Source organism: Scyliorhinus canicula, chromosome 3 (assembly GCF_902713615.1).
Source record: "Scyliorhinus canicula chromosome 3, sScyCan1.1, whole genome shotgun sequence".
Taxonomy (NCBI): domain Eukaryota; kingdom Metazoa; phylum Chordata; class Chondrichthyes; order Carcharhiniformes; family Scyliorhinidae; genus Scyliorhinus; species Scyliorhinus canicula.
Window position 1 is genome coordinate 268868080 of NC_052148.1, and position 72089 is coordinate 268940168.

The following is a 72089-nucleotide window of genomic DNA, read 5'->3' on the forward strand; positions in this document are numbered from 1 at the left end:
AGGGTCACACCGTTGGGCTAATTTCAAGGCACCTTAGCAGTCAACTAAAAACAAGCCCCTGACGTGAGTAAATGAAGGATTATAGCAGCTTATTTTGAGAACACTCTCTGGCAAACTGGGCTACATGGAGTTGAGCAGGCACCAGGGGAATCAGCCATACCAGGACTCCACATTCCTCATGACCACATTGTACGGAGGTGATCGGATCCCAATCCTTCAGTTTGGTGTAGGGCAACAGATCGCAATTTGTTCAACTCCTTAATTACGTTACGATCCCAGTTGATGTTATTATTGGACGGGAAGAATCCAGAATGGAATCCTGGCTCAAAAGACAGCAGATTTAGTAAGAAAAAACCTGGAAGAGTAGAGTCAGAGGGCCGTTAATAGTTTTTAACAACAAGGAAAAACATTCATGAAATATTTTTAAAATGGATTATTATACAATACTTCTTTACTCTCCCTGAGCTTCACAAATACACACAGATAGAACAAAGAACAAAGAAAAGTACAGCACAGGAACAGGCCTTTGGCCCTCCAAGCCCGTGCCAACCATGATGCCCGACTAAACTAAAATCTTCTACACTTCCTGGGTCCGTATCCCTCTATTCCCATCCTATTCATGTATTTGTCAAGATGCCCCTTAAATGTCACTATCGTCCCTGTTTCCACCACCTGCTCTGGCTCCGAGTTCCAGGCACCCACTACCCTCTGTGTAAAAAATTTGCCTCGTACATCTCCTCGAAACCTTGCCCCTCGCACCTTAAACCTATGCCCCCTAGTAATTGACCCCTCTACCCTGGGGAAAAGCCTCTGACCATCCACTCTGTCTATGCCCCTCATAATTTTGTAGACAGATTTAAAGATTAATGTGGATTACAAAGTACCTCTTAAACTACAATGGTCTCATTAACACAAAGTCCCTTTTAAGCAGACAAGATGGCTGTGGTCAGACATACTCAATCTGTTCTGAACCCAAGTTATCACCTGTGGATTTCTCCTCAGACTCTCCCCAGATGATGATCACATGAGTTTCCAAACTCCACTCCCAAAAACACGCTTTAAAATCTGCTCTCAGAATAATGCTTTCCCCTAGCAGTTTGCATTCCAAAATCCAGGCCATATTTTACAAATGACTCGTTTATGGAATCATAGAATTTTACAGTGTAGAAGGAGGCCATTCGGCCCATCGAGTCTGCACCAGCTCTTTTTTGAAACAGCACCCTACCCAAGCCCACACCTCCACCCTATCCCCATAACCCAGTAACCCCACCCAACATGAAGGGCAATTTTGGACACGATGGGTAATTTATCATGGCCAATCCACCTAACCTGCACATCTTTGGACTGCGGGAGGAAACCGGAGCACCCGGAGGAAACCCACGCATACACGGGGAGAATGTGCAGACTCCACACAGACAGTGACCCAAGCCGGGAATCGAACCTTGGGCTCTGGAGCTGTGAAGCAATTGTGCTAACCACCATGCTACCGTGCTGCCCAAACTAAAGTTTAAACTAAGCTTCGGCTCCACTTTTAACAACGAATCCAGTCCAGGATTTTACACCCACTCCTTTAGGATTTCTTTGTCTTGACGCTGTGCAAACTGCTCACAATTGCTTTAACTCTTCATTCCCAGATTGTATTTAAACAACATCAAATGTTTCATCTACCTCTGAAGTCGGCTGTCCCGCTTAAATCTAATTACTGCAATTGTCCCTTTAGCTCAGAACACTTTATTTTTCCTTGAAATCTTATGAACGATATCCTTATCCCTTCTCTTAACTTCAGACATCTTAAACATAAGTATAGTCACTATTGTAACATGATAAATGTGACAGTTTGCACAGCAAGTTCCCACAAACAGAAAGGAGGTAGGTAGAATGCATGTTTTTGCGATGTTGATGGAGGGATGAATATTGGCCAAGGCACCAGAGATAAACCCTACTCTTCTACAAAATACACCCTGGGATTTTTCACATGGATCTGAGAGAGCAGACAGGGATTTGGTTTTAATTAGTGTCACAAGTAGGCTGACATTAACACTGCAATGATGTGACTGTGAAAACCCCCTGGTCGCCACATTCTGGCACCTGTTCAGGTACACGGAGGGAGAATACAGAATGTGCAATTCACCTAACAGCATGTCTTTTGGGAATTTGAGGAGGAAACCGGAGCACCTGGAGGAAACCACGTAGGGGCAGCACGGTAGCACAAGCCGCAGCATGGTAGCACAGTGGTTAGAACAGTTGCTTCACAGCTCCAGGGTCCCAGGTTCGATTTCCAGCTTGGGTCACTGTCTGTACGGAATCTGCACGTTCTCCCCGTGTCTGCGTGGGTTTCCTCCGGGTGCTCCGATTTCCTCCCACTGTCCAAAGATGTGCAGGTTAGGTGGATTGGCCATGCTAAATTGCCCCTTAGTGTCCAGAAAGGTTAGGTGGGGTTACTGGGTTATGGAGATAGGGTGGAGGTGTGGGCTAAAGTGGGGTGCTCTTTCCAAGGGCTGCTGTCGATCCAATGGGCCAAATGGCCTTCTTCTGCACTGTAAATTCTATGATGATTCTATGATGTAGACATGGGGAGAACACGTAGACAGTGACCCAAGTGGGAATCGAACCTGGGACCCTGGTACTGTGAAACAACAGTGCTAACCATTGTGCTACTGTGCAGCCTGTGGTTTCAAGGTCTCGCTTGAAAAGTGGTACCTCTGGCTGTGCAGCACTCCCTCAATACTCCATTGGAGTGTCAGCCTTTTTGTGCTCAAGCCTCTGAGTGGAGTGACCCCCTACTCTTCAAACTCAAAAGTGCCCCCAATTGAGCCATGGCCGGTCACAGAGTAAGTAGGAACCCACTTACCTCATATGATGCAACATGTCCCGCATGGGAGTGTTGAGATATGGGGCTGCATTCTCCGGTTCCCCCACCGCCTATTTCTCAGGGGTGCGCCGTTCAATTTAATTTTCATAACGAATAAATAAAATTTTCAAAAAATACATATGGAAAAAAGGGTACAATTAAAATTTTTGTGGAAAAAATGTGTATTTCTTAGTAATTACAGTGTACGTAAACTGTACATATTACTGGCAGTAGATACCAAATGTAAATGCAGAATGTTATAATTGAATTTTTTATTTATTTTTTTAAAATTTAAGTAATTGATTGATATTTTTAAATAGTTTACTGCACAATTTACACATTAACAGATAGTTCAAAAGCACAATAGAGCATTGCATGCAGTCCACTATATTAAGAGCAATCGTTTGTGTTCGCTAGATGATTGTGCGAATCTGCCAATAATTGCTTCTGCATCCAATTCATCTAACAATTCCTTTTCAATGGATAGCAATATGTATGATTCCAAATTCTCCTCAGACAGCGCATTTCTTAACCTTGTCTTTATGATCTTTAGCTTTGAAAATGTCCTCTCACATTGGACTTGAGTAACTGATAGTGTGCAGATGGCTTTATAAAGTTCATAAAGGTTATCATATGCCTTGTCATGAAGTCTGTTGGATGCCAGAATTTTTAGTACACACGATGGGCAAGTGCTGCAAATTTTACAATTGTTGCAACTGGAATCCATATTCTCACCATCATTAAGCAATAGCTTTAATACATCAAAGTTTGAAGCAAAAGAAAACATTTCCAATATTACTTGATCTTTGCTGATTTGTGGAAATAGCTTAATAATACCTTCCAATGCTTCATCTTCAAGGCCCTTCTCTGCAATAGTTTTAAACTTTGCTGGGTCCAAGCAGGACAAATCTTTATACAACTGTCTGTGTTGTACAAAGCGTGATTCTAGTGACTGGACAATGCGATCTATTATTAGGTTAAACACATTTACTCAAAAATCTGCTAGAAAATCTGAGGAATTTCTTTCATCATCAATAAGCTCATCTGCCATTCTTTTCTTCCTCTGCCTCTTAACTGGCAATGCTGTTTCCAACGCATCAATTTCCAATGTTTGATTTTCATCCATATTCATCTGTGAAATCCTGTCATTACATTTATTTACAAATACCAAAGCCTTGCTGTGAACGTTATCAAATGTTCTTGTCTGTTCCTTCAACTTTGTTGTAGCTGAATCTACCAAACTCCATGCAGTAAACATATCTAAACCACTTGTCTGTAGATAACTTGATAACGGGGTTGTAGTTTCAAATATATACAAGTAAGTAAATGCTGTCAATATGGTTTCAAACTTTAGAAGACTTTGAAGTAAAACATTGCTTCATGTTTTGTTTTTGCATCAAACGTTTCTGAATCTTGTATCATTGATAAGCATGTCAATAGATTTACGAAAGTACTGGCAGCGGCATCATCAAAACATCCAAATATAGTTGTTGCTGCATTGGATTTTCCTGATCATCTGGTCTCACCAATTAGCTTTAATCGTTTAATTTTTTCTTGTCCTATCCATACAGCCATTCTCTTGTATGATGCTTTCACAAAAGTTGCTATATTCTGGAGCAAATTGAAAAAATAAACTGCAGGCACACAACATTTTGTTGTTTCAGTTATCACCAAATTCAAGACATGGGCATAGCACCATATATGAACATGTTGATAAGCCACATCAGCAATTTTACTTTGTAAACCATTATACTGGCCATGGTAGCTTGCAGCGCCATCTGTGCTATCAGATTAACATTTTTGGGGGTCAATTTTAAGATGCTGTAATGTTTCAATCAATAGATCAAAAAGTCCCTGTCCTGTATCATCATTACTTGGCACAACTGAAAGTAGTCGCTCACAGATAATACCTTTAAGCACATACCGAATAATAATGCTAAACTGATCGATGGATGAATTATCTTGTGTTGAATCAACCTGAATAGAATAATATTTTGCTTGAGAAAATTCATGACTAATTCTTTCTTGTATCATATTCTTCATAATTTTGATTAACATGTTTATAGTTGTTTTACTCAGGTATGTAAAAAGTCCACCACGGTCTTTACTTTGAGCCTTTCCTTGTTGCTCTAATCGATTGATTCTTTGTTTAGACTTGTTTTGCACTGCAGAAATGTGAGCTGCCATAATGGGGTCATATTTTGCCATCAACTGCACTGCAGCTAAAATATTGCCATGATTCAGAACCTCATTATCTAGAGTGTAGGCCGATTAATTTCTGTGACCTCGAAAGGAAGTGCTTGCTTGCCTAACATCTTTATGATGTCTATAATCCTCATGACAATACTTCTCTGCTTCAATACTTCTTCTTTCCTTTTAATTAGTGATGCTGCAAAAAAATTATCTAAGGTGCCATCATTAACCACACTGATATATTGCTGAGCATTTCTGACATGTGTTGTCGATTCATGTAAAGTCAAGCTCTGGCTAATACGCCTGTAGTCACTAAAGCCACGTACAAAGGGTGATGGATTACAAGTGTTGGGAAACTCAAAGGCTAAGCAGTATGAACAATATAAGCATCCATTTTCTTTGTTATATGTTAGCCATTTTCTTGTGACTGAGTCATTCATAATTTTCCTCTCATACAAACGAGCATCAAATGGCAGATCATCAAGTGTCTGAAGTGGATGTTCAGCAAAAAACTGTTTTAGCTTTGCTCGTGATGGATATTGGAAGATTCCAGTAATTGATCTTTCATTTTCTTGTGTAGGTTCATTTACAGGATGTGCTTCAGAAACCAAGTCATTTATGCTTGAAGGAATATCTGATTCCCTGTCACTAGTTGAAGCTATGTGTTCAGATGTTGCAACTACAGGCAGTACAGATACCGGAACAAGGAAGCCAGAAGAAATATTGGGCCTGGGTTGATTAGTAATGGATGCACTTGTATTTGTCTCTACATTCAAAGTAGCTCTTCTCTGTTCTTGTAACTCGCATGTCATTGCATCACCACCATGAGCATTGTTTCTTGTTTCTTGATTATTTGTTGCAGAACTGGATATTGATGCGGATTGTGCTTGTGGTATTATAAACTCTGTAATAGGCCTGCATCGCTTGGCTGATTCCTTCCTTTCTGCTTCTTTTTGTTCTTTGCGTTTTAGTGACCCAGATTTATGCTTTTTCTTTTCCATGCTGGTAGGGGTAATATTCCTGAAATAAAAACTTAATTAAAAATAGCCCACATTGGGAAAAATGAATATTGATGATTGCAAGAATAACTTGAAGCAACGCCAGATAAACCCCTACTTGATAAAAAATATAAAATAACTTACTTACACTTCAATAGGCTATGTTCATTAGTCAATACTACTGTGGCCTATGCAGCTTCCGAAGAGGAGACAATCTACTGTCCAGTGTTCACACCAGCAAGCAACTGAGACAACTGTTGAAACTTAGAAGTTTGGTCCGACTATAGTAAGACATTAAGAATGGTCCCACGACCAAAGTTAACATGTCCAGTTTGATACCAGTGTAGTGTTACAAGTTGCAACCCTTTGAGTTTACCGATCATGGCTTATCACTTCAATATCTTTGACCTCATGATTCCACGGTCAAAGGTACCGCTTCTCCTTTTCGGTGACCTCACGACCCTATGTACTGCTTGATATCCTTTCAAGTTGCCGACCATCTCAAATCACAAACTGTAACTTTATCTTTAAATTCACACACTCTTGCTGAAAACGTGGATTTCCAACTATGTCCGACCCGGGTGAACCAGCCCCCCCCCCCCCCCCCCCACTCCTTTTCACATCCGTTTACCACTGCTTCGTTCCTTCATACACTGAGTGATTATTTATTTGTTTCTTTATTGCATTTTTATTTGGTATTGCTCTTTTTAAAAACAATTATATTTTATTAAGTTAGACTACAAATCTCAGGAAAGAAGTTGGAGATTTATTTATCTAATTAATTATAATTTTTAAGGGCCCTTCAGAGATTCACGGGCCCCTTCTTGGCTCTCCGGGCCCCGGACCGATGTACCGGCTGAACCAAGACTACTGCTTAATATCCTTTCAAGTTGCCGACCATCTCAAAGCACGAATTGTAACTTTATCTTTAAATTCACACACTCTTGCTGAAAACATGGAATTTCCTTAATTATGCCCGACCCGGGCCCCCCTGTTCCACATCCTTCCACGACCTCCCCTGCTTCGTTCCTTTTCATGCACTGCTTATTTGTGTCCTGTTCTCTTTTTTTTCTTATTCCTTTTTATTACTAAAACAGTTGTCTGTGTTTGTTTCTTTATTGCATTTTTATTTGATATAGGGGGCCCACTTCATCAGGGGCCCACTTGCCATCGGGCAAGCTGACACCCTGGCCAGTCCGCCACTGGCTGGAGAACGCGGGGCTCGTCTATCGAACCGCTCAAGCTTCGCACCGGCTTTGTGACCGCATTTGAAGGCCCTGATAGCTGTTCAACCTTAGCAATGCACTCCAAATCAATTATTCTTCTCCATATGTTTGATCAGAATGTGTCAGCCTTGTGCCCATGTTGACTAATATTAAATTGCAAATTGACATTTGGCTTTATTATGAGCTTAGTTCTTTGGCGTCCTTCCAGCAAGAAATTTTGGCGGAAGCTAAATGCAGCTCATTGGGTAGATTAATTTAAGAGCATGAAACCTATCTGATATTTAGCCAGTGAATAAAACTGTCCAATTTCATTATCTTCTCCAGGCACTTAGCAAAACCTGTGGACTAATGGGCTAGATATTGCCTGCAGCCGAGTATTCTGCACAGTGCTCCATTCTCTTGCACCTTTCAATATAATCACGAAGAAACCTCTTACCCAGTAACTTACTGGAAGTGTGAGCTGAGGAAGGCACCGTGAGGGTAGTGGGGCCTCAGTGAATGGCACAGCCAACAGTCTATTCCGTTAGTCAATGGAACAAACATATTGATGAAGAAACAGGAACAGGGGAGAAGGAAATTGCGAATTAATCAGGGTCAAATCTGGCAGAGAAAGGAATGAAGAGAGGGAACGAAAGATGGATTCACGGTTTCAGAGGAGTAGAATCGCAGGAGCTTCGTGCTCCCCGCTTGGAGCGCCGGCCAGGAGATATTGAGGTCGTACAAATGGACCAGTATGCTGCCCCCACGCAGCCCTAGCGATTCCCAGCCCTGCTGCCGTCTGATTCATCGGGGCCGAGATTCGCGTTAAAAGCCTGGAGCAGCTTTTAAGCGCTGCACTCACCACAGACTATCATTCGGGCCAAGAAGATGGCTGCCCCAGACCTGCTCTGAGATTCTGGGAGACAGAGATGCCTTTGTGGAGGGGAGGGACACCCTCTTTCCCAGGGTGGGGCGGAGACTCAAGTTCACCCTCCTCAACGGCGCCTGGGATGAGATGGCAGAGGTTGCCAGTGCTGGCAGCATCACCAATAGGTCCGGCACGCAATGCCGAAAGAAGATGAGGGCAGCTTGGGTGAGTCAACACCTCTGTGCCCTTGATGTCAGTCCTGACCCTCACTCCTCACATCAGTCCCCAATCCCCTTGAAGCCAGCAACACCCACCTGCCTGCATCCCCTTTGCAAACCACGCTCCACCAAACTCCAACACATGTATTGTCCTCCTTGGCAAGAGGCCTTGCACACACATAACACCATCTACAGACCCCCCCCCCCCCCCCCCCATACTGCACCCCTCCCAGCATCTCACTATGCCCTCACTGTATCTCCAAGGCTGGGATGTCCCATGATCGCTGGTAGCAACGTTAGACGGGAGGTGGCATCCCAAACATTCGGTCCACACCCCCACGGAGGAAAGGGCCCTGCAACTCGAAAGGGGAGGCCGAGGAGAGTGCAGAGGTTGAGATGGAGGTTGGCTGCGGCAGACACGTGAGAGCCCAATGCAACGCTGGTGTCCCTATTGCACAGGAGTCATTTGTCTCCCAAAGTCCAGTCCCTACTAGGATCTCGCCCCATGTCTTCTGTCTTGCAGGAACACCAGAAGATGAAGCCCGGCCGTCCAGGGTCACTGCCTCAGCGACCCGTCCTCAGCACACCCCGGAGCACCAGTCCAGGGAAGACACCGACATCTCGACACTGTTGTCACCTGAACCCTCCACCATTGCAGGTACTGTCACCTCGGGTGGGTAATGTTAGCAATGAGGCTCCTGGGTCACCCTCTGGTGAGCACCGCACACACGTTGCAGCACATCAGGTGGAGGCAGGGACACCCGAGGAAGTGGACAGTTGGAGGGCTGCCCGATCTTTGGGAACAGCTGTCACCCAGACAAATGTTGAGCTTCTGGAAAAGAAGGTCCCCCCCCCCCCCCCCCCCCCCCCCCCACTGGTGGAGATGCAGACACAGAGGCAGGATTTACAGGAGGGTGTGGCAGAAACTTTCCAGTGCCTGCAGGTACAGCTGGAGGAGCCCAACCACCTTCATGCGCAGGAGGTGGTGCCGGCAACGCGTGGCACCCGGGCCAACATTGAAAATGTGGCCTCTGTGGTGGAAGGCCTGGGGCAAAGGTCGGAGCCAAGTGTCAAGATGCCCAAGTCTTGGGGCACACTGTGCTGTCCATGGCTAAGGTGCAGGACCAGAGGGCCCAGTCACAGGCAGGCATACCCCAGGCACAGATGGACATTGCTGCAGTGCTCCAGAGCTTAGTCCATTCACAAAGGGTCATCGTGGCTGAGGGCATCAAAAGCACTGACCAGGCGCCAACTGGTCAAAGAGGGACATGTCGCAGGCACAGAGGGACATGACCGAGGCAGTGAGGGACAAGACAGAGGCAGTGAGGGACAAGACAGAGGCAGTGAGAGACATGGTCGAGGCAGTGAGGGACATGGCCGAGGCAGTGAGGGACAAGACAGAGGCAATGAGGGACAAGACAGAGGCAGTGAGGGACATGGCCGAGGCAGTGAGGGACATGGCCGAGGCAGTGAGGGACATGGCCGAGGCAATGAGGGACAAGACAGAGGCAGTGAGGGACATGGCCGAGGCAGTGAGGGACATGGCCGAGGCAGTGAGGGACATGGCCGAGGCAGTGAGGGACATGGCCGAGGCAGTGAGGGACATTATCGAGGTAGTGAGGGACAAGACAGAGGCAGTGAGGCACATGGCCGAGGCAGTGAGGGACAAGACAGAGGCAGTGAGGCACATGGCCGAGGCAGTGAGGGACCTGACCGAGGCAGTGAGGGACAAGACAGAGGCAGAGAGGGACATGGCTGAGGCAATGAGGGACAAGACAGAGGCAGTGAGGGACATGGCCGAGGCAGTGAGGGACATGGCCGAGGCAGTGAGGGACATGGCCGAGGCAGTGAGGGACATGGCCGAGGCAGTGAGGGACATTATCGAGGTAGTGAGGGACAAGACAGAGGCAGTGAGGGACATGGCTGAGGCAATGAGGGACATGGCTCACTCACTGAGGATGTGACGCAGTCTCAGCGCACCATCGCTGATGGCATCGCTGACACCATCGCTGATGGCATCGACACCATGGCTCAGACAATGGCGGTCCTCCAGAGCTCACTACAGCCTCACCTCCACGGAGTAGCCCAGGGGCCAGAGAATCCCCCAGGTGAGGAGGAAATGAAGGGGCCCATGCCGGTACCTCCCACAGGGGAGGATCTTGGGCACCTCAGCATTTCTAAATTTCCCCCCCTAGCTAACACTGGTGTACCGGATGGGCAGCGGGCAGAACGGGCTGACACATTGTCACCTGTGACACCCAAAAGTCAGCCAGGCACATCCTGGCACAGGTCCTCCAGAGGGCGAACGCCAAGGTCATCACAGGGCTAAGGGCGAGACAAGCAGTAGCCACCTCCACTTTGAATGTGCCGTCTGGGGTAACGCCTAGAAGAGGCGGCAGGGCACGGAAGATTAGGGAGATAGATGACACTTAAGTTGGCATGGATGTAGTAGATAGAAGGTAGTAAGGGGGAAGGGCACACCTTTTGTAAGTACACACAATTCAACACCAGTCCGATCTACCTCCAACCATCGCCTCACGGGTGTGAGCGATGGGCTCAGGCTGGGTTTTGCGCATTGGCCGGGTGGTAGGGGGGCGTGGGATGCAGGGCACATGACACATGAATGTTCCACATGGTGACACCCTCATCGAGAGGTAGCAACGCATGGGGTCAGCAGTGCGAGCCCGTCTTGTTTTGACAGCATCCCCAGTGAGTGAGCCCTCACTGTTCACCATCACCCGCTCAGGTTCCCTGCCCGAATCCTCCTGGATGCCAAACATGTCCTCCTGGATGAGGCCTGCCATTCCTCCTCCTCCTCCAGCATGTTACCCCGCTGCTGCGCGATGTTATGAAGGATGCAGCAAGGCCACCACGAGGCTCGAGGCCCTCTGGGGAGTATATTGGAGCTCTCCACCAGAGCAGTCCAGGCATCTTGAGAAAGCTGTTGCAATGCTCTTGGTTGCTTTGTGAGTGTCTTTAGAACAGTTCTCTGCTTCGGTCTGGGGCCTCCGCACAGACATCATTAGCCATGAGCTCAGGGGATCGGCCTTGTCACCTCGGAGCCAACTCCTTGCCGGGCACCGACGAGTGTGCCAGGATGTATGTATCATGCATGTTGCCTGGATATCAGGTGCAGACATACATGATGTGGTAGCACACCAACTGCACATTCATGGATTGGAAGCCCTGTTTATTGTCGAAGGGCACCCCTTGTCAAAGCAGTGCTTAGAGGGTGACGTGCGTGCCATTAATCACACGCTGGGCAGCGATGGTGGTAAATCCTGCTGCCTGGGCACCTTGTTGGGCCTGGTCCAGATTGATGTCGTCCGATGCGAGATCGCACACAGGTCCCCACTAGAGTCCTGGAATGAGCCAGAGGCATATAAATTCAGGGTGACAGTCACCTTGACGGTCATCGGTAGAGGGTGCCCCTCCTCCATACCCCCGCGGTGCCAGGTGTGCCAACATCTGGCACAAGTGGCACATGGTCTCCCTGCTGAGCCACAGTCAGGGACGGCACACGTGGTCTGGCAGTTCCTGGAAAGACAGCGTCTGCGGTGTACACGTGGCCAGAAGCGGCCCCTCCTTGGCCTGTTGGACATCCAGCACCTGAGCCTCACTGGCTGGCCCCTGCTCTTCTGGGGAAGGCTCCTCTTGTTCAGGGTCCTCCCTGGGCCGAACCTGACCCTCCAGTCTCTGTGTATCTGCAACGGCAGCAGCAGCAGCCAGGTCGGGCATAGCTGGCTGGACTCCGGAAATTCATTTCTCCGCAGGGGGAGGGGGAAGAGATAAGGAACGTCAGCAAGATGAAGATTCCTTTATCCATCCAATGTCACCAGGTGACATGGTCAGCCTGACTTGAACTGTTGTGCCACCCTCAACATGTCTCCCCCCTCCCCACTCACCCCCACTACTCCTCCGGTCCCTTTGATAAGTCGCCTTCCAAGCTGCACGGAAAAGGCGTGGCTTTGCACGGTGCTGCTGGCGCGGGGCGTGTAGCTTGCTGCCGCCGCGGAGGAGGACCTGGCCATCGGAGATGCGCCAATCCCGTTTTAACCTGTCGCATGATCCTCCACCCGATCGGGAATCTCATTACCAGCGTCGGGCAACAGGGAATCCATCCCGAGATTACACAGAGTAAAAGTGAAACCCCGAAAGAAAACAACTTAAAAATCTGAAATCGAAAATGTCAAAGTCTCCAACGACAATTGGTAAAATTCTGGAGTGAGATTGAAAAGTTCACATTGTTCTTTTTCTGGGATAGACGGATTGACATCGCATTAACAATTATTTCATTGCTCAAAGGGGACTTGCCCTGTTAAATTCAATTTGTAACTTTCTCCAGTTAGTTCAATAGGCAATTTGTATGAAAATTTGGAAGATCTTACCAACAATAATAATAGCTTATTGTCACAAGTAGGCTTCAATGAAGTTACTGTGAAAAGCCCCTAGTCGCCATATTCCGGCACCTGTTCAGGGAGGCTGGAACGGGAATTGAACCCACGCTGCTAGTCTTGATCTGCATTACAAGCCAGCTGTCTTTGCCCACTGTGCTAAACCAGCCCCTTGAACTAGCATCTAACAATAGGAGGGAGGTGAAAAGTGTGACATGTTACTTCTGCCAAGCAAAGAGCAGAGCAACATAAATGAGGCAGCAAGTTTTGGTGATTTGCAATTTACCTCGCGCCTCTTAATCCCTCAGCCAGTTCACTCATATAACGGTAATAAAACAATTATTAGGATTAATGCTGAAAAAGGTGTTGGCATGTGTGCATTTTTAGTCCCTCTGTCACATTTCCTGTGCCATACTTCACTGTGTGTAAAATCACACTTGCACATGCTCAGCTTAGATTTTGTATTCATAAATCAACAAGAATTTCCTCAGCACAGGTATGGAATGTGTGATCACCACATAGCAACCAACAGTGGAAAAGCTCAGGATCCAAAACAATTGGCAGTCGGCACTGACGCAACAGAGACAGAGAAAATCAAGGGGGGAAGAGTTAGGCCAGGCCTACCTTTGAGTGCGGGGATCACAGTGTACAATTAAACCGCTTTCAATTGAGGCAGGCAGCAAGCCAATGATTCAACTACATAAATTCAGGTGCCGCCCTGCTGTGGTCATATTTGGAGGTTCCTCGAAAGGGAGCACGCGCTGTCTGCCAGCACCATCAGGAGCTTCCATACCCAGTGGGCGCCACGGGGGCTGGGGTGAATTATTGACCCCTTTAATCACATTTTGATTTGATATTTTGAGTATCCTTTGTCATTCCGTTCTGCTTGATGCAGTGACCCGTTAAGGGGCTGCTCCTTCTTATTTGTCCCTCAGTTTGTTTAATTTAGTTCAATAGGTTCAACCCGAAATAGTGCGTGGCTTCAGCGTGTGGAACGTGCCGCTGTCTGGCCGCGCGCTCAACAATGCACTCAGATTTGGAATCGGCGTTCACGTTTTTATGGGAATGGTGGGCATGGGGAAGGGGTTTACAATTAGGCCGAACTGACTTTGAGGTCCGAGGCCTTCCCATTCCCACCCAATACCATCTTATCTTCACGGGTCTTTAAATCGGCCTTGGGTCCGGCTGGGGGCACCTAGATCAAAACATTCAACCTGAAATGTTAATTCCGTTTCCCTCGCCTCAGCTGCCAGGGTTTTCCGTTTTTATTCCAATTTCCAGCATCCGCTTTTGTATATTTTGGGGAAAGAATGTGCCTATCGCAGAAACCCTCTGATTCCCCCCAACTCCTCCCTGTAGAATCGAGGAAACTTAATGTCGATAAAGCCTCCCCAGACTTTTTGGACCTTGGGGTCACCTGTTCCTTTGTGTGCCCTCCCCTCCGCGCTCACCCCCCAAACCCACCCAGTTCTCTCCCCCCCCCCCCCCCCCCCCCCCCCCCACCCCCCCAGCCCCTCCGCCATTGCCTGTCCACTGTACAGGATGTGCTAAAGATCACGGTTTTCCACACGGCACTTTATTGATATGCTGCCTCAGAGCGCCAGGGTCCCGGGTTCAATTCCGGACTTGGGTCACTGTCTGTGTGGAGTCTGCACGTTCTCCCCGTGTCTGCGTGGGTTTCCTCCGGGTGCTCCGGTTTCCTCCCACAGTCCAAAGATGTGCAGGTCAGGCCATGATCAATCGCCCCCTCAGTGACCAAAGATCTGTGGGACAGGGCGGGGGTTGGGACTACTCTGAGAATGCTTTCAGAGGACTGGTGCAGACTCAATGGGCCGAACGGCCTCCTTCTGCACCGTAGAAATTCTAATTCTATAATATCTGCCGTGTTGGCAGGGAATATACCAACCAATTAATTTTGATAGAAAGAGTGACAGGGCAATGGCAAGCTGTTTTACACCTTCTCATTTCTTATTGACTTCATTCTAATAACTTGTTTACTTAGAAAAACATCACAACAGAGGAAATATTGGAATCGATTGAGGCACTGGGACTAGAGTTCATGCAGCTGATCAAGGCTCACAGATTCAAGGGTTTTTTTCTGCCATCTATGACGAGTTCAGCCAATCTCGCCCAGTTCCCAATGAGGAATGGGACAAAATCTCACCACAAGTTGCCTCTACATTTCATGTTAATTCTATGGCTGGAGAGGCAATGATATCTGTTACACTGGTGAAACAGTTGACGATATTCTGACATGAGAACGGTTTACTTATTGCTGCGTCCGCCCTGGGATTGTTTGGAGCAGACAGTGGCTGTCAATATTGCAAAGATGTTGGCATCTGTCACGTGGAATAAAAGGACAAAATAAATCGTGTGCAATAATATTAAATAGATAGAATCTGCGCAAACATAGATGCAAATGAATACGTCCTAATTGCTTGCTTTATGTATTAAATATTTGCATCTTTCGACAATAGTTATTTATTACCCCAAACCAACTTTAAGAATGTAAAATGTAATGAGCCGTGTGTCGCACTAAGTGCTGGTAGTTAAAGGAGGCTCAATAATTGCTTCAAAATTCATTGTGGCCTCTCTTCAGGCATACGTTTTGCAAAGTGTTTTTACTGTAGGTATCTCTCACAATTCATAGACACGCGCCAGAATTTTACCCGCCCACCAGTGGGAGTGGGGATGTGAAATTGCACAGACGGGATTCCCTCTGGAATACCGCTCGCACGATTGTCATTTTATGCTTCAGGGAGAAGAGCCTCTGATGGGAAGTCCACCCTTCCACCAAGTAAGGCATTTAGCTGGCCACCTAATGAAAGGGTCTTTTCCCACCCAACCGCAAATTCTAGGCTGGTCAGCGAGCGGATGATAGAGCAAGGCGGCAAACACGAAGAATAACAGAGGTTGATCACTGACTGGGGCCCGCCTCTTAAGGTAGGCCTTCCTCCTAGCCCCTCCCTACCTCAGGAGCCTGATTGTGCCCCCCCCCCATCTTAGAATCATAGCATTTACAGTGCTGAAGGAGACCATTCGGCCCATCGAGTCTCAACTGGCACTTGGGAAGAGCACCCTACTCACGCCCACACCTCCACCCTACCCCCGCAACCCAATAATCCCACTTTTTGGGCACTAAGGATAAATTCACCTGGCCAATCCACCTAATCCGCACATCTTTGGACTGTGGGTGGAAACCGGAGCACCCGGAGGAAACCCATGCAGATACAGGGAGAACGTGCAGACTCCGCACAGACAGTGACCCAAGCCAGGAAGCGAACCTGGGACCCTGCCGCTGTGAAGCAACAGTGCTAACCACTGTGCTGCCATCTCTGGCCACCGCAGCGCTATTCTTGGAGAGACACGCGGAAGCCCCGCCTTATGCCAACAACACCCATTAGAGCGTGAAATGGCACCGGTCCTGCTGGAGTTAGTGGTGAAGAGGGGGTGTTGGTGGCTGTCCCCCTGCCTATTCTTCTGAGCCACTCCCCCCCCCCCGCCATCTTGAAAATTCAGGCCATGCGTCTGACAGGATGAGTTAAGGACAGTATTTCCGATGATCATTATACTTCAGGATGTGGGGGTGTCATTGGCAAGGGCAGCAATTACTGTCATTCCGAGTTGTCCCTTGAGAAGATGGTGGTAAGTTTTGATCCTGTACTACTGCGGTCCACGTGGTGAAGGTAGATACACAGGGCGCGATTCTCCGCAACGGCCGACGCTGGAGTTTTTCACTCCGGCGTTGGAGGCCGCTCCTCGGCGTTGCGAGAAACTCGGCCGCCGGGCCTTGACGCTTGCGTCAAAGCAGCGCGTCAAGAATGACGTGGCAGGTGGCGCTAAGTGCACCAGCCGCGCATGCGCAGGTTGCCCGGCGCATGCGCGGTTGCCGTCTTCCACTCACTACCCCCGCAAGACGTGGCGGCTTGATCTCGCGTGCCAGACATCTGACGAGCACGCCCGTGGTGCTCGATCTTCTGTCCGCCCCCCACAGGCCCCACACTTACCTGTCGCATGCTGTTCATGCCGGCAGCGACCAGGTGTGGTTGACGCCAGCGTGAACAGGTCGGGGTCGTCAGGCCGCTCGGCCCATCCGGGCCGGAGTATCGTCGGACGCCGTGAAAAACGGCGATTGCGACACGCCATTTTGGGGGGGGGCGGGAGAATCGCGGGGGGTGCCAGAGCGATCCTCCCGCGATTCTCCCACCCAGTTTGGGGAGCGGAGAATCGCGCCCACAGTCCTCGAGCACTGCTCTAAAAATTGACATGGTGAAAGATTGCCATTTTTCACTCACCAGCAGAGAACCACGACAGACACTGAGTCCTTCAAAGTGCGTCTAGCTGATGGAGCACACACATCTTGTCGGGCACGTAGTGACCTGGCGCGCGAATATCTGGCAGCATTGTGAGGCCTCAAGGACAACCTGACCACACATATCTGTCCGCCTGAAGGAAGGACTGGAATCATCATCCTTCGAAAATGCCACCATATTGACAAAATGCTCACTCTTCCTAATGACGGATCTAAATTCGTATCCATTGGACCTGCTGCTAAGCATGACCAGACAGCCCAGCTCAAAAGCAAGACACAGAAACATTTGTTCGACTTGTGTCAGAGTAACAAGCTGCCTTGTGGCATATATGATAGGATTTGTCCTCACGGCTCGCTGTGTTCACTTGTGAATGGGCGCCACGACACACAAAAGTCATGTCTCTTTATGCTCTATTTTATCTGTCACTGGTTCTGCACGACAGGAATTGGCCAAATGGTTGAGCGAGTTGCAACAACCAGATCTGAGCGAGGTTCCCACCCACACAGTGAGGGATTTGTCAACATTTGCAAAGAGCATGGGCGGGATTCTCCCCTACCCGGCGGGGCGGGGGGGTCCCGGCGTAGCGGAGTGGTGCCAATCACTCCGGCGTCGGGCCTCCCCAAAGGTGTGGAATTCTCCGCACCTTTAGGGGCCAAGCCCTCACATTGAGGGGCTAGGACCGCGCCGGAGTGGTTGGCGCCACGCCGACTGGCGCCAAAACTGGCGCCAGCGGCCTTTGATGCCCGCCGCCCGGGCTGGCCGAAAGGCCTTCGCCAGTTCGCGCATGCCGCGGTGCATCAGCTGCCGCTGACGTCACCACCGGCGCATGCGCGCTGGGGGAATCTCTTCCGCCTCCGCCATGGTGGAGGCCGTGGCGGCGGCGGAAGAAAACGAGTGCCCCCACGGCACTGGCCCGCCGGCCGATCGGTGGGCCCCGATCGCGGGCCTGGCCACCGTGGGGGCACCCCCCCCCCGGGGTCTGATCGCCCCACGCCCCCCCAGGACCCCGGGGGCCCGCTCGCGCCGCCGCCACCAGAGGTGGTTCAAACCACGGCGGCGGGATTGGCCTCTCAGCGGCGGGACTTCGGCCCATCGCGGGCCGGAGAATCGCCGCAGGGGGCTCGCCGATCGGCGGCCGTGATTCCCGCCCCCGCCAATTCATGGGTGGCGGAGAATTCCGGCCACGGCGGGGGCGGGATTTTCGCTGGTCCCAGGTGATTCACCGACCCTGCGGGGGGTTGGAGAATTTCGCCCCATACCTGCATATCAATACCAATGCAGTGTCCATGTGCTAGTTCAACATTGTGAGCCCATTCACCAATGTACCACTCAAGGGAGCGATAGACATTTGCACCACATCACTGTATCATAGCGATCTAAACATGTCATCATTGTCTGAATCTGTATTCATTGAACTTATGATCTCAGCAACTCATGTAGCTGAGCACAGCTTTAATGACACCATGCATGCCCAAATAGGTGGGATCCCCTCGAGGCCTAGCTCCATTGGCATTTTTGTCAAGGATGTCCAAAATAACAATTCTACAATAAAGGCGACTTTGATGGAATGACACCTCACCTCCATGTATATTTGCAATATGTAGATGGTGCATATTGTGCTATACATATGGAGATGACATACATCCTACACACAAATCCACCTTTGAAATGGGGCAGTCCAACAAGCTGCCCTTCCTTGATGTATGTTGAGAAATCTGCCAGTGGCAACTCTTATAACATTTACTACACGCCTACGTTCACTGGCCAATATACACAATGGGTACCTAAAGTTCGTGCACTGCAAGATTCATAGAATCATAGGATTTACAGTGCAGAAGGAGGCCATTTGGCCCATCGTGTCTGCACTGGCCCTTGGAAAGAGCACCCTACCTAAACCCCTAGCTCCACCCTATCCTCGTAATCCCACCTAACTGCTCTTTTGGACACTAAGGGGCAATTTAGCATGGCCAATCCACCTAACCTGCACATCTTTGGACTGTAGGAGGAAACCGGAGCATCCAGAGGAAACCCACACAGACACGGGGAGAACGTGCAGGCTCCGCACAGACAGTGACCCGAGCTGGGAATCGAACCTGGGACCCTGGAGCTGTGAAGCAACTGTGATAACCACTGTGCTACCGCGCTGCCCATCATTGATTGGTCTTATTGGCAATAGGGCACATGCCATTGGCTCACTGTGCAAACTTTATGCTGAAATAGAATGCATAAAATCTTCTGTGGGATAACGGGTCCCTTGATCAGGTCATCGCTCGCTGTATATTGCGCAATCGCATGACCAGGCCAAAGGCTGACCAACGATTGGTCCGGAAAAGTTCCCAATCTATTCCAGATTTCCCTGGAAGGGTAAGGTGTCTCAACAATCTGAGCAACAGGTGAAGCTGGGCTGTTCCATGCTGGAGCTATGCAGTAGCAACATGATCAGTGTTCACCACGTAGAATGCTGCAATCAAACCAAAAAATAAAATGTTCTGCCTGTCCACACCAATGAGTAATGTGGTGTATTAACTTCAAAGGCAGTGTGCTGACTGGTGTGTGGGGTGTATGTCCCCATAACTGGTGGATCGTATCAAACAGCACGTTCCTTAAGCCGTTCAGAATAATCAGAGCGAGGACTGTAATCAACCAGCCCGTGCTCACAAAACCCCTACCACAGGGTCCAATATTGGATGCGATTGGGCAGAACTTACTGAACAATCACAAGTATACTAAGAATTGCAATGACTAGCTATTCAAGATTATCAGTTGGGCTCGCAGGGTGATCCAGGGTTTGCTAGAAGCTGCATATACTCACAAGCAGGGCCACCCCCTCTGTAAATAAGGAGAACATGTCCGGGCATTGCACCTTCTTCAACAAAACAAAAGCTTGGGCGGGATTCAGCAGATTCGTCGCAGCCGACTTGATGTCAGGACAGGGCTGTTGAATCTCGCGAGCGGCCTTGCGCGAGATTTGTGACGCTCAAAAAGTCTCACAAAATCCAACGGAATCTCACGATCTGGACCTCACCCTCACTGGATGCAACACAGTGCAGCTCATTCAAATATACGTTCGTCAGATTCTTCCAGCACTCGGGACGAAATGGCCGTGCGTGCGAGATCTCACCCGGGAGCCGTTTAGTAGGTTAATGCGGACCAGGTTCCCGGGGGCGGCGGCAGGTTGGGATTGAGCATGGTAGCACAGTGGTTAGCACTGTTGCTTCACAGCTCCAGGGGCCCCGGCGTGGGTCACTGTCTGTGCAGAGTCTGCATGTTGTCCCCGGAATGTGGCGACGAGGGGATTTTCACAGTAACTTCGTTGCGGTGTTAATGTAAGCCGACTTGTGACAATAAAGGTTATTACAAATTAATGAAGTTACTTCAGGGATTTGTTTATAGGGAGCCAAGTTGTGGGGCTGGAGGAGTGGGAGGGATTGTATGAGTTGCCCAAAGGGGAATGATTTTAGGCACCTGCAGGTTCGGGATTTCCAGAGGGGTGCTGCCCTTCCCGGGGCTGCAGCCCCCAGTGTTGCAGGACAAGCTCTTGTCGGAGAACGAAATAGGGGAGGAGGAGGTGTTGGATATTTAGAAGTAATGGATGGAGAGGCAGGCGCACTGGTGGAGAATGCTAAGCGTAAATGGGAGGAGGAGCCGGGAGGGGAGGTGGGGTCCCCGGGACATCGACTGAGGCCCTGCGTTGGGTGAACGTGTCCTCGTCGTGTGCGAGGTTTAGCCTCACCAGTTTAAAATGGTGCATTGGGCCCACATGACAGTGGCGAGGATGAGCAAGGTCTTGGTGGGGATGGAGGTTAGGTGTGGGTAGCGCGCACCGGCCCGCGAATCACGTCCACATGTTCTGGGCATACCCAAGACTGAGGGGGTCGTGGCAAGGGGTTCTCAGACGTGATGTCCGAGGTGCTGGGTGTGGGGGCGGTTCAGAGTCCAGAGGTGGCGATTTTTGGTGTGTCGGAAGACACGGAGGTCCAGGGATGGGAGAGAGGGCGACGAATTGGCCTTCGCCTCCCTGATAGCCCAGAGACGGATTTTACTGGGGTGGCTGGACACGGAGCCGCCGAAAGCAGGGGTGTGGGTGAGCGACCAGGCCGAATTCCTGAGCTTAGGAAAGGTTAAGTTCACTCTGCGGGGGTCGGCAGAGAGGTTTGTCCACAGGTGTAAACTATTCATCAATTTCTTCAAGGAGAATTGAGGGGTCAACACTTGGAGGGGGTGGGGGGAGAAGTGGGTTAAAATGGGGAAGGTGGGGGGGGGTCAGTGTCAGGGGGACGGAGGGTTGGAGTTGTTTATTGGGTTGATGTGTGTTCTGTTGATATTCTGTACATACTTGTTAAATGCCTTGAATAAAAATATTTTTTATAATAACAAATGTGGACCAGGCGTAATGGCCTGGGGGGGGGGGAGGCCCCCGGGCCATTAGATACCAGCGGGTGGTCGGAAACTGGGCAGGGTGGCACCCTTGCACTCCCCCGACACCCGGGCACATTGGCACTGCCAGGCCTGCAGTGACGCTGCCAGGGTGCCAGGTTGGCAATGCCGGGGATCAGGCCCGGGAAGCCTTTTCACATAGCGGGGGCTGAGGGGGGGGGGTTCCCAGGGGCCTCCCGAACGTTGAGCGATGGGGGAGGAGTGACGGGGAAGTTGAAAACAAGGGGTTGCCTGAAAGGGGGAAGATTGGGAGAGCCGATCAAGATGGCGTCCCGATCTGCGAGGGTCCTTTCCTGCTTGGTGAGCTGGAGCTCAGGCTCGGCGGGGTTACGGGGATAGGGTGGGGGAGTCGGGCCTAGGTAGGGGGCTCTTTCAGAGGGTCGGTGCAGACTCGATGGGCCGAATGGCCTAATTCTGCACAGTGGGGGGGGGTTCTATGGATTCTAAAACCTTACAGTCAGCAATAAATTGTGCCAGCATTGAAAGATAAATGAGGAAAACAACCAAATCAATCCTTCTGCTCTGAGCCTCGCTAAATCTCGCGCTCATTTATCCTCCTGGCTCCGTTTTCAGTCTCACTCTCTCTCTCGAGTTCTTCTATCTCCCGGGCTGTGCTTGTTCTCGGGGCCCTTTCATTGTCCCGGCTTTCCTCTCAACAGAATGTCCCACGTGCCGCATCGGAGCCCTGATGGGCCGACATTTGTCCACCCCTGCTGTATCTTTTCCCCCAAAATATTGACACTTTCTTTTCTGTGTGTCATTATTTTAAGAGTTCTTTTTGCACTTGCAAGCACCTCTATCATTGGCCTTCCAGTCTGGATGTGGAATGTTTAGCATTCGTCTTACTACAGTATCCGCACTTCACGTCCGATGGAACTGTTGGTATTCTGGAACCTGGGGATTATGCTAAAACCATTACAAATGTCCCCCAGGTGCCAACCAGATGAATGTTTGATCTTCCCCACTGGGAAATAGAGTGTAAACTGTGCCACTCTGGAGATGAATAGACAAATACAAAGCCCCATAAAAATATGAGCACAATTTTATTGGCACTTAAATGCATGTTGCTGTTTCCCAGCAGACATTTGCCGGCGTGCATCCAAATATTATTGTGGAGATCGGCCTATTGTCTAATTTTATGATGAATTCGAAAGACGTCCACTCAAAATTTGTGAGAAACACCAAATTGGGGAGGTGGTCTTCATCGAACAGGACTGCAACAAATCACAAGACATTTATAAACTTGCGGAATGGGCACATAATTGGAAAGTGAATTTCAACGTAATTAAGTGTTAGGTGTTGCACCTGGGTAAGAAAAAGGGGGGTTGTCACGCATTACTTGGAAAGTAAGAATCTTAATTGGGCAGAGGAGCAAATGGGTCTGGGAATACAAACACAATTCAACTGAAAGATGTGACACAAATTAATAAGGTCGGAAACGAAGCTAACTAAACAGGCGGAGAGATAGAATTGAAAAGTCGAGAAGTTAGAATCATAGAATAGAATCATAGAAACTCTGCAGTGCAGAAGGGGGCCATTCAGCCCATCAAGTCTGCACTGACCCTTGCAAAGAGTATCCTGCCCAAGCCCACACCCCAACCCGATTCCCGCAACCCAGTAACCCCACCGAGCCTTTTTGACGCTAAGGGGAATTTAGCACGGCCAATCCACCAAAACTTTTTTTAATAGACATTTTATTGAGATATTTATGGTTTTATAACAATAACAGAAGAAACAGCGTACATATAATTGTAAACATAGTGCAAAATCCGTCTTCCTTCCTCACAGGTCCCACCTTTTCTAACACCCTACTCTAAACTAACCTAAACTCCAAAGGCAACAACGTCGACAACAAGCACGACAAAAACACCAATAATGGAACTCTGACTGGTACGCCATGGTACAACTTTGCAAATGCGGGACACTGTTACTGCTCAGCTCAGTGCAATGATATACCATGGCAGGAGAACACAGATTGCATACATCGCTACCACAAGCATCAGGAGGAAAAAAAGAGTCCACATCAGACAACAAAGTGATTTGGCCACTTCTTGGTTCCTTACGCACAGGGACACTGGCGGCGTTTACAAAGCAATGCCATCACCAACTCACCAACCAAACAAGAAAGACACTCGACCAGAATAATTAATGAACTTTGGACTCATACATATGATTTGGACTTATTGTGTAATCATCCCTCATCATGATCTGTACATGTCATCACTTATCTACCTATTTTGTTCAATTTTCTTTAACACTGTACAGAAAATATGTCACACGAAAAAAGGGGGATGTGGTGATATGCTTCACTGTAAATACACAAGGGGTTAATGTAAGTACACATAGACTAGATAAACACTAGAGGGAGCACCAGAAACATCATGACACACAGACACTCAACCACCAGGTCAGTAAGATAGGACACGACCAATGGGCAGTCAAGACACACACAGAGGTGACACTACAACAAGGGGGCTACCCATATATAAGGACACAGGACACATGATCTTCCTCTTTCCAGTGGAGACACTTAGTGAGTACAGACAGGGTTGATTGAAACACATCATACCCACCACATGGATTGTAGCAGACTGGTTAGTTAGTCTGAGTAGCTATAGCAGGATTAACAGGAGAGTCAAATCCAAGTAGGAGAATCGTTAACAGTTTAATAAATGTGTTGAAGCTTTCTCCATGTCTGAACCTTCCTTTGTCAGAGTGCACATCAAGGAAGCAGCTTATGCTATGTCAAGAGCATAACAAAACACCCGCCTCACCGGATAGTGCCGTACAACCTGAAGGCTTCTCAGTACACCGGGCGGACCGCACCGCGTCATCAGGCAAAGCAAAGGGTGGAAGGGTTTGCCTCCTCATCAACATCTCCTGGTGCTTGGACGTGGCGACCCTGGCGAGCTACTGCTCCCTGGACCTGGAATACCTGACCGTGAAGTGTCGCCCGTTACTACCATCCACCGGAGGGCACTTCAGCCATTATCGCAGCGGTCTACATCCCACCCCAGGCGCAAGTAAAGAAGGCTCTGGGCAAATTGTACACAACTATAAATAACAATGAAACAGAACACCCGGAGGCCCTGTTCATTGTGGCCGGGGACTTCAACGGCCAACATCAAGGGTGTACTGCCAAAATTCCACCAACACATCTCCTGTCCCACCAGGGGCGACAACACTCTTGACCACTGCTACTCAAAAATCAAGGGTGCCTACCGACCCATCCCCCGACCACACTTCGGAAAATCGGAACAAAGGACGCCTTTTCCCAGCATTCAAGCAGAAACTTAAGCGGGAAAATACGGTTAAGAAGGTTGTGCAGTCCTGGCCCGAGACAACAGAAGAGCTCCTATGTGACTGCTTGGAGTCAGTGGACTGGTCCATATTCAAGAACTCAGCGACCAACCTCAACGCGTATGCCACCATCGTCACAGACTTCATCAGCAAATGTGTAGACGATTGCGCGCCAAAGAAAGCAGTTATGTACGCTCCCCAACCGGAAACCATGGCTTAATCGCGAGATTGACTTCATACTGAAGGCCAGGTGTGAGGTGTTCAATTCAGGCGACCCTGACCTGTACAAGAAATCCAGGTACGACCTCCGCAAAGCCATCAGGGATGCCAAGAGAGAATATCAGACCAAGCGAGAGTCACAGACTAGAGTTATGGAGCGGGATTCTCCGACCCCCCCCCCCCCCCCCCCCCCCCGCTGGGCCGGAGAATCGCCCGGGGCCGGCGTCAATCCCGCCCCCGCCGTGTCCCGAATTCTCTGCCCCCTGAGAGGGGCGGGAATTGCGCCGCGCCGGTCGGCGGATCCCCCGCGGCGATTCTCTGGCCCGCGATGGGTCGAAGTCCCGCCGCTGACAAGCCTCTCCCACCGACGTGGATTAAACCACCTACCTTATCGGCGGGAGCAGGCGGTGCGGGCCTCCTGGGGGGGGGGGGGGGGGGCGATCTGACCCTGGGGGGTTCTCGCACGGTGGCCTGGCCCGCGATCGGGGCCCACTGATCGGCGGGCGGGCCTGTGCTGTGGGGGCACTCTTTTTCTTCTGCCTTCGCCATGGTCTTCACCCTGGCGGAGGCGTAAGAGACCCCCTCCCCTGCCCATGCGGCGGTATGACGTCAGCAGCCGCTGACGCTCCGGCGCATGCGCGGACTTACGCCGGCCGGCGAAGTCCTTTCAGCCCCGACTGGCGTGGCGCCAATGGCCATTCATGCCAGCCGGCGGAGTGGGAACCACCATCAATGTTAGGGCTTGGCCCCTAAAGGTGCGGAGACTACCGCCAGGTAGGGGAGAATTCTGACCATGGATTCTTGTCGGTTGTGGCAAGGCTTAAACAACATAACGGGCTACAAAGCGAAGCTGAGCAGTATCTTTGGCAGCAACGCACCCCTCCCAGATGAACTCAATGCTCGATTCGAGCAGGAAACCAACGATCCGCTGTCGAGTGCCCCAGCAGCCCCGGACACACCCATACCCACCATCACAGCTTCCGAAGTCAGGTCGGCCTTCCTGAAGGTGAACCCTCGGAAAGCGACGGGTTCTGATGGTGTCCCCGGCTGTGCACTCAGATCCTGCACAGACCAACTGGAGAGTGTGTTCAAGGACATCTTCAACCTCTCCTTACTCTGTTCCGGGGTCCCCACCTGCTTCAAGAAGATCACCATCATACCGGTGCCAAAGAAGAACCAGGCAACGTGCCTCAATGACTATCATCCGCTGCCCTTAACATCGATCGTAATGAAGTGCTTCGAGAGGTTGGTCATGAAGCACATCAACTCCATACTCCAAGAATGCCTAGATCCACTGCAATTCGCAAACCACCACAACCAGTCCACATCAGATGCCATGCCCCTGGCCCAACACTCATCCCTAGAGCATTTCTGACAACAAGGACTCCTAAATCAGACTCCTATTTTTTGACTACAGCTCCGCCTTCAACACCATAATCCCAGCCAAGCTCATATCAACCCTCCAAAACTTAGGACTTGGCTCCTCACTCTGCAACTGGATCCTCGACTTTCTGACCCACAGACAGTAAGAATAAACAACACCATCCCCTCCAAGATAGTCCTCAATACCGGGGCCCACAAGGCTGAGTTCTTAACCCCCTACTCTACTCCCTGTACACACACGACTGTGTGGCAAAATTTGACTCAAACTCCATCTACAAGTTTGCTGATGACACGACCGTACCGGGTTGGATCTCGAATAACGATGAGTCAGAATACAGGAGGGAGATAGAGAACCTAGTGGAGTGGTGTAGCGACAACAATCTCTCCCTCAATGTCAGCAAAACTAAAGAGCTGATTATTGATTTCAGGAAGCAAAGTATCGCACATAGTACCGCACATACCCCTGTCTGCACATCCATAGTTCACCCTCTGATGTTAGTTTCCCTGCTGTTTGGCCTTTCACACCTTTTGTTCTCTCTGGGGACTGCCATTAACACTCTTTGCCCTTGGTTTCTGTGGCCATTAGCAGCCGGTTTCCCTGGGTTTCTGTGGTTGTGACTCATCTTTCATTCTCACTCCACAGTATAAATATTTCCCACTTTCTCTGTCTTGGCTTTGACAAAGAGTCATCGGACTCGAAACGTTAGCTCTTTTCTCTCCTTACAGATGCTGCCAGACCAGCTGAGATTTTCCAGCATTTTCTCTTTCGTATCCTGCACATCTTTTGCGTTGTAGGGGTGAAACCCATGCAAGCGCGGGAAGAATGTGCAAAGTCCACATGGACAGTAACCCAGAGCCGGGATCGAACCTGGGACCTCAGTGAGGCAATAGTACTAACCACTGAGCCAATGTGCTGGAAAGCGGGCAGCTTTATCAAGACCCCTCCCATCCGGCTTATCCACTCTTCCATCATCTTCCATCGGGCAGGAGATACAAACATCTGAGAACACGCACTAACAGATTCCCCGCTGTTACCAGACTCCTAAATGACCCTCTTATGGACATATGTCTTCACACATCTTCTTCACTGAGTAGCACTGCACTCCTGTATGCTTCGCCTGATGCCTGTGTCTATGTATTTACATTGTGTATTTTATGTTTGAACATAGAACAAAAAAAAGTACAGCACAGGAACAGGCCCTTCGGCCCTCCAAGCCTATGCCGACCATGCTGCCCGTCCAAACTAAAATCTCCAACACTTCCGGGGTCCGTATCCCTCCATTCCCATCCTATTCATGTATTTGTCAAGATGTCCCTTAAATGTCACTATCGTCCCTGCTTCCACCACCTCCTCCGGCAGCGAGTTCCAGGCACCCACTACCCTCTGTGTAAAAAACTTGCCTCATACATCTCCTCTAAACCTTGCCCCTCGCACCTTAAACCTATGCTCCCTAGTAATTGACCCCTCTACCCTGGGAAAAAGTCTCTGACTATCCACCCTGTCTATGCCCCTCATAATTTTGTAGACCTCTATCAGGTCGCCCCTCAACCTCCGTTGTTCCAGTGAGAACAAACCGAGTTTATTAAACCGCTCCTCACAGCCAATACCCTCCATACCAGCATCCAACATCCTGGTAAATCTCTGCTGCACCCTCTCAAAAGCCTCCACATCCTTCTGGTAGTGTGGCGAGCCTTCGGGCGGGATTCTCCCCTACCCGACGGGGCGGGGGGTCCCAGCGCCGAGGAGCGACGTGAACCACTCCGGCGTTGGGCCGCCCCAAAGGTGCAGAATCCTCCGCACCTTCAGGGGCTCGGCCGCCACGCCCTATGTATTTTCTTTCCATGTCTGAGCCGTACGCAGAACAATGCTTTTCACTGTCCCTCGGTACACGTGACAATAAACAAATCCAATCCAGTCCAATCCTCCTGGGTCATGGAGTTCTCATCTAATGAAAGTCCAAAGTATTTAACAGCCTACTGGTACTTGATGCGGACAATTTAAAGGTCTCATTATGCACTAAGTGCCAATCTCACTGGAATGATGACTGGATATGTGTTGTAACTCATATACGGTGTGGTGCACAAAGAGTTAACGTGAGTTATGATAAGCATTAGAAATAAATGGACCGGCATAAATGCGGAAAATTCTGTGTATAATTATGTTGCTGTTTAATTTATAATTTTATTTAATTATGTTGCCTTTGTGATATCTCCAGCAGCGGAGGTAATGTTCTCAGTCCTCGGCTATGACTGGGGCTATTATAAGCTCTGCAGGAAACGGTACAATGAAAACATGGCATTTTGGTAATAATATCTAATAGCGAAAGGTCTAGACATATGCTTCAATCAGACTTGACAAAATAGCCTCTTTAATGTAGCTTAAAGGCAATTGTGAATTAATGTCGCTGAAATTTAAAGGCTTAGAATCTTCTGATCCACATGCACGTCTTCCGCCTCCACACAGACTGTGCATTCTCCTCTTTGCGGAGACTTGTGAATTGCAATGCACCCAAGAATTAACTATTCTATAAAACACCATTTCTGGAGTCCCATGTGCCTCAGCACACTGCTGTTAACCAACAGGGTTATTTAACAGCTGCCATGGCAAGTCCAGCATGCCACTGTTCATTGATTGAAAGAGAAACAAAGAGCTTTAGATATATCGTGGGTTCGGAATTCCATTCGGCTGACTTTCAGCTCTGAAATGGATGCCACATGTGGGAAAGCTAGCCCTATCCACAAGGCCCAAGTGACGGCCCGAGACTGGGACACGAGCTTCCATGAATATTATTTTGCTAAGCTGCCGGTAACACTGTCGGCTGAGCTCATTCTAGGAAAATTATTATAGGGACAACTGTCTCATTGGCAATACTGGGGTAGGGCTACTCTCGTGGTCAACGGCGAAACAGCCTCATTTTGAGTCTGAACGTTCTGGGTTCAAGTGTCCCTCCAGAGATTGGGGCATAAAATTCTACGTTGGCACTCCCAGTGCAGTACTAACGTCGGGACAGTACCGAGAGAATGCTGCGCTGCTGTGAGGGCAGTGTTGATGGAGTGCTGCAATATTGGAGGGTCCATACTGAGGGAGCACCAATGTCAGAGGGGCAGTACTGAGGCAGTGCCACAGTGTCAGAGAGTCAGTACTGATGAACTGCTTCAGAAGCCGAGGGGCAGGAAAGAGGGAGTGCCTCAGTGGTGGAGGGACAGTCTCAAGGGAGTGCTTCAGTGTTGGAGGGCAGCACTGAGGGAGGGCTGCACAGTCAGAGGGGCACTACTGGGGGAGTGCCGCATTGTTGGGATGCAGGTCTGGGGATGTGCCACAGTGTCAGAGGATCAGAACTGTGATAGTGCCGCAGTGTCGGAGGGTCAGTACTGACCGATTGCCACGGTGTCGGAAGACAGGACTGATTGAATGCTGCACTGTCAGAGGTGCAGTACTGAGGGAGTGCCGCAGTGTTGGGGGGCAAGTCTGGGGGTGTGCCACAATGTCAGAGGAGCAGGATTCTGAGAGTGCCACAGTGTCAGAGGGTCAGTACTGATGGAGTGCCACAGTGTCAGAAGGGCAGTATTGAGGTAGTGCCACAGTGTTGGAGGTGACAGTACTGATGGAGTGCCGCAGTGTCAGAGGGGCAGGATTCTGAGAGTGCCACAGTGTCAGAGGGTCAGTACTGAAGGAATGCCACAGTGTCAGAGGGTTAGTACTGAAGGAATGCCACAGTGTCAGAGGGTCAGTACTGAAGGAATGCCACAGTGTCAGAGGGTCAGTACTGAAGGAATGCCACAGTGTCAGAGGGTCAGTACTGATGGAGTGCCGCAGTGTCAGAGGGGCAGGATTCTGAGAGTGCCACAGTGTCAGAGGGTCAGTGCTGATGGAGTGCCACAGTGTCAGAGGGGCAGGATTCTGAGAGTGCCACAGTGTCAGAGGGTCAGTACTGATGGAGTGCCACAGTGTCAGAAGGGCAGGACTGAAGGAATGCCACAGTGTTGGAGGTGACAGTACTGATGGAGTGCCACAGTATCAGAAGGGCAGGACTGAAGGAATGCCGCAGTTTTGGAGTTGACAGTACTGATGGAGTGTCTCTGTGTCAGAGGGCAGGATTGAAGGAATGTCGCAATGGTGGAGGAGCAGTACTGAGTGTTCAAGGGCCCTGTTAAGTAGTAGCTTGCCTCTGGCACTGGTCCTTGCATCCCATAAAGGCAGACTGGTTGTTATTCTGTTCACAGCTTGTCCTTCCACCAAGACCACTCTAGCTAAAACATGTATGGGGTAAGCCTGCTACACTGATCTGGGTGGATCTGGAGGGGTGAAGCTTAATTAAAGAACAGATTTACAGTCCTCAAATGGTGGAACGGGGGGAAATGAGGGACGTGTCTTCACCACCTGGTGTGAAGGTGGACACAGGCTGCAGGGGATCGGCACTCACTGGTCGCCATCGGATAGGAATTGCGAACCCATCAGGGATTGTCCAGCTGTCGACTGCCCACCAATATCCTCACATTAAAATATGACAAAAACAGCCTTCTGTGAGAGACGCCAAGACGTCCCGTGGCGGTGAACGAGTGGCGATGAGGACAGAACTGTGAACCTGGAGGTTTCGGCACATGAGTGGGGGATGTCGGATGTTCACTGAGCCCCTGGATTCAAGGCCGAGGTAGCTCCCTGGCCACCCCATCATGATCAGCAGTCCTTCAGAGGGTCTCCTCTGCTCACCTCACTTGAGGAAGGCTAGAAAAGGTGCCCAAAAACCGTTGGCTGTCCTGAACTGTCCTGATTGGCAAACCACCCCAAGTGGGATCGCAACCCTTGTGGTCGAAAGCACACAAAGCAATAATGCACAAGAGTTTCTGTATTTGAAACATGTGCACCCTTATGGACAATCCCAACAGCGGATTTTCCTGGAAGCAGAACCACCGCAGTTTCCCGGGAGCTCGCTCTCAGTGAAACCCAGCTCCCTGCAGGAGGTCCGCAACCATCCCACATGAGACAATTTTACCGGGAGATTTTATTGCCAGAGTTGGACTCACCAGCACCATCTGGAAGAGCAGTACTGGGAAAGTAAGTGTGGGGAAATCAAACGGCAACGGCCTGTGCAAGTGCACTGAATGGTTAGCACAGTGGTTGGCACTGCTGCCTCACAGTGCCAGGGACCCGGGTTCAATTCCGGCCTTGGGCCACTATCTGTGTAGAATTTGCACGTTCTATGTGGGTTTCCTCCAGGTCCTCCCACGATCCAAGGATGTGTGGGTTAGGTGGCTTGGCCATGATAAATGTCCCTTGGTGTCCAGAGATGTGGAAATTAGGTCAGAGGGCTACGGTGATAGGGTTGCTTGGACGGGGGTGTGGAAATAGGTCGAGTGCTCGCTCAAAGGGTCAGTGCAGACTCGATGGGCCAAATGGCCCCCTTCTGCATTGTAGGGCTTCTCTGATTGTATGAATATGGACTCGCCATTTCACGTTTGGTCAGAAAGATACATACAAGCCAAGATGGAAACAGTCCTTGGCACCTCTTGGATTATCTACTGGTGCAAGCGACTGACGGACAGACCACAGACTTAAACACTCCGCCATGAACCTATGCCCGGCCTCCCAGCACCGAAAGTCCTTACAGAAATCCAACATAAGGAAGGTTTAACATGCTCATTCTCCAGAATATAAAAACAAGGGAACAATTGCGGTTGCCATTTTCTTCCTGATCTGCTTCAAAGCTGTCAGTTTGGAAAGGCTTTGGAGCAAGATCAAATCTGTGATCTAAGAGACATGTGCTTGGATCACTCCGTCTGAATCTGGCAGACACTGGAGGTCGATTTGAAGGGAATGATAAAGACATATGCAAAATTCTCGATCAGAAATGCCAAGCCTTCATTATGTGCCAAAATCTCCCTGTATCGCAGCAGAAACAAGAAGAATACTTACTAATCAAATCTGAAACTCAGGGAATGTTATAAAGAACAAAGAATAAAGAAAAGTACAGCACAGGAACAGGCCCTTCGGCCCTCCAAGCCTGCGCCGACCATGCTGCCCGTCTAAACTAAAATCTTCTACACCTCCGGGGTCCGTATCCCTCTATCCCATCCTATTCATGTATTTGTCAAGATGCCCCTTAAATGCCACTATGATCCCTGCTTCCACCACCTCCTCCGGCAGCGAGTTCCAGGCACCCACTACCTTCTGTGTAAAAAAACTTACCTCGTACATCTCCTCTAAACCTTGCCCCTCGCACCTTAAACTTATGCCCCCTAGTAATTGACCCCTCTACCCTGGGACAAAATCTCTGACTATCCACTCTGTCTATGTCCCTCATAATTTTGTAGACCTCTATCAGGTCTCCCCTCAACCTCCGTCGTTCCAGTGAGAACAAACCGAGTTTATTCAACCTCTCCTCATAGCTAATGCCCTCCATACCAGGCAACATCCTGGTAAATCTCTTCTGCACCCTCTCTAAAGCCTCCACATCCTTCTGGTAGTGTGGCGACCAGAAATGAACACTATACTCCAAGTGTGGCCTAACTAAGGTTCTATACAGCTGCAACATGACTTGCCAATTTTTATATTCAATGCCCCGGCCAATAAAGGCAAGCATGCCGTATGCCTTCTTGACTACCTTCTCACCTAGATCTTTCTGACTGTCAATACTCTTGAGGGTTCTGTATAATGCATTACATTATGTATCATCAAGAATAAGCGTTAGGAAGGGCGGCATGTGGCGCAGTGGTTAGCACTGGAGCTGAGGACCCGGCTTCGAATCCCCGCTCTGGGTCACTGTCTGTGTGGAGTTTGCACATTCTCACCGCGTCTGCGTGGGTTTCACCCCCACAACCCAAAGATGTGCAGGTTAGGTGGATTGGCCACCCTAAATTGCCCCTTAATTGGAAAATTAATAATTCGATATTCTAAATTTATTTTTAAAAATGAATAAGCGTTGGGTAAAGTCGGCCAGGAAGAATAAAAATGAAGCATATTGTCTCGATGGTGAGAGTTTACAGAGCATGAGATGGAGGATCCTTGTGCAGATGTCCTTGTGTGTGAATCACAAAAGTTTAGTCTGCAGGTACAACAATAATCAGGAAAGCTAATAGAATATTGTCAGTTATTGTAAGGGGAAATGATTGCAAAAGTACAGAGGTTATACTTCAGTTGCACAGGGCACTGGCGAGAACACACCTGGAGTATTGTGTGTAGTGTTGGTCTCCTTATTTAAGGAGGGATGGAAATGCGTTGGAAGCATTTCAGAGAAGGTTTATCGGAATAATACCTGGAATGGGTGGGTTGACTGATGAGGAAAGGCTGAATAAGCTGGGCTTGTGTCCACTGGAGTCCAGAAGAGTAAGAGGCAACATGATTGAAACAGTTAAGATCCTGAGGTGAGACAAGCAAAATATCGCCGATGCTGGAATCTGAAACAAAACTGAAAATGCTGGACAATCTCGGCAGGTCTGACAACATCTGTGGATTGAGAACGGGAGCTGATGTTTAGAGTCTGGACGACTCTTTGTCAAAGCTGATTCTGAGGGCTCTTGACAGGGTGGATGTGGAAGGGATGTTTCCTCTTGTAGGAGAACCGAGAACCATGGGTCACTGTTTAAAGATAAGGATCGTCCATTCAAGAGGGAGATGAGGAGAATTATTTTCACTCAGAGGGTTCGGAGGAGAGTCTTTGGATATTTTTAAAGCAGAGCGAAGTGGATTCTTGTTTAAAAAGGGAGTGACAGAGGGTAGATGGGAATGTGGGGTTGAGGTTACAATCAGGTCAGCCATAATCATATTGAATGGCGGAGCAGGCTTCAGGGCCTGTCTCCTAAGTCATGTGTTTGTATGGATTACGCAGACCTGCGCGACACACAGTGACATTCCAGGCCACCAGGTCCTTCAACGCACCAAAACCAAAGGGCCCCTTCCCACTCAAAACTGAAGACATCAATACTCTTCTCACAGACAATACAGTTGTACTAGACCATTGGATGGAGCACGACCAGAACCTTCCCGTATGGAGGACAACAACAGCAGACAAAACCCTCAAAACAATTCCATCAACAGCTTGAGGAATCACATTTGCTGCCAACACTTACTGAAGTAAAAAAGGCTGTAGAAGAGAAAGGCAGGACTGAGGGGGCCACAGGCTGTGGCAGGAGCAATACTGAGGGAGCGCCACACTGTGGGAGGATCATTAATAAAGGAGTGCCGCACTGTCAGAGGGTCAGTACTGAGGGAGTGCTGCACTGTCAGAGGGTCAGTACTGAGGGAGTGCCGCACTGTCAGAGGGTCAGTACTGAGGGAGTGCTGCACTGTCAGAGGGTCAGTACTGAGGGAGTGCCGCACTGTCAGAGGGTCAGTACTGAGGGAGTGCCGCACTGTCAGAGGGTCAGTACTGAGGGAGTGCCGCACTGTCAGAGGGTCAGTACTGAGGGAGCCGCACTGTCAGGGGGTCAGTGCTGAGGGAGTGCCGCACTGTCAGAGGGTCAGTACTGAGGGAGTGCTGCACTGTCAGAGGGTCAGTACTGAGGGAGCCGCACTGTCAGGGGGTCAGTGCTGAGGGAGTGCCGCACTGTCAGAGGGTCAGTACTGAGGGAGTGCTGCACTGTCAGACGGTCAGTACTGAGGGAGTGCCGCACTGTCAGAGGGTCAGTACTGAGGGAGTGCTGCACTGTCAGAGGGTCAGAACTGAGGGAGTGCTGCACTGTCAGAGGGTCAGTACTGAGGGAGCGCTGCACTGTCAGAGGGTCAGTACTGAGGGAGTGCCGCACTGTCAGAGGGTCAATACTGAGGGAGTGCTGCACTGTCAGAGGGTCAGAACTGAGGGAGTGCTGCACTGTCAGAGGGTCAGTACTGAGGGAGTGCTGCACTGTCAGAGGGTCAGTACTGAGGGAGTGCTGCACTGTCAGAGGGTGCGTACTGAGGGAGTGCTGCACTGTCAGAGGGTCAGTACTGAGGGAGTGCTGCACTGTCAGAGGGTGAGTACTGAGGGAGTGCCGCACTGTCAGAGGGTCAGTACTGAGGGAGTGCCACACTGTCAGAGGGTCAGTACTGAGGCAGTGCCGCACTGTCAGAGGGTCAGTACTGAGGGAGTGCCGCACTGTCAGAGGGTCAGTACTGAGGGAGTGCCGCACTGTCAGAGGGTCAGTACTGAGGGAGTGCCGCACTGTCAGAGGGTCAGTACTGAGGGAGTGCTGCACTGTCAGAGGGTCAGTACTGAGGGAGTGCTGCACTGTCAGAGGGTCAGTACTGAGGGAGTGCTGCACTGTCAGAGGGTCAGTACTGAGGGAGTGCCGCACGGTCAGAGGGCCAGTACTGAGGGAGTGCCGCACTGTCAGAGGGTCAGTACTGAGGGAGCGCTGCACTGTCAGAGGGTCAGTACTGAGGGAGTGCCGCACTGTCAGAGGGTCAGTACTGAGGGAGTGCCGCACTGTCAGAGGGTCAGTACTGAGGGAGAGCTGCACTCTCAGAGTTTTCCATATTCTGATGTGGTTTTAACCCAAGGCCCAGTGTGCCTTTTCTGATTGGCGTAAAATCCTATGTTAAAGAAGAGCAGGGGCATTTTCTGTTTTGTCCTGTTGAGTATTTGAATCTCAGTCAACATCAGACGATGGTTTGTGCTGTGTTAGTTACCATCTGGTGTGACACAGGAGGCCGCTCTTACATCACAGGCTCTGCGCATTTACTGAAGAGGAATGGTGGTGGGTGAGAAGGTGTACGTTTCACTGGCCTCTGTTTTCTCTGGGCCTTCGCTGTGGCCAGCTGAGCTTTCCATTCCCGCTCGCTTCTTCCAATGACATTCCAAACGGTCAGCCTCCAGGGCTCATGGTCATTAGTGACCGTCTCCTCGGTAACCTTGTCAGATCTTTGATACCTTTCTTGAAGGAATTTTTGCCACGGAGGTGTTGATGCCCAGGCAGTCATGATCCAATGGCCAGTTCATCGTACAGGACTTTGGGTATACAGCTGTCATCTATCCAGTGAACATGGTGGAAGCAGCACAGACATCATTAGCTTAGCAATGAGTGTGCGTTGATGGAATTAGCATTCCCCAGGGCCTCTGAGTTGATGACCTTGTCCTGCCAAGAGATGCCAAGGATACATCCGAGGCAGGAAACGTGGAAATTGTCCAGCCTTTTGAACTGCTGAACAAATGTTCAGTAAATCCGATTATATGATAATTATTATATTGACTGGCATATTTCTGACATATTACAACAGTGACCACATTTCAAAAGTACTTCATTAGGTTAGTGACCACGTTATGTTGTCCTGGGGGCATGCAAGGTGCTGAAGAAATACCATGATTTTTTTCTTTTCTTTTCAGCAATTGGTCCTGAAATTTCTCAATTACAGTTGTTTTTTTGGTCTCCAACAGCCAGTCGCATTCAAACAATAGCCCGATGTATTTCGCAGAAGGTTTGTCAAAGAAGGTTTGATGCCAATCCAAAGAAGGAGATGTCAGGACTGGTGACGAGACGCTTCGTCAAAGGGGCTGAGCTTTGAAGACAGAGAGGGAGGGAGTGAGGTGGAGAGGTATAGGGGGGAAATTCCAGAGCTTAGGGGCTGGACAACTGAGGGCATGGACGCAATTTTGAGACGATGCAAGTCGCAGGAGAGGTCGAGGGCGGAGGAATGCAGATTTCCCAGAGGTTAATGGGGCTGATTACAGTTATAGAGATATGGAGAAACGAGACCGCTGAAGGGTTTGAACACAAGGACGGTCATTTTAAATTTGAGGCATTGGGAGTTTGGGCCTTGGCTGAAGAGGACACAGTGTGGAAAAGGATAGGAGAGTATGTAGGTGTGGAAGAGAAAGGACCGGAGTGTGGGGGGGGGGGGGGGGGGGGGGGGGGGTTAATGGCACGTTCATTGAGTAACGGTCAACAAAAAACCCATAAAAAGCCAGTTGTCACCTGAGTGATATGCAAGTACATGTGGGCAGCATGGTAGCACAGGGTCCCAGGTTCGATTCCCGGCTTGGGTCACTGTCTGTGCGGAGTCTGCACGTTCTCCCCATGTGTGCGTGGGTTTCCTCCGGGTGCTCCGGTTTCCTCCCACAGTCCAAAGATGTGCACGTTAGGTGGATTGGCCATGCTAAATTGCCCTCAGTGTCTTAAAAAGGTGAGGTGTGGTTACAAGGATAAGCTGGAAGTGGGGGCTTAAATGAGGTGCTCTTTCCAAGGGCAGGTGCAGGCTCGACGGGCCGAATGGCCTCCTTCTGCACTGTAAATTCTATGATTCTATGAACATAAAAAGCAGCGAACCAGGGAAAACCCTACACTTCATTTTGGATTTCAGATTGGGAGCATGGATTCCTTCCGCCTGGGGTGATTCAGAAATCTTTTGACCACACCATACTTGATTTATGTTTGGTGATTCCTTCCTCATCAGCAGTGGACCATGGGCAGTTTGCACTGATTACATCAGGAGTTTGCTGAATGCAAGGCCCTTTAAAAACTCCAAACTTCAAAACCTCGGACGTGGCTCCTCCCTCTGCAACTGAAGCCTCGACTTCCTGACCCATAGACCACAATCAGTAAGGATAAACAATGACAGCTCCTCTGCAATAGTCCTCAATACCGGGGACCCGCAAGGCTTTGTACTTAGCCCCCTACTATACTCCCTATATATACACGATTGTGTGGCAATATTCGGCTCCAATTCCACCTCCAGGTTTGCTGATGACATGACCGGGATGGGTCAGATCTCAAAAAAACGATGAGCCAGTGTACAAGAGGGAGATGGAGAACCTGGTGGAGTGGCGCAACAACAGCAATCTCTCCCTCAACATCAGAAAAACTAAGGAACTGGTCATCACCTTCAGGAAGCAAAATACTGGACACACCCCTGTCTCCACCTCAATTGTGCCAAGGTGGAGATGGTTGATAGCTTCCTAGGGGTGCACATCACCAACAATCTGTCCTGGTCCACCCACATTGACGCTACGACCAAGAAAACACAACAGCGCCTATACTTCCTCAGTTAACTAAGGAAATTCGGCATGTCCACATTAACTCTTACCAACTTTTACAGATGCACCACAGGAAGCATCCTATCACAGCCTGGTATGGCAACTGCTCGGCCCAAGACCATAAGAAATTACAGAGAGCCGTGAACACAGCCCAGTCCATCACACAAACCTGTCTCCCATCCATAGACTCTGTCTGCATCTCCCGCTGCCTGGGGAAAGCGGGCAGCATAATCAAAGACCCCTCCCATCACCAGGGCTATTCTCTCTTCCAACCTCTTCCATCATACAAAAGTTTGAGAACACGCACTAACAGATTGAAAAATAGCTTCTTCCCCGCTGCGACCAGACTCCTGAATGACCCTGTTATGGACAGAACTGATCTTTTTTCTACGCATCTTGCCTACAGTTGTATTTTCCGAATGCTTCACCCGATGTCTATGTCCATGTATTTACATCGTGTATCTATCGTATGTCCTATGTTTTTCAAGGAGCGATCTGCCTGGACTCTATGGAGAACAATACTTTTCACTGTACCTCGGTACATGTGACAATAAATCTAAATCTAAACATTAATATTTATTTGTTCTAACATTAGCCTGTCTGGTCCCTTGTTCGTGCTTTATTTTTACGATCTGTGAACAGTATAAAACCTCTTAGTTTCTCAGTCCAACGTTATAACCGGAGCCACGTCATTAAGTGGCTGAGTGAAGTCAAATTTCCTTTGCATTACATGGGATTCCAGGATTGTTATCAATCTGGTGGGAATTGTGCTCCACAATCCTGCCCATTGATAAATCAGAGCCACTGGTTTACGGTCGTAGATCAAAGCACAAATTCCATTTTTGTTACATGGAGCTAGTGGATTTTTACTGGCGTTTTGGGGGGATTACGTTGCATGATTCTATCCATTCTTCTGGTGGGGAATGATTAATTGGCCATAACATCTTTGTGCGGTTTATTCAAACCACCTCCAGATGCAACAAAACACCGAGGGAGGAGTTGGAAGCGGTCTTCACGATTATGAAAGGATTTGATGGGGTAGACGGAGGAAAGTTGCTTCCAGTTAATGGATGAGACCCAAATCAGGGGCTATCAATAGAAGCTAGTCATGAATAAATCAAGAAGTTAAGGGAAATTTCAAGAAATTAAGGGAAACATTTGGCGTTGATAGAAATAAACTGTTTCCATTGGCTTGGGAATTGAGGACTGGAAGACAAGGTCCAAAAGTCAGAGCTGGAACTGTCGCAAATGGAAGGAGAAAATACTTCCACGTACAAAGGGTGGTACAGGTTTGGGATTCTTTCCCGCGAATGGCTATTGATGTTAGATCGATATTTAATTTTAAAACTCAGGCTGATAAATCTTTGTTAGCCAAATGGATAGGGGAGGCATGGTGGCGCACTGCTGACACACAGCACCAGGGGCCCGGGTTCAATTCCGACCTATGTGTAGAGTTTGCACTTTCTCCCTGTGTTTCCTCCGGGTGCTCCGGAAGATGTGCAGGTTAGGTGGATTGGCCATGCTAAAATTGTCCCTTAGTGTCCAAAGATGTGTGGGTTGGATGGGCTGGGGGAGTGGGCCTGGGTGGGGTGCTCTTTCAGAGGGTCGGTGCAGATGGGCCGAATGGCCTCTATGAAGATGGGGCAAAAGGATATGGAGTTTGGAGTTATCGCACTGAATGGTGGAACAGACTCAAGGAACTAAAATGGCCTCTCCCTGTTCCCAGGTTCCCAAGACATTTTGCTAATTATATTTTTAGTGTTGCTGAAAAAACAATCACACCATCAAATCTTTTTTATTATTCGTTCATGGGATGTGGGCGTCGCTGGCTGGGCCAGCATTTATTGCCCATTCCCTGAGGGCATTTAAGAGTCAACCACATGGCTGTGGGCCTGGAGTCACATGTAGGCCAGACCGGGTAAGGACGGCAGATTTCCTTCCCTCAAGGGAATCAGTGAATCAGCTGGGCTTTTTTGACAAAGAGTCATCGGACTCGAAACGTTGGCTCTTTTCTCTCCCTACAGAGGCTGCCAGACTTGCTGAGATTTTCCAGCATTTTCTCTTTCGTTTCAGATTCCAGCATCCGCAGTAATTTGCTTTTATCCCGGGCTTTTATGACAATTGGAAATGGTTTAATGTACCAGATTTTTATTGAATTCACCATCTGCCATGGTGGGATTTGAACCCTCGTCCCCAGAACATTGCCCTGGGCCTCTGGATTACTAGTCTAGCAACAATACCACTACACCACTAGCTCCCCATGTTTTGCCTTGCACTCAGCAGAACAAAATGTGGAGATGCCGGCGTTGGACTCGGGTAAGCACAGTAAGAAGTCTTAGAACACCAGGTTAAAGTCCAACAGGTTTGTTTCAAACACTAGCTTTCGGAGCACAGCTCCTTCCTCTGGTGAATGAAGAGGTATGTTCTATCTTGTTATGCTCTTGGCGTAGCATAAGCTGTTTTCTTGATGTTCACTCTGACAAAGGAAGGTTGAGACATGGAGATAACTTCAACACGTTTATTAAACTATTAACAATTCTCCTACTCGGATTCGCCTCTACCGTTAATCCTTCTATAGCTACTCAGACTGATGAACCAGTCTGCTACAATCCCCGTGGTGGGTGTGATGTTGAATCAATCCTGTGTCTGTACTCACTGAGTGTCTCCACTGGAAAGAGGAAGATCATGTGTGCTGTGTCCTTTATATATGGGTTGGTGTAATGCCCCCCTGTGGTAGTGTCACCTCTGTGTGTATCGTGAATGCCCATTGGTCGTGTCCTATCTTACTGACCTATTGGTTGAGTGTCTGTGTGTCATGTCTCTGGTGTTCCCTCTAGTGTCTAGCTAGTCTACGTGCATTTACATTAACCCCTTGTGTATCTACAGGGATGCATATCATCACATGTTCCAGAAGCTACACACATATATATGTTTCTGGAACATACCTCTTCATTCACCTGAGGAAGGAGCAGTGCTCTGAAAGCTAGTGTTTGAAACAAACCTGTTGGACTTTAACCTGGTGATGTAAGACTTCTTACTGTGATCAGAACAAAAGATTATTCTTAAAAAAAGATTCATGTTGCTGAGGTTTTTCATCAGGACAGATGCAAGAATATCAAATTTCAAAGGGAGCAACATTTATGTTGCATGAATAAAGGCTACTGATTGGTTGGCAAGTCAACTCTGATTGGTTGAGGCCTTGTCATGAAAATGCACAAGAGATCTATAGTCCTCCATATTTTTGCTTAATTCAACGCAAAAGGTGTTTGCATGGACATGTGCTTCCTGCCTCTGTCGATGAATATGATGGGCTGGATTCTCCAAAAATGGGGCTATGTCCCATGCTGGCGTTTCACTCTGGACTTTCCTTAAGAAAGCCCCGAGAGATTCCAGGGGGGCGATCAGGGCCCAGGAGTGCTTCTCATAGCTCTGGCTGTGGACACGGGGTCCCGCACTTCCAGTCGGGAGTCCGCACATGCACACAGCGGCGGGCTGCGGCGACTGCTGCGTGCGACATGACGGACTCAACCAGCGGATCTGGACCAGGAGAAAAGGTCCCAATGACTGGCCCCGCGCCCCTCCATATTACCCTGCCCGATTGCCCCCCCTCCTCCCGGATGCCCATAAGGCCCCCCCGGCCCTTGATCCCCCCCCCCGCCCCCCACCTCGGCTGCCGCGGACTGAGTCCGCAGCCGCCACCCGCGGTTCCCGACGGCCGATACGTGGTGGGAACCACACCATCGGGAACTTGGCCAGTTGCGCGCAGAGAATGGTAGGGGGGCTCTGTCAATGGCCCCCTACCCACGCCGCGTGGATCGCGTGCGAGCGACTCCCGAACGATTCTCTGGGGACCGGAGAATCGCTCCAGCGGCGACGGGCCCGATTTCTGTGCAAACGCCCATTCTCCGCCCCGTATCGAACGCGATTTCGCCACGGAGGCTCAGAGAATCCAGCCCGATGTGTAGCTTCTAGCAAGCTTAAGCAATCCACAATGTGGGCCTGACTGAGATTGGTTGCTAGTATAATCCTTAGGCCTCCCAGGATTCTTTAGCAAGTGCTGTAAAGAAACATCTTTGTTCAGAATGTGGTGTGAATGTGGAACTCATTACCATAGAGAGTGGTTAAACATTAAATATATTCAAGAGGCGGCTAGATATAGCAGTTGTGGAGAATGGGATCAAAGGCTATGGGCAGAAAGCAGGATTAGGCTATTGAGTTGGATGATCAGCCATGATCGTGATAAATGACAGAGCAGGCTTGATGGGCCAAAAGGCCTCCTCCTGCTCCTATCTTCAATGGATCCATGTATCTATGTATGTTTTTTTTTTTATAAATTTAGATTACCCAATTATTTTTTCCAATTAAGGGGCAATTTAGCGTGGCCAATCCACCTACTCTGCACATTTTTGGGTTGTGGGGGTGAAACCCACGCAGACACGGGGAGAATGTGCAAACTCCACACGGACAGTGACCCAGAGCCGGGATCGAACCTGGGACCTCAGCGCCGTGAAGCGGTTGTGCTAACCACTAGGCCACCGTGCTGCCCTGTATCTATGTATGTTGAAGCAAATGCCAAAGGTGCATTTAAAGAGAAGCTAGATAAACTTGTGAGCGATAAAGGAATAGAAGGATCTTCAGATAGGATGAGATGGAGTGCGGCGGAAGGAGTATATACATTGGTTTGTCAGACTGGTTTGGTCTAATGGTCTGTTTCTGTGCTGTGTAGTCTATAAGGATGGCACGGTCGCACAGTGGTCAGCACTGTTGCATCACAGCTCCAGGGTCCGGGGTTCGATTCCAGCCTTGGATCACTGTCTGTGCGGAGTCTTCACGTTCTCCCCTTATTTCCGTGGGTTTCCTCCGATGCTCCGATTTCCTCCCACAAGTCCCGAAAGACAAGCTTGTTCGGTGAATTGGACATTCTGAATTCCCCCTCTGTGTACCCAAACAGGCGCCGGAGTGTGGCGACTAGGGGATTTTCACAGTAACTTCATTGCAGTGGGTCGGTTTCCAAGGCCTCGGAAAAACAGCAAATGTCTAGAGTGACTTTTAATTAATGACTGACTACAGCAAACAATATCCATCTCTGTTCTTTATTTGTTCCGTCTCTTGCTCCATTCCTCTTGCCTATTCAGTTTGCTTTCCGTATACCTCATTATATGCAGTATTAAATGGTTTTAGGTTGCCAACTCTGGTTGGACATTTTCCTGGAGGTGCCTTCACATGACCTCCAGCTTCTAAACAGAGGGTGTCATAATGCCATCAAGGGTTGTCCATCCTATCCTCGTGCATGCCCACCTTCAACCGTCAATTACAAAGTAGTCAGGCTTTCCATTACCCAATTGTGTCATTTTTGACCAACACTCTGTAAGAATGTACTTAAAATTGTTACAAAGGTGCAGTGGAAATAAGTTGATAACTCTTGGAGCGTGTTGCAATTCTCAAAAGGCTCACAAAAAACCGGTCTTTATTATTATTGTGACCAAACAAGTCTCATCTTCCGGTTAGGCACGCTACAGCCCTCCAGCCTGAACATCGAATTCAACAACGTCAGATGATCAGCTGTACCCCACCTCCACCCATTTGTTTTCATTTCATTTTAACTATTTTTCGCCATTTCCTTCTTTCTTAATATATATTTAATTCCCCCCCCCCCCCCCCCCCCCCCCCCCAATCTTATCCACCTTTCCTTCATCTTTCTTCTCTTTGCTTCCCCCTTCCTCTCCCCCCACATCTACAGTTCATACTCTGTAGAGTTTCGCTCCTGTTTGACCTTTCACATCTTTTATCGTCTGGGGGACTGCCATTTGCACTCTTTCCCCTTGGTTTCTGTGGCCATTAGAACATAGAATAGTACAGCACAGAACAGGCCCTTCGGCCCTCGATGTTGTGCCGAGCATTGTCCGAAACCAAGATCAAGCTATCCCACTCCTTGTCATTGTGGTGTGCTCCATGTGCCGATCCAATAACCGCTTGAAAATTCCTAAAGTGTCCAACTCCACTATCACAGCAGGCAGTCCATTCCACACCCTAACCACTCTCTGAGTAAAGAACCTACCTCGGACATCCCTCCTATATCTCCCAACCCGAATCTTATAGTTATGCCCACTTGTAGCAGCTACATCCACCCGAGGAAATAGTCTCTGGACGTCCACTCTATCTATCCCCTCCATCATCTTATAAACCTCTATTAAGTCGCCTCTCATCCTCCTCCGCTCCAAAGAGAAAAGCCCTAGCTCCCTCAACCTTTCCTCATAAGGCCTATCCTGCAAACCAGGCAGCATCCTGGTAAATCTCCTTTGCACCCTTTCCAATGCTTCCACATCCTTCCTATAATGAGGTGACCAGAACTGCACACAATACTCCAAATGTGGTCTCACCTGGGTCATGTATAGTTGCAGCATAACCCTGCAGCTCTTAAACTCAAGCCCCCTGTTAATAAACGCTAACACACTATAAGCCTTCTTCACGGCTCTATCCACTTGAGTGGCAACCTTCAGAGATCTGTGGACATGAACCCCAAGATCGCTCTGTTCCTCCACATTCCTCAGAACCTTGCCGTTGACCCTGTAATCCACATTCAAATTTTTTCTACCAAAATGAATCATCTTGCACTTATCAGGGTTAAACTCCATCTGCCATTTTTCGGCCCAGCTCTGCATCCTATCAATGTCACTTTGCAGCCTACAACAGCCCTCCACCTCATCCACTACTCCACCAATCTTGGTGTCATCAGCAAATTTACTGACCCACCCTTCAGCCCCCTCCTCCAAGTCATTGATAAAAATCACAAATAGCAGAGGACCAGCACTGATCCCTGTGGTACACCGCTGGTAACGGGTCTCCAGTCTGAAAAATTTCCATCCACCACTACCCTCTCTCTTCTCTGTGATAGCCAGTTACTTATCCAATTGCCAAATTTCCCTGTATCCCACACCTCCTTACTTTCTTCATGAGCCGAGCATGGGGAACCTTATCAAACGCATTACTTAAATCCATGTATACGACATCAACTGCTCCACCTTCAACTACACACTTAGTTACCTCCTCAAAGAATTCAATCAAATTTGTGAGGCAAGACTTACCCTTCACGAATCCGTGTTGACTATCCCGGATTAAGCTGCATCTTTCCAAATGGTCATAAATCCTATCCTTCAGGACCTCTCCTTACCGCCCACTTAAGTAAGATTAACTGGCCTATAATTACCGGAGTCATTCCTATTCCCTTTCTTGAACAGAGGAACAACATTTGCCACTCTCCAGTCCTCTGGCACTATCCCCGTGGACAGTGAGGAGCCAAAGATCAAAGCCAAAGGCTCTGCAATCTCATCCCTTGCCTCCCAAAGAATCCTTGGATATATCCCATCTGGCCCAGGGGACTTGTCCACCCTCAGATTTTTCAAAATTGTTAATACATCCTTCCTCAGAACATCCACCTCCTCCAGCCTATCTGCCTGTATCACACTCTCATCCTCAAAAACATGGCCCCTCTCCTTGGTGAACACTGAAGAAAAGTATTCATTCAATGCCTCTCCTATTTCTTCTGACTCCATGCACAAGTTCCCACTGCTGTCCTTGACCGGCCCTACCCTCACCCTTGTCATTCTTTTATTTCTCACATAAGAGTAAAAATCCTTGGGGTTTTCCTTGATCCGACCCGCCAAGGACTTCTCGTGCCCCCTCCTAGCTCTCCTAAGCCCTTTTTTAGGCTCATGCCTTGCTACCTTGTCACCCTCAAGCGACCCAACTGAACCTTGTTTTCTCGTCCTTACATATTCTTCCTTTTTCCACTTGACAAGGCATTCAACCTCTTTTGTGAACCATGGTTTCCTCACATGGCCATTTCCTCCCTGCTTGACAGGGACATACCTATCAAGGACACGCAGTATTTGTTCCTTGAACAAGCTCCACTTTTCATTTGTGCCTGTTCCCACCTTATGCTCCCTAATTCTTGCCTAATCGCATCATAATTACCCCTCCCCCAATTATAAACCTTGCCCTGCCGTATGGCCCTATCCCTCTCCATTGCAATAGTGAAAGACACCGAATTGTGGTCACTATCTCCAAAGTGCTCTCCCACAAACAAATATAACACTTGGCCTGGTTCATTACCCAGTACCAAATCCAATGTGCCCCCCCCCCGCTCTTGTCGGCCTATCCACATATTGTGTCAGGAAACCCTCCTGCACACACTGTACAAGAACTGCCCCATCCGAACTGTTTGACCTTTTGAGGTTCCAATCAATATTTGGAAAGTTAAAGTCACCCATGACAACTACCCTGAGACCTCCACACCTATCCATAATCTGTTTTACAATTTCTTCCTCCACATCTCTATTACTATTTGGGGGCCTATAGAGAACTCGTAATAATGTGACCGCTCCCTTCCTATTTCTAACTTTGGCCCATATTACCTCAGTGGGCAGATCCCCTTTGAACTGCCTTTCTGCAGCCGTTAAACTATCTTTGATTAACAATGCTACTCCTCCACCACTTTTACCACCTTCCCTACTCTTACTGAAACATCTATACCACGGAACTTCCAACAACCATTCCTGTCCCTATTCTAACCCTGTCTCGCTAATGGCCACAACATCGTAGTACCAAGTACCAATCCACGCTCCAAGTTCACCTACCTTGTTCTGGATGCTCCTTGCATTGAAGTAGACACACTTCAGCCCACCTTTCTGTCTGCGAGTACACTCCTGCGACCTCGATACCCTCCTCAGTAACTCACTACTCTCAACACTGGCTTCTGGACTATAGCCCATTTTCTCATCACCCTGACAAATTAGTTTAAACTCCCCCCCACACTCCCCCCCCCCCCCCCCCCCCGCACTCCCCCCGAAGAGCCGTAGCAAATTTCCCTCCCAGGATATTGGTGCCCCTCTTGTTCAGGTGCAAACCGTCCTGTCTGTATATGTCCCACCTTCCCCAGAATGTGCTTCAATTATCCACGTACCTGAAACCCTCCCTCCTACACCATCCCTGCAGCCACTGTTTTATCTGCACTCTCTCCCTGTTCATCACCTCACTAGCACGTGCCACCAGCAACAAACCAGAGATGACAACGTGGTTTGTCCTGGCTCTCAGCTTCCACCCTAGCTCCCTAAATTCCTGTTTTAAATCCCCGTCCCTTCTCTTACCTGTGTCGTTGGTACCGATGTGTACCACAACTTGTGACTCTTCCCACTCCGCCTTACGGATTCTGAAAACACGGTCCGAGACTTCACGGACCCTGGCACCCAGGAGGCAACATACCATCCACGAGTCTCTTTCGCTGCCACTGAACCGTCTATCGGTCCCTCTAACTATCGAGTCCCCAATAACTATTGCTCTTCTGCTCTCCCTCCTTCCCTTATGAGCCACAGGGACAGACTCAGTGCTGAAGATCCATTCACCGTGGCTTACCCTTGGTCGGTCGTCCCCCTCAACAGTATCCAAAATGGTATACTTGTTACTGAGGGGAACAACCACAGAGGATCCCTGCACTGACTGCTTCCTCCCAGCCCCTCTCACCGTCACCCATCGATCTTGATTCTTCAGAGTAACTACATCCCTGAAGCTACTATGTATGACCACCTCTGCCTCCCAAATGATCTGAAGTTCATTTGACAACAGCTCCTCCACAAATCACCTTCCAGATACAATGACTGCAATGCATTGATGCAAATTTTCCCGCAACAGCCAATCAGCAGCTCCGCTCTACTGCCCTCTGCTGGATGCTTGCCTTCACTTGAACACGGAGGGTGTCTTGCTCAGGTACACGTTCTAGATGCAGTGACCACAATGCGCTGATGCAAATTTCCCCCGTAACAGCCAATCAGCAGCTCCGCTCTACTGCCCTCTGCTCCCGGTTTCCCTGGGTGTCTGTGGCTATGAATCATCTTTCATTCTCACTCCACAGTATAAATAATTCCCACTTTCTCTGTCTTTTAGCTTTGACAAAGAGTCATCAGACTCAAAACGTTAGCTCTTTTCTTTCCCTACAGATGCTGCCAGACCTGCTGTGATTTTCCAGCATTTTCTCTTTCGTTTACTATTATTGTGTTTTCTCAAGTGGCATTAGCTACAGGGAATGGCTCAAAACTTGGGCGGCCACACACCGCCTGTGAGACATTTGAACTTTGAAAGAAACGGGAGGCCAGAGCACCAAACCTCCTGTCGTTAAATAGCTGTGGGAGGAACTGATTATGGGGGCAAACCGAACACGCATGGTACTTTGGACAAAAATTCAGTTTGATGTGAAATAGAGACTGATTAGAATATAATCAAGCCCCCAACACGCAGAGAGATCAACATGACAACAGTTGCTATGCAGCCAAAGGATAAAAAGGGGCTAAGAACCCTCATTTGCAGGGTACCATTGGAGTTGGACCATCAAGGAGGTCTTGCTGAAGCAAATTGGTCCACGTCAGATCAGAACCAATCAACCTGTCGTTAATCTGGACAGCTACCTAGGAGCCCATTGGTGAGGGAGAGGTGAGGGGTGGTAACTTCATATTTTCACAAATTGCATTACAACTCTTGTAGTTATAAGACTTTTCTTGTCAATAAAAGCTGTTGGACTTGCACTGAGATTGTGTCAGTTCTCAATTTCCCGGACGTTACAGTCAATTGGCCCATTTTTACATCATCTCCAATAGTTATATAACTTGTCGTTAGCTGTCCCTCGATTCAAGGATGACGTCTACTCAGGGTCATGAGTTTCAGGCGCAGGTCTTCGTGTGGCTGAACAGGCTGACTCTCGATCCACAGATTATTTGGCACGTGGGGCAGGACGTCCCATCAGGCAGTGAGTTCCGGAGAGCAGGAATCACTTCCTTACCTTTCCATCTCTGCTGCTACTCTGCCTCATCCTTATGGCATTGGGAATCAAAACATGATGCAGGGTGAGGGACACGTTGATGGCATTCTGCACGATTGGAAACTAGCTCCTCATAATCATTACGGTCAGTGAGAGTTTGAAGTTGAGAGAAGAGGAGCTGGTGGTGGTGATGGTTTTCAGACATGTCGATGGAGATGGCCAGATCATTGATGTTAATTTTGCAGTTCTGTCCGAACATTTGTGGGCCTGGATTCAAGAACGGCATTAACCTTTGCTCAACATTCTTCCTATCAGTCCCATACCGGCCTCCCCGAACAGGCGCCGGAATGTGGCGACTAGGGGCTTTTCACAGTAACTTAATTGAAGCCTACTTGTGACAATAAGCGATGATTATTATTAAATCTGGAGGATCTGTCAAAAGGATTGCTGATAGAATTTCTCTACTACTCATCCCAAAAGATCAAATAATTAGGAGTAAGAGTCGGCCATTCGGCCCATTGAGTCTGCTTTGTCATGTGATAGTGGGCAGCACGGTAGCACAGTGGTTCGAACAGTTGCTTCACAGCTCCAGGGTCGCTGGTTCGATTCCCGGCTTGGGTCACTGTCTGCGCGGAGTCTGCATGTTAGAACATAGAACAAAGAACATACACTGCTGGAGGAGGCCTTCAGCCCATCGAGTCTGCACCGACCCACTTAACCCCTCACTTCCACCCTATCCCCGTAACCCAATAACCTCACCTAACCTTTTTTGGTCACTAAGGGCAATTTAAAACGGCCAATCTACCTAACCTGCACATCTTTGGACTGTGGGAGGAAACTGGAGCACCCGGAGGAAACCCATGCAGACACGAGGAGAACGTGTAGACTCCGCACAGACAGTGACCCAGTGGGGAATCGCAGCTGGGACCCTGGCGCTCTGAAGCCACAGTGCTAGCCACTTGTGCTACCGTGCTGCCCAAACATTCTTCCCGTGTCTGCGTGGGTTTCCTCTGGGTGCTCCGGTTTCCTCCCACAGTCCAAGGATGTGCAGATTAGGTAGATTGGCTCTGCTAAAATTGCATTTAGTGCCCAAAAACAAAGTTTAGGTGGGGTTACGGGGATAGGGTGGAGGTGTGGGTTTAGGTCGGGTACTCTTTCCAAGGGCCGGTACAGACTCAATGGGACGAATGGCCTCCTTGTGTACTATAAATTCTATGATTCTATAAGATCATGGCTGATCCCATTGTGACCTTAACTCCACTTTCCTACGTGTCGCCCATAACCCTGAACTGCCTTGTCAATCAAAATTACATGTAGCTAATACAGTCCCTCTCTTCTTGCAGTGCCAGAGCTTGGGAATGACAACTGTTCTTTTTTTACCTGGTACACAAGTGTTCAAAACTTAATTTGAAAGAAATCACCAAATGTTTTTATTGCCCCTATGATGATTTGATCTGGAGGCTAGCCTAGAATTCCTGGCGACTCCAAAACAATCCTGGGAGGGGGCTGGCAACCCTTAAATGGATAGAGCTGAGTGGCATTTGCAATATCTGACTGCATTAGTTATCACTCTTGGGTATCCTTATCACACTATCGCTTTATACATCATTTTGACTGGAGGTATGTTTATGGCTGGCACACAGTCGCCTGGAGTTGACCTGCATGCACAACTATCATGTATACACTGGACAAGGCTTCTCTTTCTTCTGCAAGGTCAGTTATTTGATTCCAAAGCCAGTTGATTTATCTTTGAGCACTTTTTGAAATGACGAGGGCATTCTCTCGAGTGGCACGATTGCTGGAATTTGGAAAATAACAAGTCCCAGGAGTTGCATTCATTTTCCCAAAAATCCAGGACCCAAGTAACACAGAACAATCTTTGTATCGTACTACGGGGCACATTTCTTGTCCGGAAAAGACCACCGCAGGTGTGGCTCAACTTCTTCTGGGGAAGAAAAGAAAGGTGAAGATTAAAGAAGAAAAGCAAGAACGCAGGAAATGTGAATGAGAAAGAAAAATGCATCAATAAGGAACTGCTGGGTATTCCTGTGAGGGATTTGCTAATCGGCTGCTGATCCGCCCCCCCCCCCCCCCTAGATTTCCACCCAAAATTATGAAGACCAAGTGGGGAGTGAACTGTTACTCAGAGAGAGCAATGGGCAGGTTGATGTGTTATCCTGGATCACTAGAGGGTGTCAGAAGTGACTCATCACACTTAGTGTAAGAGACACTCTTGCTTCTGAGCTCCAACATTTGCAAGTTTGCAGCCCGCTGCATTCTTCAGCCGATATTCTGGGCTGGCATTTCCAGTGCAGTACCAAGGGAGTGCTGCACTGCTGGAGATGCCTTCATATGGGACATTGGACTGTGAGGACCTATCTGCTCCCTCGGTTGGCTGTGAAAGATCCCAAGGCATTGGACTGGATTCTCCGATTCTGGGGCTATGATGCCACGCCGGCGTGGGAACGGCGCCAGAACAAAATGGTGTAAAACGTCCACCGATTCCCCGTTTTGCTGGGGGCTAGCATGCCGGTAGCGTAGAGCACCCGGCTCTCGCTGCCCGGAGAATTCCCGGGTCCATGGACGCGCATGCACACAGCAGCGGCCTGCAGCGGACGCGCCGTGCTACATGACACCGGCCGCTCGCAGACCCAGCCCACAAAATAGTCGCCCCATTCGGCCAGCTCGCGCGCTCCGGACCACGTCCCCACAATGCCCCAACCCCTGATGAGATCCCCTCCTGCCCACAGATCCTCAGACTATGGCGGCGCTGGACTGAGTCCGCAGCCGCCAAGCCGAGTTCTCAGCGGATGAGACCACACGCGGCCATCGCCGTCGGGAACTCGGCCGGTCGGAGGCGGGGCATCGGGGGAGGGCCTCAGGCAATGTCCTCAGGCTGTCGATACGTGGCGCAGTGTACTCGCAGAGTACGGCACTTTGGAGAGCGCGGAGCAAAAGTGGCGCCGCCCCCGATTTGGTGAGGAACTTTGATTCTCCGGCCGTTCGCCGATTGCGATTTCAGCATCAGCGACCGGAGAATCCAGCCAATGAAAATCAGGGGAGTTGTGCTTGGAGTCCTGGGAAATATTTATTCCTCAAACAAGGGGCGAAATTCTCCAACCCCCCGCAGGGTCGGAGAATCTCCCGGGACCGGCAAAAATCCTGCCCCCGCCGTGGCCGGAATTCTCCACCACCCGGGAATTGGCGGGGGCGGGAATCACGCCGCGTCGATCGGCGAGCCCCCTGCAGCGATTCTCCGGCCCGCGATGGGCCGAAGTCCCGCCGCTGAGAGGCCTCTCCCGCCGCCGTGGTTTCAACCACCTCTGGTGGCGGCGGGATTGGCGCCGCGAGCGGGCCCCCGGGGTTCTAGGGGGGTCGCGGCGCGATCGGACCCCGGTGTGTGCCCCCACAGTGGCCAGGCCCGCGATCGGGGCCCACCGATCGGCGGGCGGGCCAGTGCCATGGGGCACTCATTTTCTTCCGCCGCCGCCACGGCCTCCACCATGGCGGAGGCGGAAGAGAACAACCCTACCACGCATGCTCCGGTTGTGACATCAGCAGCAGCTGACGCACCGGCGCATGCGCGAACCGGCGATGGCTTTTCGGCCAGCCCCGACGCCGGTGGCGGTCGTTAAAGGCCTTTGGCGCCGGTTTTGGCGCCAGTTGGCGTGGCGCCAACCACTCCGGCGCAGGCCTAGCCCCTCAATGTGAGGGTTTGGCCCCTAAAGGTGCAGAGAATTCCGCACCTTTGGGGAGGCCCGACGCCGGAGTGGTTGGCGCCACTCCGCTACGCCGGGACCCCCCGCCCCGCCAGATAGGGGAGAATCCCGCCCTATGTCACTGAAACAGATAATGTGGTCAAAGCCTCAGTGCTGTTTGTGGGATCTTGCTGTGTAAAAGTGCGTTTTCCCCTATTGCAGCACCCACTACACTTCAAAAGTTCTTCATTAGCCGTGAAGTATACTGGGACATCCTGGTCGTCATGAAAGGTGTTTTGCAAACAAAACTTCGTCCTTCAATCAGAATTATTCAGTTAATGATATCCTACTGTGCATCTCCAACACTTCCTGTCTTTAGTTAACAGTTCAATGATCTTCAGTTGTGTGTTCATTAATTCTTTCATCTTTTTTCTTTCATCTTCGTCTTGCCTATTCTTTCATCTGGATCTACAACTCCAGTGTTTAATTTTTGGCTGAACATTAAGTATGATGAGTTTTAATGTATGCACATGCCTTAAAACTAAGTTAGTAGACACCCTTTTGTGCGTTAGTTCACTGAATTGGGCTTATGTAATAGACAAAGTTCGCGTGTGAACATCAATATCGAATGATTTAGACGTGTGATATCCAAATATCAATACTTCAAACTGTAATTGTTAACTAATGAAACTGATTTTTAAAAATAATAATCTTTATTATTGTCACAAGTAGGCTTACATTAACACTGCAATGAAGTTACTGTGAAAATCCCCATGTCGCCACATTCCGGCGCCTGTTCGGATGCACGGAGGGGGAATTCAGAATGTCCAATTCACCGAACAGCACGTCTTGCGAGACTTGTGGGAGGAAACCGGAGAACCCGGAGGAAACCCACACAGACACGGGGAGAACGTGCAGACTCCGCACAGACAGTGACCCAAGCCGGGAATTGAACCTGGGACCCTGGCACTGTGGTGCAACAATGTGCTAAAATATGATTATTATTCTTCATAAAATCCTTTAAGAATACGTTAACATTTAGTTTCTGATTGTATAAAACGATTGCTCCCCTTTTTTATTCATTTCTCCTCACGCCATCAGCATTTGACATGGGGGGGTAAAAACGACTTTGACCTCAATCCTTCATTCAGAAAGGAATGGCGTGAGAAGGCACATGATTATGGCAGCGATGCACAAAGCCGTTTCGCCAAACACCCACTTTTCAGAAAAGCACTATCGTCTGTGGTTGCAAGTTCCCCCGCGTACACAGTGGATAATGAAGGTCACTCCGTGCGAACAGAAAACCATTCAGTCTATTGAGTCTCATTTTTATATATCTATACACCTGCATTCCAAAAATTGTTCATCTCCTTGACTAGTACGCGTGCCGATTGTTGTCTGTTGTTTGCCTCCTTCCTGGGGCGACATTGCCACTACGGGGAATGACTTTGTCCTGGCGATTGTTGCGGCTGACCTGTCGCATTTGGCGGGAAACAGTTTGGTCTTCAGTAAGTGTGATTCCCCACTCTAGGATTGCCTTGTTGTCCATCTGTGCTGGACTCACTCGATTTGGCAAATTTCACTCCTGTCTCGATCTTTTCATTTGTCTGGGGATAATATGGAGATCATGCATAATGCCGGTTTTCCTAACCATTCATGAAGGGGGCAGTACGGTAGCATTGTGGATAGCACAATCGCTTCACAGCTCCAGGGTCTAAGGTTCGATTCCGGCTTGGGTCACTGTCTGTGCGGAGTCTGCACATCCTCCATGTGTTGTACGTGGGTTTCCTCCGGGTGCTCCGGTTTCCTCCCACAGTCCAAAGATGTGCAGGTTAGGTGGATTGGCCATGATAAATTGCCCTTAGTGTCCAAAATTGCCCTTAGTGTTGGGTGGGGTTACTGGGTTATGGGGATAGGGTGGAGGTGTTAACCTTGGGTAGGGTGCTCTTTCCAGGAGCCGGTGCAGACTCGATGGGCCGAATGGCCTCCTTCTGCACTGTATATTCTATGAAGTGTCTGAACTGAGGGTCACGGTCACTCATCGCAATGTCGAGAATGTCATGGCGACCGAAGTGGGCTTTTTGACATTCTACAATCTGACTGGCAGTTTAACTCCCAATACTCTGAATAGTAGCCGGTGACAAGATAGCCAGCTCCGAAGAGACAGAGGCGGTCCATTCCAATCTTCCTCCGTGATCTATTTGGATATGAGTGAAGAGTGCCTCTTTATCTTGATAAGCTTGATGTTGATTGCAATCACTGCACTGGCCGATGTGGATTTTGATCTCATTGCTTATGTTTGTCCAAGAGAGCATTCTTTTCTTGCCTTCCTCAGACTAGACTCAATCCCTTGGTGGCTTGCTTTAATGCATTCCAGCATCTCTTGCTCCATATTCTTAGGCATGTTGACTCTAGATTCTTTGGGCACTATGCCATCTTGGGAAATCACCTCATCCCTGTATGCCCAATACTCTCTTATTGCAATAGGCGGCGGGTCCTTGATGGCTTCCAGCCACCTTTTCACCATTAACCCCTGCAGCACCTGAAGAGTTGCATCTTGTTTTTTGCTTGATCTGAGCAGGACACTTGAGTATTCGATTCAATTTTTTCTGCTGGGTGGATAACTTCCAGATCATGTTGTGCTGTTGCTTCTCATTGAATCTGGAAGATTTCAGACTCCGCGCTGTCATCTTCTTCCTTCAAAAAGAGTGTCTCCCTCTCTCCAGGGTGGCCGGAGACCCCGCACCTCGTGGATCTGCCATCTCGTCCACACGCTGCTCTTGACTTTTCCCTCCGCTCCTGCCATCTCTGCGGCTTCAGAATCATAGAATTTACAGTGCAGAATAGGGCCATTCGACCCATCGAGGCTTCTCTAGCTCCCGATTGCTGGCATAGTGTTGTTTCTTTTTTCTCCCTTACTTATTGATGGGTGAAATGTGTCAGAATTTTCGGTGCAAATTCAACTAAAAGTGCCTGTATGGTGGTGTTCTGGAGGAGAGCCACCTGATGTGCGGCTGCTCAGCACATCACCGCCACCGGTAGTCCTCTACCTTTACACCTGCTCTCATCTTCTCAGGGTCAGGGTGAGCTCCTTCCACCATCAGTACATGGCCTCTGCGCTTCATCTTCAGTCGGGGTTATCCCTTGTTCAGCTGCAGGTTCATCTGATGATCTCTTTCTAGCTTTCTGGCTTCGTCCAGTGTCTCTCCACATCCATAGACCAGCAGATGAAATGAAAATCGCTTATTGTCACACGTTGGCTTCAAAGGAAGTCACTGTGCAGACTCTCAGCTTCGCAGCTTGCTTCACTGTTACAATGCCGCTATCCAGACCTGAGGAGTTGCCACTGTCCTGATTGTTCCCATCTTTCCCACTCCTCCGTCTTGTCTGTCAGGCTGGATTTGAGGGCAGTGGAATTCTGTCAGGAAGATGCCAAATTGGTTTCACATTTACATCTACTTCAAAAAGACATCCACCAGGAAGACATCCAAGACCTGTGACAACAGCTCCATAATTTGTAACGATATATTCAGTAGTCAATGGCTTTGCACTGTGCAAAACATTGCCAATCCCCTCTGGTATATTAAGGTTTGCCTGCTTTAGGCTTGTCTCGGCTGAGATGAGGGGATTTTGCTTGTGTCGGCAATCGGGAAATTTTATTGTGTTGCGTTCTCGTTTAGTTTGCTATCGTGGAGTGAGCACTGTTCCATCATATAGCCTCAACTTTACCTTTGATTTTCGGGTCACCATCTTGGGCAAAGCTCATGATGTGACAGGTAGCACCTGTATATGTCTGACACTTCACGGTAACTTGATGCTCTCCTTCTGCAGCCATCATCCCAATAGTCACAGACCATTTTCAACCTTGAGGCTGGACGATGCCTTCCTGTTTCAGAATGTTGAATGATTTGTTAGAATCTGTGTCCATCACATCAGGAGAGGCTGGACAGACTGGGAGACTGGAGAGAGGGTCGCTTGGGATGGGCCGGCGCTATCGGCTGGAGGACCTGCAGGAGAATGGACATGTGGTCAGTGGGAGGGATGGGTCAGTCAGTAAGGCAATAACGACTCACAGTTGACAGATCCTCTGGGTGGAGCCCGGTGGTTCCTCAGCTCTGTGGCCTCCGCCAGCCTCCGCGTGGGTGACTGATCTGACCTCAGCCACACTGGTCACCTCCAGGGCCCGCTCCTCGAAGGAGGTGAGGATTCTTACGTCCGGCACCCCACCACCAGTCTGGGCCCTCTCCCGACGATTGTCGGAGAGCTTTTCCTGAGGAGACACAGAAGGGCGGGATTCTCTGACTCCCTGCCGGGTCGGAGAATTGCTGGGGGGCGGCATGAATCCCGCCTTGCCGCTCCGATGCTGGCTGCTGAATTCTCCGGCGGGGGCGGGGATTATGCCGCGCCGGCCGGGGGCCGTTGGCAGCGCCCCCCCCCCGCAATATTCTCTGGGCCCCAATGGCCCGAGCAGCCGCCCGTATTTGGCCAGTCCTGGCGGTGTAAAATGGACATGGTCCATCATGGTGGGACCTGGCTTGTAGGCCGGCTAGCTGAGTCCTCAGGGGGGCGCGGGGGGGGGGGGGGGTCCCGGCCCCAGGGGGGCCCTCACAGTGGCCTGGCCCGTGATCAGGGCCTGCGATCTGCGGGCGGGCCTTTGCCATGGGGGCACACTTTCATTCCGCGCCGGCCATGGTGGAGCCTTACAGAAGCTGGCCATGGCCGGCGTGGAGAAGAAACCCCTTGTGCATGCTCAAGATTACGCCGGCCGCTCTGCGCATGCGCCAACTCGCGCCGGCCCTTCGCCAACCCCTCTGGTGCCAGCCTAGCCTCTAGAAATGCGGAGGACTCCACACCTTCCGGTCGGGCTATCCGGCCAGTTGCGGAAGTGGTGGGAGAAGGGGTGTGAAGGGAGGGTTGGGGAGAGTTGAAGGGGGAGGGGGTGGAGGAAGGGTTGGGGGTTGCATGGGAAGTTGGGGGGTGGATATTCCCTTGGGGGGCTGGGGGCTTTGGTGTCTACTCACTTGTGCTGCCGGTGTAGGTCATTGATCTTCTTCCTGCACTGGAGGCCAGTCTTCCTGGTCACACTCCCCGAGCTCACAGCTGCTGCCACCTTATCCCTGGCAGCACCAGCTGCCTTGTGGCTCACCCTCTGGGACCCTCGGGGGAACTGGAAATCCCTCCTGGCCTCCACGGCATCCAGCAGCCTCCCCAGGTCAGCATCCCTGAATCTTGAGAGCGATCTCCTCGGCGCCATTGTTGAAATGAAATGAAAATGAAAATCGTTTATTGTCACGAGTAGGCTTCAATGAAGTTACTGTGAAAAGCCCCTAGTCGCCACATTCCGGCACCCTGTTCGGGGAGGCTGGTACGGGAATTGGACCATGCTGCTGGCCTGCCTTGGTCTGCTTTAAAAGCCAGCGATTTAGCCCAGTGTGCTAAACCGGCCCCTTGATGCGAGCTGGCTGGGTTGCCTGAGTAAGTGCAGCTGAAGTGCTGCTCGACCTTGTTAGCGGGAGGCTGGCGAGCCTTCATTTGTGGCGAGCAGCCCGTGAGGCATTGTTAAGTGGATCAATTAACGTTGAATAGCGTTGCCGGCCTCGCTGGGTCGAGCGGCGGGAAGCTCGCGGCAATTCACGCTCGCGAGCACACGTAGAAATTTTTCCGGAGAAATGGGCCCTAAATATGGGCTCGTGAGGATGTAAGTATGAGCCCACAACTCTTTTATACTAGTTTGTAGATATTTACCAATCAATTTACCAATTCATTAACAATCATAAATTACATTATAGCGATGAAGACTATTGGCGGGATTCTCCGCCCCGCCGGGGCACCTTTCTACCCCAACCGGACGGTGGGATTCTCCGTTACGCCGGCTGGTCAATAGGGTTTCCCCCTGTGGGGCAGCCCCACGCCATTGGGGCACCCCCGGGTGCCGGCAAAACGGAGAGTTACCCCAGCGGAGAATCCCAGTGCCTGGTAATTAAAGTAAGAAGTCTTACAACACCAGGTTAAAGTCCAACAGGTTTGATTCAAACACGAGCTTTCGGAACGTGTTTGAATCAAACCTGTTGGACTTTAACTTGGTGTTGTAAGACTTCTTACTGTGCTCACCCCAGTCCAACGCTGGCATCTCCACATCCTGGTAATTAAAGATAGTTGTAACATGAAAATTCTAGTTTAAACTACATGCAATTTTACCATCTCAATAAACAATTTGGATATTCAAACAAATATCGACATGAAGAAGATCATATTTACAACCCAGTAAAATTTCTTCGTAGTATGGAGTTTCTTTGTCTCATCTGAGGGTTAGTTGTTTATTATCTCGGGTCTGCAGGTACTGTTTTTTCCAACAGTAAGGTGATTCAATGTCCTTCTAGGAGTTCCCAAGCCTTCTGTGTCTAGCTTTCTAGAGATTATTCAAATGCTGCGTAATGTTTGTTTTATTTTGACTTCATTGTTGTAATGAACACCTCAATTTCTTCATGAACTCGGTTGCTTCCTTTATAATCCAAAGACATCTGTGCACCCTCTGTGAGGAAACAAAAAGAGATGGGGTCCACTAGCATTGATCCACCAACAGGCAGAGGCCTGCAGAAATGGCATATAGTTATAAAAAAACAAAAAGAGCTGATGGCGCAAACTATAAGAGCAAGAAATGTCTTGTGTCAGGAAGCAGTCGGAGTAAGGGCAGCATGGCGGCATTGTGGATAGCACAATCGCTTCACAGCTCCAGGGTCCCAGGTTCGATTCCCGGCTTGGGTCACTGTCTGTGCGGAGTCTGCACATCCTCCCCGTGTTGTGCGTGGGTTTCCTCCGGGTACTCTGGTTTCCTCCCACAGTCCAAAGATGTGCAGGTTAGATGGATTGGCCATGATAAAATTGCCCTTAGTGTTCAAAATTGCCCTTGGTGTTGGGTGGGGTTACTGGGTCATGGGGATAGGGTGGAGGTGTTGACCTTGGGTAGGGGGCTCTTTCCAAGGGCCAGTGCAGACTCGATGGGCCGAATGGCCTCCTTCTGCACTGTAAATTCTATAAGGGTGGAGTTTATTATAGTTGTAAAAGGGTTGAAAACGGAGGTTAAACACTGGATCGTAAACATTTTAAACACCACCTTTCTCGTAGTATTCTCAGATAGTATTATATTTAGTAATATAAAGGATTTCCAAGTTGTGGATAGTTTGTAACCTGCATGTCCCAGGGCTGGATGGTACTTAGCTCAGAGTTAGAGACTGCAGAGGAAATTGTGCAATACCGTCTTCCCATTTAACTCAGTCTTGTCATGCTAGGCGAAGGATCAATCCCTAGTACTTCAATGCCTCACGGTGCCTCATGCACCTCAGATGAAGACCATTCAATCCACTGTGCCTATGGTAAGTCTTTGAAGTTGTTATTTGATTAGTTCAAGTCCCATTCTCTTTTCCCCATAGCCCTGTACATTTCCTTTTCAAGTCAATGCCCAGCTCTCATTTGACAGGTTTTTTAAAGATATTTTATTCCAAACATATTCAACATAATAACACAGTCTCAACATCCAACAGCAAATACAGTGTGTACATTTTTCCCCTATTTACTCCCCTTGACAATCAACTCTTCAAATACAGCCATAAATGGCTTCCACTGTACCTCAAAGCCCTCCTCCAACCCCCTGAGGGGAAATTTGATTTTCTCCAACCTGAGAAGCTCGTTCGAGTCTCTCAATCGTGCAGCAACCCCCGATGGTGTAGCCAATTCCTAATTCAAAAGTATCTGTCGCCGGGCAATCAGAGAGGCAAGGGCCACAACACCGGTCCCCTTCCCTTCCAGCAGTTCCGCCACCTCCCACACCTCAAAGATCGCCAGCATAGGGCCCAACGATCCAACCTCATCTCAACCTGTACAGTCCTCGACACGGGGCGGTATTCTCCCTACCCGGCGGAGCGGGGGTGGGGTCCCGGCGTACCGGAGTGGCGCCAACCACTCCGGCGTCGGGCCTCCCCAAAGGTGCGGAGTTCTCTGCACCTTTAGGGGCTAGGCCCGCGCCGGAGTGGCCCACGCTCCGCCGGCTGGCGCCAAAGGCTGGCACCGCCCGGCGTCGGGGCTGGCCGAAATGCCTTCGCCGGTTGGCGTGAGTGCGCGCATGCGTCGGAGCGTCAGCGGCCGCTGACGTCATCACCGGCGCATGCGCGGTGGAGGGGGTCTCTTCCGCCTCCACCATGGTGGAGGCTGTGGCGACGGCGGAAGATAAAGAGTGCGCCCACGGCACACGGTGGGCCCCGATCGCGGGCTAGGCCACCGTGGGGGCACCACCCGGGGTCCGATCGCCCCCCCCCCCCTCCCCCAGGACCATGGGGCCCGCTCGCGCCGCCTGCTCCCGCCAGCACAGAGGTGGTTTAAACCACTTTGGTGGGAGAGGCCTGACAGCGGCGGGAGAGGCCTGACAGCGGCGGGACTTCGGCTCATCGCGGGCCGGAGAATCGCCACGGGGGGCCCGCCGATCGCCTCCACCCTATCCCCATAACCCAGTAACCCCATCCAACACCAAGGGCAAGGTCCAAGGTTGTGGGGATGAGGGTGAAGCCATGCCCAATAGTGGCAATCTTCAGGGTATCGGAGCAGCCAGAGTTACACATGGGGAAGGGGGCCAGCGTCCTTGCTTTCGCTTCCCTGATCGCATGCCGGAGAATCCTGCTTGGCTGGCGATCGGCAGCACCACCCAAAGCTGCAGACTGGCTCGCTGACCTCTCGGAATCTCTCCACCTGGAGAAGATTAAGTACGCAACCCAAGGGTCAGAGGAAGGCTTCTTGGATACTTGGGGGCAGTTTGTCGGTCTGTTCCAAAACCTGTTCAAGGTCGGCAGCGAGGAGTAACCTGATAAGAATTTTTTTAAAACACCAAGATAGATGAGGTACCAAAAGACTGTTCAACCCAGGCGGCGGGAGGGGGAGGCCGAAGGAGGGTGGGGAAACCATGAGAGAGGAACAGCCGAAACCGGGGGGGGGGGGGGGGGGGGGGGGGGGGAAGGGGGAGGAACCATAGACCGATCCAGAGGGCAATGAAAGGCACGCAGGGTCAGTTAAACGAAGGACAAACTATACCTCTGTATAATAACAAAAATTAGCGCGGGCGTGAAAAATGTGATGTGTATATATATACAACTGTTTATAAATATGAGAAATGCCAATAAAAATACTTTAAAAAAAAAGGGGGTGCCGGGAAAAAAAGTTTGAAGATCACCGGTCTACGTGGTTATAATGTTGTCCCGAACAGACGCCAGAATGTGGCGACTAGGGGCTTTTCACAGTAACTTCATTGCAGTCTACTTGTGACAATAAGCAATTATTATTATTATTATTATAGCCGAGAATACTGCTCAGGCACAATGATTGATTCTCAATTTACTTAAATAAGCGCTGATGGATTTTGTGTGCTGGGAAATAATTTAATAAATGGAGTTGATTTCATTCCCGCAACGTCACTCCTATTAATAGCCTTCCGCTGTATTACTTTTCCACACCAACTGTATTATTGAATTGTATAAATGGATATTGCTCCAGAATGCCAAAGTATCAATCTTCCAAAAAGATCATTGATCCCTTGATGGAGTTCTATCGATATTTAATTCTACCCTGTAATCTAATGCAGTCACTGTAGTACCCGGACAATGACTGTGTCTTCTGTATCATATGTCATCCCATCTTCTCTGTCAATATTGACCAGGTCACATTTCCTAATCAAAGCACTTTTAGACCTATGGTCCTATTTTGTTCCTTCCTCGCTCCGGGACTATCTAGATGAGCAGTGCCCCCATAATATCAATTGCCCGAGGTTTCCCGGTCAATGTCTTGACTTCAGCATTCACTGAAGGGGTCCTGAAAGCCAAATTTTCAGAAGTTTATAAAAGCTTTTTGGCGGATATAACTGTTGAATTCAAGCGTTATGTCTTCACAGCTGTGGTGAGTTATGGATAAATCTGTATCGTGTTACTGAAAGTCATATTTGGCCAGTCAAGTCTGACCACATAAAGTATAATTGTGTTTGTAATCTGATCAAATGTTCATCAATTGCCAAGTGGTGGTCTTGGATAGAGAGTGGACTGAGTAAATAACTGGCTTCTAGCAGAATTCGGAAGAAATGATTCTCAAGGGTGCTGAAATTTGCATTCAAATATCATTACATCTAATCTATCACAACACACCTGATGTATTTTAAATTGCAATGTAACACTATATTCCTGAACAGTCACATCTGGCCACAGAAGCAAGGTACACATTGCGATAGTAATGCATGACCTAATAGATTGTAAATCATCTGAGGCGCCAACATCGGGAGTAAGCTAAGGGATTTGCAGAAATTTGACATTGTTATTCATTATGAAACATTTATTTCAACACTTCCTTACCAGTTAGTCACTGAGCTGTTGCCGTTAGCTGCTATACCAGCGTCCTCTACCTCCTGCATGGACTCAAAATACAAAACACACGGATATGCCAATGCGTGTCCATGCTAGGTCTGTGGGGTTTCTTCCGGGTGCTCCGGTTTCCTCCCACAAATACCAAAAGACGTGCTGTGAGGTGAATTGGACAGTCTGAATTCTCCCTCAGTGTGCCCGAACAGGCGCCGGAATGTGGCGACTAGGGGATTTTCACAGTAACTTCATTGCAATGTTAATGTGAGCCAACATGTGACATTAAGAAAGATTATTATTATTTCACTGGCAACTTCGAACCTCGAGGGGAGGCCGAATGATCAGAGGAAGGACCTTCCGTGCATTAGGATGGGATGAAATGAGTGTGAGGAAGCTAGTTTGGAGCATAACTACCGAATAGTGTGTTCCTTTGCTGTAAATTGTATATAGTTCGATGCAATGTCTTGATGCACTTTGTCAGAGAGTTTTTTCAATGGTCAGAATCACACCAAACTGACTCGCCTCCAATGCAGGGCTCCCCAGTTGCGAGGTGAGATTTTGGGGTAACGTGCTCCAAGGCAGGAATGTCTGACAGCTAAATCTTTTGAGTTATTCTCTGTTGGTGGGAAAGGCCTGAGGGACTGCTTTCTGAGGCCCAATTGGGGCTGGTTTAGCACACTGGGCTAAATAGCTGGCTTGTAATGCAGAAGAATGCCAGCAGCGCGGGTTCAATTCCCGTACCAGCCTCCCTGAACAGGCGCCGGAATGAGGCGACGAGGGGCTTTTAACAGTAACTTCATTGAAGCCTACTTGTGACAATAAGCGATTATTATTATTGAGTTGAAAACAATAGCCCGCGAAAAGGTAGGATTACATTTTGCTTTTAAGAAGCTCTTGCCTTTGCGCAATGCCTGTAACGCCCCCCCACCATCCCACTCTCTCCACCCACACTCCCTCCCCATCTGCTCAACAGTTCTCTAACCCCCACATTTTCACTCAATGGGGGTCACAATGAAGTTGCGGCATTAAAATGGGGTCACAGCGGGTAAAGGTTGGGGAAGCTTTGTGGATTGCATTGTAAGTTCGACATACATCAACGTCCTGGCATCTGGTTAGAGGACATGTGGACAGCACGGTAGCACAGTGGTTAGCGCTATGGCTTCACGGCGCCAGGGTCCCAGGTTCGATTCCCCGCTGGGTCACTGTCTGTGCGGAGTCCGCACGTTCTCCCCGTGTCTGCGTGGGTTTCCTCCGGGTGCTCCGGTTTCCCCCCACAAGTCCCGAAAGACGTGCTAATAAGTAATTTGGACATTCTGAATTCTCCCTCTGTGTACCCAAACAGGCGCCTGAATGTGGCGACGTGGGAATTTTCACAGTAACTTCATTGCCGTGTTAATGTAGACCTACGTGTGACAATAAAGATTAGTATTATTATGTGGTGTGGATGTGATAGATACAACTAACCCCTGATATGAACTGGAGGGTGAGGATTGAGCAGAGTTTAGCATCATGGAATGTTACTGCAAAAACCGGTCGTTCCACCATTAAAACATAGAATTTTACAACACAGAAAGAGGCCATTCAGCCCATCATGCCGATGGCAGCATTTTGAAACAGTGCATGAATCGCAAAAGTTCAGTGTACTGGTACAACAAATAATTAGGATACTTACTAGAGTGTTAGCATTTATTGTGGGGGGATTGAATATCATACAATCATAGAATCACTACAATGCAGAAGGAGGCCATTCGGCCAATTGTGTCTGCTCTGAAAGAACACTCTACTTAAGCCCATGCCTTCACCCCATCCCTGTAACCCAATAACCCCACCTAATCTTTTGGGCATTAAGTGGCAATTTATCATGGCCAATCCACCTAACCTGCACATCTTTGATCTGTGGGAGGATACCGGAGCACCCGGGGGAAACCCACGCACACACGGGGAGTAAGTGAAAACTCCCCCCAGACAGTCACCCAAGGCCAGAATCAAACCCGGATCCCTGGCGCTGAGAGGCAGCAGTGCTAACCACTGTACCACCCCAGTATAAAGCACGGTAACATTGTGGTTAGCGCAATTGCTTCACAGCTCCAGGGTCCCAGGTTCAAGTCCCGGCTTGGGTCACTGTCTGTGCGGAGTCTGCACGTTCTCCCCGTGTCTGCGTGGGTTTCCTCCGGGTGCTCCGGTTTCCTCCCACAGTCCAAATATGTGCAGGTTAGGTGGATTGGCCATGCTAAATTGCCCTTAGTGTCCAAAATTGCCCTTAGTGTTGGGTGGGGTTACTGGGTTATGGGGATAGGGTGGAGGTGTGGGCTTGGGTAGGGTGCTCTTTCCAAGAGCTGGTGCAGACTCAATGGGCCGAATGGCCTCCTTCTGCACTGTAAATTCTATGAAAAAGGTTGGAAGGTTATACAGGGTATTGGTGAGCCCACATCTGCAGTACTGTGTACATTATTGACCTTCTTATTTAGGAAGGATGTAAATGCATTGGAAGCAGTTCATTATTAGACTAATACCTGAAAGCAGGATGTCTTCTGAGAAGAGGCTGGGCTGGCTGTGTTGTTTCTGTTCGAGTTCAGAAGAGTAAGAGGCTACTTGATCAAAACCCTTAAGATCTTGAGGGGTCTCGACAGGGTTGATGTGGAGAGGATGCTTCCTCTTGTGGGAGAATCTAGAACTAGGGGGGTCACTGTTGAGAAATACGTGTCGTCCATTTAAGACCGAGATGAGGAGAATACTTTCCTCCAAGAGTCTCTGGAACTTTCTTTCTCAAAAGGCGGTGGAAGCAGAGTCTGAATATTTTGAAGGCAGGGCTGGCTAGATTCTTGATTAAACACGGGGGCTGAAAAGTTATTGGGGGAAGGCAGTGGGGTTGAGGTTTCAATCAGATCGGCCGTGACTTTATTGAATGGTGGAGCAGGCTCAAGGGGCCGAGTGGCCTACTCCTGATCCTAATTTGTATAGTCTTAGTTGATATGATTTTTCAGCTGTACAATCCGCTTTGTAATGCAACTTTCGTCAGGGTAACAGTTATATATTTTGTTGGTGGGCATCGTTTTGTGAGCTTTTTGGACTTTTAGTTCTTCTACAAAAGGTAAATCCAGGTGTAGCAACCAACAAGCCATATTTGAGCAATTAATTGACCAGAACGTACCTCAAAGCATGTCATTGTAAAGATCGATCGCCAATGCTATTGTGACCGTGTATTGACATGCACTGGCAGGGGTGAAAACCCTTTCGCCAATAATTTAACTCTCGCTGAAGTATTCTTTGCTAAAGGCAGTGACAGGAGGGAATTCAGTCCTGTGTTTATTCTCAGTTCTATTGCCTGTACTAAAGAAGCAGAAGGGAGGAGGGCGTGGGGGGTGGAATGTGGAGGTCTGTCAGCAGAAAGGTCCGTTTCCCAGACGGAAAAGAAGATGTGATGGTAAAAGGAAACATTCACACTTTCCCTCCCTGTTGGGTATCACCCCCAGTTAGTGGGCATGTTTCAAATTAAAAACTGAGTGGTTCATGAATTATAATCGTTATATGTATTTGTGTAAACAACCGCAAATATTTGTGTGTTCCGGCAATTTGCAAGCATTACTAAAAACGTAGTTTTTCAATAGTTTTCCAAGTTAGCAACTTGGGACAATTTGGGGAAATCTATTCGGACAAATGTTATTGGTGTTCTGATGCTCATCTGGGCGATCTCCCCTCTTCCACCCTCTATAGACATAAGGCCACCGAACTTCTGCTGTCTACATCCTAATTCACTCCCTGTACTCACTGACCTACAGTGGTTTACCTTGAACCCAACTTCTCCTTGAATTTAATATCTACACACCATGGATCAAGTCCCTTCACAGCCTCGCTCCTCGCCGTCACTACAACCATCAGCTCGACAACCCTCCGAGAACTCTACGTGGCTCCCACTCTCACCTCTTGTACGTCTCCCGCTACCTTTCCATGCCTTCATCTGTTCAGACCCGAAATTCTTTCATTCCTGCCTTAAAACCTTTCAGCCTCTCCAAGCTACTCTTGATCGTCGAGATCTTCATTAAAAACTAATCATCTCTTTGGCCAGTTTTTCGGTCATCTGTCCTCGGCTCAGAGTCCATCTTTTGCCTGATAAACCCTCTGTGAAGCCCCTTGGGGTGTTTTATACCTATAAACGCAAACTGTTTTTGTTTCTTCTGAAATGGAAAGAGAGAGCATTGATTTAATTAGCTCAGGTAATTCTAAGGCAACTCATCGACATTTCCTGATCTTTGTTCGTTCATGCGGCGTGGGTGTGGCTGGCAAGGCCAGCATTTGTTTCCCACCCCCAATTGCCCTTGAACTGAGTGACTTGCTAGATCATTTCAGAGGGGCAGTTAAGAGTCGACCATATTGCTGCGGATCTGGAGTCACATGTAGGCCAGACCAGGGAAATAAAGTAGAGTTCCATTCACAAAGAACATTATTGAACCAGATAGGGTTTTACAACAATGGATCACAGTTTCATGGTCAGTTACTTAGAAAAGTTTTATATTCTAGATCTTTTTTTAATGAATTGAATTTATATTCTAACAGGTGCTGTGGAAGGATTTGATCTTCTGTACATGGGCATTAGCCTGGGTCCCGGGATTACTAGATTAGTGACATTACCGCTACACTGCTGTCACCCAGCAATTAATTTCTTTTTGGGGGCAAACAAGTCCAAAGGTGGGCAGGTTAGGTGGATTTGCCACGCTAAAATTACTCCTGAGTGTCGATTGAGGTTGCAGGGTTATGGGGATGGGGTGGGGGAGTGGGCCGAGGTAGACTGTTCTTTCAGAGTATTGGTGCAAACTTGATGGGCTGAATGGACTCCTTCTGCACTGCATATATTTGTGGTAGTCACCACTGTTGTATTATATTGTATATACTGCACTGCATACGAGGGTATTACGGTAAGGCCCCTGTACTACCGGTGCGGGGGGAGATCCCTGCCTGCTGGCTCCGCCCAGTAGGCGGAGTATAAATGTGTGGGCTCTCCGAGCTGCAGCCATTTCGGCAGCAGCTGTGGGAGGCTCCACATCTCTGCGTAATAAAGCCTCGATTACTCTCTACTCTCGTCTCGTCGTAATTGATAGGTTTTGCAGACAAGCCCCGCCCACTCATCCACTCCACCGTTTTCCCACTGACGGCCGAGGCTCACCAGGCCGTCAACCGTATCAAGGCCGACATCGCCAAGGCCGCGATACACGCGGTCAACAAGACGCTCCCCTTCCAAGTCGTGGCCGATGCATCAGACGTCGCTCATGCCGCGACCCTCAACCAGGCAGGCAGGCCCGTGGCATTCTTTTCCCGCAGCCTCCATGCCTCTGAAATTCGGCACTCCTCCGTCGAAAAGGAGGCCCAAGCGATCGTTGAAGCTGTGCGGCACTGGAGGCATTACCTGGCCGGCAGGAGATTGACTCTTCCCACAGACCAATGGTCGGTTGCCATCATGTTTAACAACACACAGCGGGGTAAGGTCAAAAATGATAAGATTTTGCGGTAGAGGATCGAGCTCTCCACCTTTAATTACGAGATTTTGTATGTCCCCGGGAAGCTCAACGAGCCCCCGATGCCCTGTCCCGAGATACATGGGCCAGTGCACAAGTGGACCGACTCCGGACCCTGCACGACGATCTCTGTCACCCAGGGGTCACCCGCTTTTATCACTTCATTAAGGCCCGCAATCTGCCCTACTCCATTGAGGAAGTCAGGGCTGTTACCAGAGATTGCCAGGTCTGTGCGGAGTGTAAACCGCACTTCCACTGGCCGGACCGTGCACGCCTGGTGAAGGCCTCCCGCCCCTTTGAATGCCTCAGCGTGGACTTCAAAGGGCCCCTCACCTCCACCGACCGCAACACGTACTTTCTCAATGTGGTCGCCGAATATTCCAGATTCCCCTTCGCCATCCCATGCCCCGATATGACGTCTGCCACCGTCATCAAAGCCCTCAACACCATCTTTGCTCTGTTCGGTTTCCCCGCCTACGTCCACAGCGACCGGGGATCCTCATTTATGAGCGATGAGCTGGGCCAGTACCTGCTCAACAGGGGCATTGCCTCGAGCAGGACGTCCAGCTACAACCTGCAGCTGTACATAACTCTGGTGCGGCCACACCTGGAGTACTGCGTGCAGTTCTGGTCACCACATTATAGGAAGGATGTGGAAGCTTTGGAAAGGGTTCAGAGGAGATTTACTAGGATGTTGCCTGGTATGGAGGGAAGGTCTTACGAGGAAAGGCTCAGGGAATTGAGGTTGTTTTCATTAGAGAGGAGAAGGCTGAGAGGTGACTTAATAGAGACATATAAGATAGTCAGAGGGTTAGATAGGGTGGACAGTGAGAGTCTTTTTCCTCGGATGGTGATGACCAACACGAGGGGACATAGCTTTAAATTGAGGGGTGAGAGATATAGGACAGATGTCAGAGGCAGTTTCTTTACTCAGAGAGTAGTAGGGGTGTGGAACGCCTTGCCTGCAACAGTAGTAGACTCGCCAACTTTAAGGGCATTTAAGTGGTCACTGGATAGACATATGGATGAAAATGGAATAGTGTAGGTCAGATAGGCTTCAGATGGTTTCACAGGTCGGCGCAACATCGAGGGCCGAAGGGCCCGTACTGCGCTGTAGTGTTCTATGTTCTATGTTCTAACCCCCAGGGAAAGGTGGAGCGGGAGAATGGGACGGTTTGGAAGGCTGTCCAGCTGGCCCTGCGGTCCAGACATCTCCCAGCCTCCCGCTGGCAGGAGGTCCTCCCCGACGCCCTAAACTCCATCCGATCGCTACTTTGCACGGCGACTAACGAAACCCCCCCCCCCATGAACGTCTCTTTGCTTCCGCAGGAAGTCCACCTCCGGGGTTTCGCTCCCAACATGGCTGGCAGCTCCAGGACCCGTTCTCCTCTGCAAGCACGTGCGGCTCCACAAGGCAGACCCATTGGTTGAGAGGGTACAGCTGCTCCACGCCAACCCGCAGTACACTTATGTAGCGTACCCCGACGGCTGCCTCAGGGACCTGGCACCAGCTGGGTCCTCACACACCCCCCTCTGCCCCGGCGCCACCCTCCCTCCCCCCAGCGCACCCCACCACAGCCCCGCTCCAGGACAATCCGTCCTCCCCTTGCTCCCACCCGGGGATGAAGAGGATGTTGACACGCTCCCGGAATCACCGAAGACCAAGCCGGCGCCTGACTCGCCACCAGCACTGTGGCGCTCGCAACGACATATCAAGGCGCCTGATCATCTAAATTTGTAACCTTCTCTGTAATTTTAATGACAACCTGTATGTAAATAGAACATAGAACATAGAACATAGAACAGTACAGCACAGAACAGGCCCTTCGGCCCTCGATGTTGTGCCGAGCAATGATCACCCTACTTAAACCCATGTAACCTGTATACCCGTAACCCAACAATCCCCCCATTAACCTTACACTACGGGCAATTTAGCATGGCCAATCCACCTAACCCGCACATCTTTGGACTGTGGGAGGAAACCGGAGCACCCGGAGGAAACCCACGCACACACAGGGAGGACGTGCAGACTCCACACAGACAGTGACCCAGCCGGGAATCGAACCTGGGACCCTGGCGCTGTGAAGCATTGATGCTAACCACCATGCTACCGTGAGGCCCCAAAATAGTTTCCACCATCCCGCTGGACTCTTTTTTTAACAGGGGGTGAATGTGGTCATCACCATTGTTGTATTGTGTATACTGCATACGAGGGTATTACACTAAGGCCACTGTACTACAGGTACGGGGGTAGAACCCTGCCTGCTAGCTCCGCCCAGTAGGCGGAGTATAAATGTGTGTGCTGTCCAAACTGCAGCCATTTCGACAGCAGCTGCGGGAGGCTACACATCTCTGTGTAATAAAGCCTCGATTACTCTCTACTCTCGTCTCATCGTAATTGATAGTGCATCAATATTCTATGAGTCTAAGGCTGCCAATTTGTGCCCAGCTAGCTCCTACAAACAGAACATGAAATTACCACCCACTTTACCTTTTTAGGTGTTGAGCAATGAATACGAGGAGAAAGTTTTTTTTGAATAATTTGAAATCTTTTGCACTGACATGGACAGGGAAACAGGGCCTTAGTTTATCACCTTACCTGAAAGATTGCATTTCTTTCAGAGCTGCACACCCTCGGTACTGAACTGAAGTGCCAGCCAGATAATGTACTTCAACCCCTAACTCTCTGACTAAACAGAGAATGTGCCAGTGAGCAAGCCAAGCAGGCAATTATATGAGACCACTAGACCAGAAGACATAGGAGCAGAATTAGGCCACTTAGCCCATAAAATCCGCTCCACCATTCAATCATGGCTGATATTTTCTCATCCCCATTCTCCTGCCTTCTCCCCATAACCCCTGATCCCCTTATTGATCAGAAACTTATCTATCTCTGTCTTAAAGACACTCAGTGATTTGGCCTCCACAGCCTTCTGCGGCAAAGATTTCCAGAGTCACCACCCGCTGGCTGAAGAAATTCCTCCTCATCTCTATTTTGAAGAATCATCTCTTCAGACTGAGGCTGTGCCCTCCTGTTCTAGTTTTTCTCACAAGTGGAAACATCCTCTCCACGTCCACTCTATCCAGGCCTCGCAGTATCCTGTAAGTTTCAATATGATCCCCCTCTCATCCTTCTAAACTCCAATGAGTACAGACCCAGAGTCCTCAAACGTTCCTCATACGACAAGCTGTTCATTCCAAGGATCATTCTTGTGAATCTCCTCCGGACCCTTTCCAAGGCCAGCACGTCCTTCCTTAGATACGGGGCCCAAAACTGCTCACAATACTCCAAATGGGGTCTGGCCAGATGAGTCTGTTGATTCGACTGAACTTTCTTTAATAAGGCTCGGGGAGTCCAAAGT